At 47.1% G+C, this 69,041-nt stretch overlaps 4 protein-coding genes across 4 annotated transcripts; 3 read left to right on the forward strand and 1 right to left on the reverse strand.

Annotated features, from left to right (window-relative positions):
- The first annotated feature begins 3,440 nt into the window (after nt 1-3,440).
- LOC121459432 (separin-like) lies at nt 3,441-28,132 on the forward strand. Its single transcript, XM_041669191.1, has 31 exons — nt 3,441-3,538; nt 3,868-3,957; nt 4,654-5,709; nt 5,905-6,009; nt 6,189-6,300; nt 9,229-9,365; nt 10,400-10,593; nt 11,758-11,997; nt 12,153-12,297; nt 12,416-12,554; nt 12,730-12,869; nt 14,641-14,775; nt 16,385-16,504; nt 17,903-18,074; nt 18,762-18,890; nt 19,015-19,171; nt 19,498-19,607; nt 20,883-21,871; nt 22,204-22,576; nt 22,980-23,141; nt 24,486-24,699; nt 24,788-24,978; nt 25,491-25,618; nt 25,743-25,865; nt 26,173-26,328; nt 26,421-26,591; nt 26,714-26,818; nt 26,952-27,067; nt 27,214-27,297; nt 27,415-27,579; nt 27,780-28,132. Exons 2-31 carry the CDS (start codon nt 3,877-3,879, stop codon nt 27,985-27,987), a joined length of 6,357 nt encoding a protein of 2,118 aa, XP_041525125.1. The 5' UTR covers nt 3,441-3,538; nt 3,868-3,876; the 3' UTR covers nt 27,988-28,132.
- Nucleotides 28,133-38,403: 10,271 nt separating this feature from the next.
- Nucleotides 38,404-43,546, forward strand: LOC121459652 (prefoldin subunit 5). Its single transcript, XM_041669574.1, has 6 exons — nt 38,404-38,550; nt 38,746-38,848; nt 39,136-39,167; nt 40,701-40,775; nt 40,845-40,950; nt 43,344-43,546. The coding sequence occupies exons 1-6, from the start codon at nt 38,479-38,481 to the stop codon at nt 43,418-43,420; spliced, it is 465 nt and encodes a 154-aa protein (XP_041525508.1). The 5' UTR covers nt 38,404-38,478; the 3' UTR covers nt 43,421-43,546.
- A 220-nt stretch (nt 43,547-43,766) lies between these two features.
- LOC121459464 (MYG1 exonuclease) lies at nt 43,767-50,816 on the forward strand. The gene is made up of 7 exons (XM_041669257.1): nt 43,767-44,009; nt 44,152-44,264; nt 46,933-47,092; nt 49,831-49,983; nt 50,084-50,206; nt 50,312-50,493; nt 50,579-50,816. Exons 1-7 carry the CDS (start codon nt 43,791-43,793, stop codon nt 50,775-50,777), a joined length of 1,149 nt encoding a protein of 382 aa, XP_041525191.1. The 5' UTR covers nt 43,767-43,790; the 3' UTR covers nt 50,778-50,816.
- A 785-nt stretch (nt 50,817-51,601) lies between these two features.
- Nucleotides 51,602-63,617, reverse strand: LOC121459547 (aladin). Its single transcript, XM_041669431.1, has 16 exons — nt 63,424-63,617; nt 62,932-63,059; nt 60,505-60,560; nt 60,151-60,242; nt 59,987-60,033; nt 58,811-58,909; nt 57,445-57,588; nt 53,597-53,717; nt 53,253-53,377; nt 53,068-53,128; nt 52,843-52,933; nt 52,637-52,730; nt 52,495-52,562; nt 52,171-52,252; nt 51,978-52,062; nt 51,602-51,834 (listed from the first exon to the last, which is right to left on the reverse strand). Exons 1-16 carry the CDS (start codon nt 63,544-63,546, stop codon nt 51,610-51,612), a joined length of 1,641 nt encoding a protein of 546 aa, XP_041525365.1. The 5' UTR covers nt 63,547-63,617; the 3' UTR covers nt 51,602-51,609.
- Between the last annotated feature and the right edge of the window lie 5,424 nt (nt 63,618-69,041).

Raw genomic sequence — 69,041 nt, forward strand, 5'->3', positions numbered from 1 at the left:
CATGTGGACCTGACTGTCTTGGATCTTGCTTTGTAAACCATGCTGGCATTGAACTTTGCCTCTGCGTCCCAAGTGCTGGATCCAGTGATTTTTAAAAGAAAAACTGGGTTATACTGGGATGGATAGGCAGGGCTATGTAGAGAGACCCTGTCAAACAAACAAACAAATAAAAGATTCATTAAAAATATTGTTTTGAGGGGCTGGAGAGATGGCTCAGAGGTTAAGAGCACTGCCAGCTCTTCCAAAGTTCCTGAGTTCAATTCCCAGCAAACACATGGTGGCTCACAACCATCTGTAATGGGGTCTGGTGCCCTCTTCTGCCCTGCAGGCATACATGCAGACAGAATATTGTATACAAAATAAATAAATAATATTGTTTTGAGCTGGGTGTGGCGGCTCACACTTTTAATTCCAGCACTTGGGAGGCAGTGGTATGCAAATCTCTGAGAGTTCGAGACCAACCTGGTCTACAGAGTGAGTTCCAGGACAGTCAAGACTATTAACACAGAGAAACCCTGTCTTGAAAAACTAAACAAAACAAACCCATATTGTTTTGTTGGAAATGGATGTATAACTTAGTGGTACCTAGGTGTAACCGATTGCACTACAGATAATTAAATATATAAATTCTGTAATTAAACTAAGTGTGATGCTCCAGGCCTACAATCCGTACTTAGGGGTTGGATACAGAAGCAAGTTCTAGGATGGTCTAGTTATATGAGACCTTGTCTTAAAACGACAAAGAAATCTGTGTATTTAAATTGGGTCCTGTCTCCAATACATAATATATGTGTGAATGTATATAAATATGTATATGGATATGCTACACACACAGAAAATTTCTAAAATCTGAAATCCACTGAAATCCGAAGCACTTCCAGAGTGTTCACCGTTACAGGATGTAACCCTAAGTATTTCATTAAATACACTTGCCTGTATCCCTGGTCCCCTCCCCCTTTTATGTATGTGTGTTTCTGAATGTATACATGCATGCAACACGTGTTCAGGAGCCCAAGGAGGTCAGAAGAGACATCAGATTCCCTGGAACTAGAGTTACAAATGGTTTTGAGCTCCGTGTGGAATCAGCAGAGGAACCAGATCCTCTGTGAGAACAACGAAGTGCTCCTCTTAACCACTGAGCATCTCTCCAGCTCCATTATGTTCCCCCATCCTCCTTTTTTTTTTTTTTTTTGAGCTGGGACTAACTCAGTATATCTCTACGTAGCTCTGGCTAGCCTGGACTTGGCCGCAAACTCACAGAGACCCACCTACTTTCAGTGCTGGGATTGCAGGTACCCAGTTTGTACCCCTTTTTATAAAGACCAGACAAATGAAGTTGGGACTAGACTCTAGCTCCATTACCCAGTCTCAAGTTCAAAATTCTTTCCACTATCTTGCGCTGCCTCTTTTTTTGTTTGTTTGTTTTTCGAGACAGGGTTTCTCTGTGGTTTTGGAGCCTGTCCTGGAACTAGCTCTTGTAGACCAGGCTGGTCTTGAACTCACAAAGATCCTCCTGCCTCTGCCTCCCAAGTGCTGGGATTAAAGGCGTGCGCCACCACCGCCCGGCTTTGCGCTGCCTCTTTTTATACTTAGGATTCAGATGCAAAATTAAAGTCCATGATTAGGGCTGGTAAGATAGCTCAGAAGTTGAGGATTCCTGCTGCCAAGCCTGATGACCTGAGTTCCAGCCCCAGAACCCACATAGTTGAGAGAGAAAAAACAGACTTCTACAAGCTGGTATCTGTTCTCTGTCCTCCATGCACACCCATGGCTCCCTATGAATACATACACAATAAATAAATAAATTACCTGAGTCAATTTTTTTTCTTTGAGACAGGGTTTCCCTGTAGTTTTTGGTGCCTGTCCTGGAACTAGCTCTTGTACACCGGGCTGGCCTGGAACGCACAGAGACCCTCCGGGCTCTGCCTTCCAGTGTTGGGATTAAAGGTGTGCGCCACCACTCCCCACTTTTTCATGCGTTATTTGTCTGTATGTACATATGTGGACCAGATGTGTCTAGTGCCAGAAGGGGTCCAAAGACAATTCAGGGCCAGGTCGTTTGTGAGCCTTCATGTGGATGCTGGGAACGAGAAAAGCAAATGCTCTTAACTGTTGAGCCATCTCTCCGGTTTTCCTACTTTTTATTTTATTTTTTTTTATTTATTTATTATGTATACAATATTCTGTCTGTGTGTATGTCTGCAGGCCAGAAGAGGGCACCAGACCTCACTACAGATGGTTGTGAGCCACCATGTGGTTGCTGGGAATTGAACTCAGGACCTTTGGAAGAGCAGGCAATGCTCTTAACCACTGAGCCATCTCTCCAGCCCCCTCCTACTTTTTATTTTGAAAATAAAGTTGCTCATACTGATAACCTTGAACTCACTCCGTAGTTCAGGCAGGCTTTGAACTAGAGATCCTCCTGCCTCAGGCTCCCCAGTATCTGGGATTATTGGTGTGCCTTAACAGGCCCACCTTGTAATGAACTTGTAGAAAAAAAACACATATTATTTTTTTTAAAAATTAATTTTATTAGCCGGGCATTGGTGGATCTCTGTGAGTTTAAGGCCAGCCTGGTCTATAAGAGCTAGTTCCAGGACAGGACCCAAAGCTACAGCGAAACCCTGTCCCAAAAAACCAAAATAATAATAATTATTTTATTTTACTTTATTACGGGTGATGGCAGCATACACCTTTAATCCTGGCACTAAGGAGGCAGAGGCAGGCAAATATCTGTAAATTCAATGCCAGCCTGGTCTACAGAGATAGTTTTAGGGCAGTCAGGGCTACACAGAGAAACCCTGGACCAAAAAAAAAAAAAAAAAAATTAATATATATTAGTTTTTTTTTGTTTTTTTTGTTTAGAAAATTCTTACAGGAGAGTCTGAGACAAGAGTTCAGCCTGAGCTATATAAAAGTGGGCACATCTTTAATACCAGCACTTCCGAGGCAGAGAGGCCAGCCTGGTCTACAGGTCTACAGAGCCCGGTCCATGTTAGCCAGGACTCACGCAGTGAGACCCGGTTCAACATGGAAGGTTACTAAACCCTTTTCCTCCCTAGTAACAAGTCATGAGGATTTCCTAGTATTTTAATCCTCTTGAAGTTTAAAATCCTGCCTGAGCTCGGGAGATAAAGGCAAGAAGGAGGTAGCGGTTGGCCATTCCGAGAGCGAAGCGACTATAGCCGGCTGTAGTTAGAAAACTCATCCCAGACTTGGAGGGGCGGGAGGAAAGGAACTACCTGGGTGTTCCAGAGGCCTTCCGGTACAGAGCGGAACCCCGCCCCGCCAGGTTTCACGTGACAGCGCAGCTGGTAAACTACAACTCCCAGAGCGCCACGCGGCCGACCGGCCGGCGTTACGCCTTCTCGCTGATTGGCCACTAGGATATTTGAAAGGAGGAGCTGGCGCGGAAAAAGACTATCTTTCGGATGTTTGGTGGCGGCTCTGACTGGAGGTTAGTCACAGACCCGTAAAGGACGGCGACTTTGGGTGAAGTAAGGCTCGAAGGATCTCCTGAGAGCGTGTTCAAGCCGAGGTGAATGGTGTTCCCATTTCTGACCTCGAAGGAAATGGGGCGCTTCTGCGGAGGCTCGGGGGCCCCGCTTGGTCGGCGCCCAGTGACCCTGTGGAGACTTCAGGGGTGGCATGGTGGGGACAGGAGGACAAGGGGCGGCCTGGACGAAGAAAGGTTGGACACGTCAGTTTAGAACGGGATCCAGCGTCTAGGCATGGTCCCCCTGCTCCCCGCCCCATAGGATTTGTGATAGGATTCTTTTGATGCCTCAATCCCTTTTCTCCAGTTATTTCCATTACAAATTTCCGCAGAGTTTACAACAATTCTCCAATCCGTTTCCTCTTCTTTAGCCTTTTGCCATGAGGAACTTCAAAGGAGTCGACTTCGTGACTCTGCTTTGCAGCAAGGAGGAGGCCCAGGAGCTGCTGCCTGACTTGAAGGTGGGGTGCTTTCTGTCTCAAGACACAACTAGTTTTTTGAGACCATCTGTCTTTTCTCTTTTCTCCTTTTTTTTTTTTTTTTTTTTTTGGTTTTTCGATCGAGACAAGGTTTCTCTGTGGTTTTGAAGCCTGTCCTGGAACTAGCTCTTGTAGACCAGGCTGGTCTCGAACTCACAGAGATCCGCCTGCCTCTGCCTCCCGAGTGCTGGGATTAAAGGCGTGCGCCACCACCGCCTGGCTTTTTTTTTTTTTTTTTTTCATTTTCTATCCTGGGCATTGAACCCAGGAGCCCATGCAAGCAGGGAAGAACCTCACCATTGAGCTGTATCTGTTTTTACTTTGTTAAGTTTAGAGACAGGGTTTCTACATAACCCTGGCTGTCCTGGAACTCTGAGAGATCCTCCTGCTCTGCCTCCCAAGTGCTGGGATTAAAGGCGTGTGCCATTATGCCTGGCTTGTTTTCACCTTTTTATCTGAGGTAGCGTCTCACTAAATTGCCCCAGCTGGCCTTGAACCCACTCAAGTCCAGGAAGGTCTTGAACTTTCAGCCTCTTTACCTTAGTACAGGCCTGTACCACCAAGCCTGACTTGTGTTTTGCCTTAATTTGGAGAGAGAGAGAGAGAGATGCTTGTCTGTGCCACCCTACTTGTAGTTCCTTTTCTTTTTCTACCCTGCTTTTCTCTGCCTCCTCCTAGGAGTTCCTGTCCAGATCGCGAACTGATTTTCCCAGCAGCCGATATGACGCTGAGAGAAGGCAAGTCTGTGACACCATCCTGAGGGCTTGCAACCAGCAGTTGACTGCCAAGATCGTTTGCCCCGGGCACCTGCAGAGTCTGCTGAAGCTGGCAGAGCTGGCCTGTGATGGCTATTTGTCGTCCACTCCACAGCGCCCTCCTCTCTATCTGGAACGGATTCTTTTCATCTTACTTCGGAATGGTTTGGCTCAGGGCAGCCCAGACCCTGTGCTCTGCCTTGCCCAGCCTCTCCATGCCTGCTTGGTGCAGAGCTCTCGAGAGGCTGCGCCTCAGGACTATGAGGCTGTGGCCCGCGGCAGTTACTCTCTGCTTTGGAAGGGAGCAGAAGCACTGTCAGAGCGGCGAGCGGCCTTCTCAACCCGGCTGAAGGCCTTGAGTTTTTTAGTACTCTTGGAGGATGGCAGTGTCCCTTGTGAGGTCCCTCACTTTGCTTCTCCAACGGCCTGTCGCGTAGTAGCTGCCTACCAGCTGTTTGATGCTAGTGGATGTGGCCTAGATGAAGTGGAGGCTGACTTCCTGTATGACTCGCTCTCTAGGCAAGTGATCCGCGTCTTGGTAGGTGAGGGTGGTCGCTCTCCTCGTCCTCTTTCTCCCGCAAGGGCCCTCTGCCTCTTGGAAGTCACCTTGGAGCACTGTCGTCGCCTCTGCTGGAGCCACCAGCACCACAAGGCTACTAGCACAGTGGAGAAGGCTCGTGACCACCTAGAGAACAGCAGTGTGGCTCCCAGCCTCCAGTTATGCCAGCTGGGGGTTGAGCTGCTGGAAGCTGTGGAAAAAAGACCAGGGACAGTGGCCCAGCTTCTGATGAAGGCATCGGCTCTTCTGAACAACAGTCTGGAGGCACCATTGCCCCCGCTCCGGGCCTTGTATGACAGCTGCCAGTTCTTCCTCTCAAGCCTGGAGAGAGGCATCAAGGGGCGCTATGGGCTCGATGTCGTATTGAACCTCTTTGCTTTCCTTGGAGGGTACTGCTCCCTTGTCCGGCAGCTTCAAGATGTGAGTTAAGGACCTAGAGTTAGGGTGGGGATGCTCTGGGTCCTTGGCAAGCTGCCCTCTGAGTGTGCCTGGTAAGCATCCTGTTGTAAACTGAGAGGGTTGTGATTTCCCCAGTGTCTTTCCTCCTCTCTGGTCTGTGCCAGGAGTCAGGGACTCCAGGCAGCATTCAGCATGGAGCTCCCCTTCCCCCTTCAGGTCTGTGGAGTTTCCTCCAAGCAGCAGCACTCTTTGCTTCAGATGCACTTCCAGGGTCTTCATCTTTTCACCGGGATGGTTTACGACTTTGCCCAAGGCTGCCAGGTACCATCTGGGAATCAAGAAATATGTTTAGTCTTAGGGTCTGAGCTTTGGGGTATCTTGGTTTCATGTTTAGTCTTAGGATCTGAGCTTTGGGGTATCTTGGTTTCAGGCGTGGGGAAGGTGGACGTCCCCGTGGACCTTGCATGACTCTTGTCACTTTCTATCCTTCTTGTCCACAGGCAGCTGAGCTGGCCCAGCTATTGGACAGTTGCAGGTCTACTGTTACCTGGATGCTGGAGGCCTTAGCGGATCTGTCAGGCAGAGAGCTGACTGACTACCTGGGGACGACTGGTTAGTGCCTTGTGTCTCAGATGCACAGTTCTGGGGGAGGTCTGTCACCTGATAGGCTGGCAAGTACCTGCTGTGTGTTTCTGACCACCGAGTGCCCTAGGTTTAAGGAGAACTGTGTATAAGGATCTGTCTCTCCGGTTAGTGCCAGGAGAGACTTGATGGGGCTTATGACAGAGGGTTCTGATTTTATTCTTCTTATATTTTGTAGTTTGATTTGGTATTTGTTTTATAAAAATGTTTGTACCTGATATGCAACATTACAGCCTTTATATTTGTTAGTGTTTTAAGCCAGTCACATTATGGAATCCAAATTGGGCTAAAACAGCAGTACTCCTGCCTCAATTCCCCAAGTGCCGAGGTTACGAGTTATAGTTTCTTTTTTTGGGAAACATGTCTCTCCACATAGCTCTGGCTGTTCTAAAAGTTACTTTGTAGACCAGGCTGGTCTTGAACTCACAGAGATCTTGCCTGCCTCTGCCTCCTGGGTGCTGGGATTAAAGATGTACACCACTGGCTAACCTTTTCTTTTAAAAATTTATTTTACATGTGTGTGAGTACCTGTGTGTATTTATGTGCACCTGATGTGTGCCTGGTGCCCACAGAGGTCAGAAGAAGATTCAGATCCTGTGGAACAGAGTTACAGTCAGTTGGGAGCTTCCATGTGGATTCTGGAAATCAGACTTGGGCCCTCTGCAGGAATAGCAGGTGCTCTTAAAACACTGAGCCAATCTCTCAAGCCCCATAACTTAAAACGTTTAAGAACCAGATAATGCTGGTATAGCACATGTCTTTTTTTTTTTTAAATATTTATTTATTTATTATGTATACAATATTCTTTCTGCGTGTATACATGAAGGCCAGAAGAGGGCACCAGACCTCCTTACAGATGGTTGTGAGCCACCATGTGGTTGCTGGCAATTGAACTCAGGACCTTCCGAAGAGCAGGCAATGCTCTTAACCTCTGAGCCATCTCTCCAGCCCTAAAAGCCTGTTTTTTGTTATTGTTGTTGTCGTTCCCCCCTCCCCCCACCCCCGACAGAGTTTCTCTATGTTCTCTTGTAGACCAGGCTGGCCTCAAACGCACAGAGATCCATCTGCCTCCGCTTCCTGAATGCTAAGATTAAAGACAAACCACCAAACCTGGCTACAGCCGTCAGTTTTGAGAAACTGCGTTAGGTTGAGGATGTAGACCAGTGGTAGAGTATTTGCCTAGCATGTGCAGTGACCGAGTTTAGTCTTAGAACTGCCCCCTTCTCCTCCAATTACATAAAACTTACTGAGATTTATTTATTCAACAACTTGCCAAGCAATATTAGATATTTCCTTGTCCCCAGGAAAAGGTAACTGAATAAATGAATTAACATGTTAAAAAGTGAGGGGGGGCCGGCCGGTGGTGGCGCATGCCTTTAATCCCAGCACTCGGGAGGCAGAGGCAGGCGGATCTCTGTGAGTTCAAGAACAGCCTGGTCTACAGAGCTAGTTCCAGGACAGGAACCAAAACCACAGAGAAACCCTGTCTCGAAAAACCAAAAAAAAAAAAAAGTGAGGGGGGAATAAAGAGATGGCTCAGCGGTTAAGGATACTGACTGCTCTTCCAGAGGACATGGGTTCAAATCCCAGCACTGATATATAGCAGCTAACAAGCTAACAACCATCCAAGGGATCTGACACATTCTTCTGCTCTCCATGGGTACCTGGCATACACATAGTACCCATGCAGGCAGGCAAATCATTCACATATAATCAAATCAGAATCTAAAATCCTTTTTAAGCATTAAGAGTTGACTCACCTTTGATCCTAGCTTCTGGTGAGGCAAAGAGAGGAGGATTGCCATGAATTCAATGTCAGCCTGGGCTACAAAAATCAAAAATCAAGGCGGCTGGAGAGATGGCTCAGTGGTTAAGAGCATTGCCTGCTCTTCCAAAGGTCCTGAGTTCAATTCCCGGCAACCACATGGTGGCTCACAACCATCTGTAATGAGGTCTGGTGCCCTCTTCTGGCCTGCAGACATACACACAGACAGAATATTGTATACATAATAAATAAATATTTTAAAAAAAAAATCAAAAATCAAGTGGGGACAGGGGAGATAGCCAGTAAAGGCATTTGCTACCAAGACTGATAACCTGAGTTTGATCCCTGGAATCCACATGATAGAAAGTGAACCAGTTCCTTCAGGTTGCACTTCATACATGCACTGTGTCATACAAGCACATACATACAAAATAAATACAGGTTCAAAAGAAGTGGTGATAAATTTGAGACAAGGAGTAGAATAGGAGATTACAAAGGGAAGCCCATGGGGCTGGAGAGAGGCTCAGTGGTTAAGAGCACTGGCTGGAGCTGGGCGGTGGAGGTGCTTGCCTTTAATCCCAGAGGCAGAGGCAGGCGGATCTCTGTGAGTTTGAGGCCAGCCTGGTCTACAGAGCGAGTTCCAGGACAGGCTCCAAAAGCTACAGAGAAACCCTGTCCCGAAAAACAATCAATCTATCAATCAATCAATCAATAAATAAATAAAGTAAAAAAAAATTTAAAAATGAAAGAAAAATTCAGGAAGGGTAAGGAGTACAAGCACCATTTTGAGTTAGTTGTTTAGGGTCTGCCTCATGGGCATGCGACTTGGAAGATGTTAGCCTGGTGATGTCTAGGAACAAACATCTCTGAAACAGCAGACAACCAGTGCCAAATCTTGAAGGCTGGAGAGGGTCTAATATGTCCAGGGAATGCAAACGAAGGTGCTATGGCTTTAGTGTCCTGGGGAGTCAGTGAGGGGTCAGTGGCTTCTGTGGAGCCAAGGAAGAGCCTGTCCTCCCGTGTGCTCATCCAGAAGCTGATGGCTGACCCCAGGCTGACCCCAGGCTGAACGTCTCGTGCCGACAGGGAAACAGAAGCACTGTGATGCTCAGTTGTCTTTTCTTTCCCTGCAGCCTCTTACAGCAGCAACTTGGCCTACAGCTTCTTCAGTCACAAGCTCTATGATGAGACCTGTGCCATCTTGGAGCCAGTCTGTCAGCACTTGGGCTTGGCAAAGTTCGGTGCCCACCCTGAGGTGCCTCCTGAGAAGGTAGGAGGGAGTTATGTTGGTGGCCGTGAGTACAGTGGCGTGGGCACCAGTGCCTACGGGGTTTTTCCTAACACCCTTGCCCTGCTGCCACCTGCCTTCCAATCCTAGCTTCACATCAGAATCACCTGAGTGAACATCAGAGCCATTCTATTCTAACGCTTGCTTCCAGTTTCATCAGGTTCTTGCCCTAGAGCTCAGGCTCTATATATTTTAAGTTTTCCCCACCCCCAGGGTGGCCCTTTGCACAGCCAGAGTAAAAGACAATATCTTAAGCAAGAATGAGCTGAAAGCATGGGTTGGCTGGACTGGAAAGTGATATGGGTAGTACCGGGCCTTGAGTTATTATCTCTCAGGTGAGGGGTGAGTGACTGAAGGATGTAAGTGGAGCCATGACATCAAGTTGGCATTTGTTTTTTTTTTAATATTTATTTATTTATTATGTATACAATATTCCTTCTGTGTGTATGCCTGCACGCCTGAAGAGGGCACCAGACCCCATTATGGATGGTTGTGAGCCACCATGTGGTTGCTGGGAATTGAACTCAGGACCTTTGGAAGAACAGGCAATGCTCTTAACCTCTGAGCCATCTCTCCAGCCCCTCAAGTTGGCATTTGAATTGCTTTTCCATCACTGTGGAGAACAGTATGGGGCATAAGCCCAGGTAGTGGGGCTACTGTGGTAGCCTGGGCAGGAAGGGGGGCCTAAAATAAGTGGATAGTGCAAGAAATCAAGGCTTAACCTGAGTTTAACCAGTAGAGTAGGAAGAAGGAAGGTGTAAGAGTTCCAGCATTTCTGCCAGGACCAGACAGGGCCACAGGCTGAGGAAAGGGTCACAGGAGGGGGATCAGGTCCTTAATGCTGTTGGTGCTGACCATGAGGGGCCCCTGAAGCAGAGAGGATCAAGATGCTTATTTGTTAGGCCGTACAGAGAGCAGGACCCCTGCTGTCCCTCTTCCGTGTGGTGTGTGTTCTGCCATGCTGTATGTATACTCTGAGTGGCTCCATGCCCCAGCTCTAATCTATGTCTGCTCAGCTGCATAGGTGCTTCCGGCTGCATGTGGAGAGTTTGAAGAAGCTGGGTAAACAGGCCCAGGGCTGCGAGATGGTGACCTTATGGCTAGCAGCTCTGCAACCTTACAGTTTTGAACACATGGTCGAGCCAGTCACTTTCTGGGTTCGGGTCAAAATGGATGCAGCCAGGGCAGGAGACAAGGAGCTGCAGCTGAAGTGAGTTGCACAGGAGAACTGCGGTAGCTGTCCGTGGATTGGGCAGATCTCTTAGGCTTTTTGTTTTGTTTTTTTAGACAAGGTATCTCTGTATAGACCTGGAACTTGCTATGTAGGCCAGGCTAGCTTTGACCTCACAAAGATCTTTCTGCCTCTGCCTTCCTAATGCTGGGATTAAAGGCATGTGCCACCATGTCCAGTGTCCTCGATCCTTACTTTTGAGAAAGGCAATGACTCATCCATCCATCAGTTACACATTGAGTGCTTGATGCAATGCCAGCCACTAGGTATAGGGGCATAGTGGTAAGAAGCAATGTTCTTGTTTTGTTGGGTTTATGCTGTACTTGGAGAAATATAACCAAGTACATTGTACGTGTATTTCATGAAGACTAACCATGACCTGTTAAAAGAGGGATGACCTTTAGGTGGGTTATTTAGGGAAGTCTTTTTTGGAGAAGTATAAGATCTGAAGATGTAGAGGAATCCATCATTAAATGCCTTGGAATAGAGACTCACAGACTGGGAAGGCACTGGGGTGAAAACAAGCTTGGGAATGGGAAGAGCTTGAGAAAGCCAGCATGGAGGAAGGAGATAGGATGGGGCATGGCATGCTGAATGAGGCAGTCTAGGTGGGCAGGAGCCAGGCCACACTGGGTTTTACAAGTCCTGGGTATGGGTTTGGATGTGATCCCTCCTATGTTAGAGGAGCCACGTAACCTGATTAAAGTTTTGTTTTTTTTTTTTTTTTGAGACAGGGTTTCTCTGTTGGAACTAGCTCTTGTAGACCAGGCTGGTCTCGAACTCATAAAGATCCGCCTGCCTTGCCGGACAATGGTGGCGCACGCCTTTAATCCCAGCACTAGGGAGGCAGAGGCAGGTGGATCTCTGTGAGTTCGAGACCAGCCTGGTCTACAGAGCTAGTTCCAGGACAGGCTCCAAAGCCACAGAGAAACCCTGTCTCGAAAAAGCAAAAAAAAAAAAAGATCCACCTGCCTCTGCCTCCCGAGTGCTGGGATTAAAGGCGTGCGCCACCAGCACCTTGCCTGATTAAGAGTTTTAAAGGCACAACTGGAAGACAGTGAATACCAGCTTAAGGCTGAGGCTCCCTAGTGAGGGTTGGGAGACTTGTCAGGGTCTTTACCCAGGTGCTGATCTGCCCTTCAGGACTTTGCGAGACAGCTTAAATTGCTGGGACCCAGAGACACAGGTCTCGTTGCTGAGGGAGGAGCTGCGGGCCTACAAGGCAGTGCGTGTTGACACTGGGCAGGAACGCTTCAATGTCATCTGTGATCTGTTGGAGCTCAGCCCTGAAGAGACGGCATCTGGAGCCTGGGCACGAGCTACCCACCTGGTGGAACTGGCTCAAGTGCTATGCTACCACAACTTTGCCCAGCACACCGACTGGTGAGGAGGGATAACTAGGGAGGCCTCTTTTGCTGCTTGCCCTAATATTGCTGATACGGGGTCAGTCTCCTGCTCTGTTCCTGAAAGTGCCCTTCATTTTATGGACATTGGAGCTGTCTGTAGTGGACCCCAATCAAGTGTGTCTGTCTCTACAGCTCTGCCTTGGATGCTATCCAGGAAGCCCTGCAGCTTTTGGAGTCTGTGAGGCCTGAGGTGCAGGAACAGGATTGCCTTCTGGACGATAAAGCACAGGCCTTGTTATGGCTCTATATCTGTACCTTGGAGACCAAAATGCAGGAAGTAAGTAAAACTGAGCTCCTGCTACTGGGCATGGACCAATAGTTTTTGTCCTGGGCTGCTCCCTCTGAGCTGGTGCCAGTCCCTGTTTTTGCTTCTGTCTGTCTGCTTTCTCAACCAGGGTATCGAGCGGGATCGGAGGGCCCAGGTCCCTACTAACATGGAGGAGTTTGAAGTCAATGACCTGAACTATGAAGATAAACTCCAGGAAGATCGTTTCCTGTATAGTAACATCGCCTTCAACCTGGCTGCTGAAGCGGGTGAGGGCAGTAAACATAGTGTAGACAACAGACCACTACTGTGAAAGAGGCCGGGCTTGTGCCGGGGATGTGGGAGAGTGAGGAGGGGCTGGCACAAAGGTCAGAACATGTTATAGAGAAACCCAAGTTCTTTCCAGATGGCCAAGTGGAAAAAGTGGTCACTTCTGATTTACAGCTCAGTCCAAATGCCTAGACCAAGCCTTGACCCTGTGGAAGGAAGTGCTGACAAAGGAGCCAGCCCCAGCCGTGCGGTGTCTCCAGCAGACCTCAGCTTCCCTTCAAATCCTTGTGGCCCTCTATCAGTTGGTGGCAAAGGTAATGGGAAAACTGGTGGAGTCGGTTGTTGTAAAGAGGTTGGCGGGCTGTATTCCCTTCCGGATCCCGGCTAGCTTTACCCAAAATAATTACATGGAAACTGTATTCTTTTAAACACTGCCTGGCCTGTTATTTCTAGCCTCATATTGGCTAACTCTCACATCTTAATTAACCCATTTCTAATAATCTGTATGTCACCACGAGGTCATGGCTTACCGGGAAGATTCTAACCTACGTCCATCTCGGGCCGGAGCTTCATGGCATCTGCCTGACTCTGCTTTCTTCCTCCCAGAATTCTGTTCTGTCTATTCCACCCACCTGAGGGCTGGCCTATCAAAAGGCCAAGGCAGTTTCTTTATTAACCAATGAAAGTAACACATAGACAGATGACCCTCCTACACCATTTCTCCTTTTTCTGTTTAAACAAAAAAGAAAGGCTTTAACTTTAACATTGTAAAATTACATATAACAAAACAGTTATCAAGCAAGAATTACAATTACAACATTTAGATCATTTTATCTTAAATTGCATCTGTTTTGCCTGCATCTATGTATGTGTTCTTTGTGCATGCACAGTGCCTGCTGAGGTCGTAAAGTGTGTTTTATCCCCTAGAACTGGAATTACAGACGGCTGTGAGCAGCCATGTAGGTGCTACCAATCAAATCCCAGGCCTCTGGAAGAGCAGCCAGTGCTCTTACCACTGAACCATCTCTCCAGCCCCATTTTTCTTTTGTTTGAGACAAAATCTCATTGTGGAGATTAGAGAGATGGTTCAATTCTCAGTACCCACATGGTAGCTCATAACTGTCTGACTCCAGTTCCAGGGGATCTGGTATCCTTGAGCATGTAGGCATACATGTAGGCAAAACACCAATACATGTAAAATAAAAATAATTTTTTTTTAAGCTATCATTGTGGAGCTTAGGCCAGGGTTAAATTTGTAATCCCCCTGCTTCTGCCTCTGGGTTATAGGCCTGAGTACCCATGAGGGCCAATTTTACACACTTTGAACAATTGTTTATTGAATGTATGTGGATGTGAGTGTGGCAGTCAGGACAACTTGTGGGCTTTGGTTCTCTCCTTCCATGTGGGTCCTGACATCTAACTTAGGTGCTGAAGCTTGGTGGCAGGAGCCTTTATCTGCTGAGCTATTCGCCAGCCTGCCAACTTTGTTTTTATGTGCAACATGAAGGGATTTCCCAGACTGATGCTCTTCCTTGCATTCACCCCGTATTCAGAGCCATGAAAGGAAAGCCAGAGTGTGGTGGCACACACTTTCAGTCCCAGCTACCTGGACACTCAGGCAAGAATGAAGCTCTATTCTAGCCGTAAAATTGTAATGACTCTGCTTCCAAAACTGAGAGGAGGCTGGGCAGGAAGTGCTCAGTGGTAGAGCACTTGCTGAGTATGTTCAGGGTCTGGGTTAAACCCCCAGTTACCACCAAAAATAAAATATGGTTTTAAACATCACATCCTTTGTTATTGTGAACGCTTCAGCCATCTTTCCAGCACAAGGAGGTCAAAAAGTTAGCTTAGACCTAGGCTTGAGTCTTGTCTCTACCATGTGAACACTTACAGGAGCCTCGTCTTTCTGAATCTTTTTGAATAACATAGCCAAGTTTGAGGCCAGTCTGGATCACATGAGACCCTGTCCCAAAATGGGGTTGGGGGACAGGTGGTTTATGGCTCTCCTGAGCATTGGTAGATTCTGAGTATGTGTGAACACCCTGAGGGGTAGGAGCAGGTAACATGTTGCTCTGGGATGACCAGCCCCTACAGGCCCTGGAGACCCTCCTGCTTCTTCAGACTGTGTCTAAGAGACAACAGGACCACGCAAAAGCAGTCAGCGTTTCCTGTCAGCTCACTCAGCAACTCTTGAGCCTCAGCTGTCCCAGCTATGCCCAGGTGAGTGCTGGTTGTGGAGTATGAGGCTTAGTGGGGCAAGTGGCTCTAAGGGCTCGCCTTTCCCTGAGAAGATGGGGTAGTAAAGAGGCAGCTACCTCACATTTGGCCGTAATTAGAACGTGGGAATTGGAGGCTTCTTTTCTGCCTATTACAAGAACTGTCATTCATGGGTCTGCAGATCTGACCCATTTCTCTTTTGACTTAGTTGATGTAACTGTCATACTTCTGATTGTCTTTCAGTTTCTCCACCCACCATACCCACTGTGGTTGTCCCGTTCCCCACCACCACCACCACACAAGGTTTCCCTGTGTAGGTTTGGCTGTCCTAGAACTCTAAGAGACCAGACCTGCCTCTGCTGGGATCAAAGGCATGTGCTGCCGCCACCACCTGACTCCCTAAGCTCTTTTTTTTTTTCTTGGCAGTGCTGATGACTGAACCCAGGGCCTTAGGCACACTAGATAAGTGCTTTGCCACTACACTGAAACCCACTTTTTCCCTTTTTGATTTCATCTTCTGGTTGTTTTTGTTTGTTTTTCGAGACAGGGTTTCTCTGTGTAACAGCCCTAGCTGTCCTGGAACTAGCTCTTGTAGACCAGGCTGGACTCGAACTCACAGAGATTCGCCTGCCTCTGCCTCCCGAGTGCTGGGATTAAAGGTGTGCGCCACCACTGCCCAGCTTTTCATCTTCTGGTTTTTGCCAGTTGGCACAGGTCTGATAATTGCTTTCCCTTCTAAAAAGACTCCCATGGCTTCTCATAACCTGAAAGATAGTATCCCGACTTTATAACACAACTTTTTTCTAAAAATTATTTTTTTCATTTTGTTTATATAGTTTGTGTATGTTCTACATGTACACCTACAGGCTGCAAGAGGGCTCCAGATCTCATTACAGATGGTTGTGAGCCACCATGTGGGTGCTGGGAATTGAACTCAGAAGCTCTGAAAGAGCAGCCAGTGTTCTTATCTGCTGAGCCATCTCTCTAGCCCCCCCCCCCCTTTTTTTTCTTTTTTTCTTTTTGGTTTTTCGAGACAGGGTTTCTCTGTGGCTTTGGAGCCTGTCCTGGAACTAGCTCTTGTAGACCAGGCTGGTCTCGAACTCACAGAGATCCACCTGCTTCTGCCTCCCAAGTGCTGGGATTAAAGGCGTGCGCCACCACTGCCCGGCCCTTTTTTATTCTTGAAGGCCGAGATTTGAACTGCAGACCCTCAGGGACATCTCAAGTTTATGTGACACTTCTCTGGCTTTGTTTTCTCCAGGTGACTAAGGGTGATTTCTTCAGGCATCTGTATGTGGTTTACGTGGGGGGGCTAACTGACAGTGATCTAAGGATCAAATGAGTAGCTTTGTGTAAATTTTGTGTGTGTGTGTGTGTGTTTGTTTTTGTTTCTCTGTAGCTTTGTAGCCCGTCCTGGAACTAGCTTATAGACTAGGCTCTGCCTCCCAAGTACTGGGATTAAAGGCGTGCACCACTATAGCCCAGCTGCTTTATATAAATTGTAATATTTGAAATAATGCAATGTTCAATGCCTTGCTTGCAAATGCTTCATTCCATTTTAATCTGAAGAGTCTAACTACATTTTGCTGACATCACCTATCTGATCCTTTAGTTGTACCTGGAAGAAGCGGAGTCAGGCCTGAAGAGTCTGGACCAGACTACTGACACCTATCAGCTGCTGTCCCTCACCTGTGCTCTGCTGCGCACTCAGCTCTGCTGGGCTAACCAGAAGGTGACTTCTACTGCCCACATTATTTACAGACTAGAACTCAGTCGAACCCAGAGCTTGCCTGTAACTAGTATATTGAGCTGGCTTGCTCTAGGAATCACTGCCTTTGCCTTTCTTTCTTTCTTTCTTTCTTTCTCTTTCTTTCTTTCTTTCTTTCTTTCTTACAATTTTTATCCATTTTTTATTTGCATTGGTGTTTTGCCTACATGTATGTCTGTGTGAGGGCCTCAGATCTTGGACTTGCAGACAGCGGTGAGCTGCCATGTGGATGCTGGGAATTGAACGGGTCTTCTGGAAGAGCAGTCAGACTCTTAATTGCAGAGCCATCTCTCCAGCCCTGCTCTGCCTCTCAAGTGCAAGAGTTACTGATGGGCTGCTGTTCTGGCAATCTGGACTTTGGTCTTCAAGCTTGATGTTTACATGGCAGAGTCTTCGTCCATGAGCCAGCCCCCTTTGTTTGTTCTACTAATTTGTGGTGCTAGGGACTGTCAAGACCTCCTATGTGCTACCCGAGTGCTCTGCCACTAAGCTATATCCCAGTTCTTTTCCTACTTTCCTAATTCCCAAAGGCTCTAGACCTCAGGAAATAGTGGGGATTTTCATGTTATTTGTCTGGCCTCTGAGATTTTCCTGCAGCTAGGCAAAATGTTCAGGACCCTGAAAAGTGGTTGAAATTCCCTGACCTAATAGTAGAGATTAATTTCTTTCTTTGCCCGTTTCTGCAGTAGAAACATACATAAAGGGGTTCGGGAACTGGGGAAGATAGCCTGGTATGGTCATCATTCCTGCAGTCCCAACACTCAATGGCTGAGGCTGGAGAACTAGAATTTTAAGTCAGCTTGGCCTGCATAGCAAGCCTTTCCCAGAAAGAGAGCGGCAGCAGTGGCTCGTGTGTGAGGAAACATGGGCGCTCTGGTCTAGACAGTTGGGTTTCACAGCATCGCACTCTCGCTCCAGGTTAGCTCTATCTTGATGATCTCGTGTTCTCATCAAGCTGTAGTTTTCCTGGGGTTTTTTTCTTTCCTTTTTTTTGGGGGGGTGTTGTTTTTTTAGTTTTATTGTTGTTTTTAGAGACGGGTTTTCTCTATGTTGCCCTGTCTGCCCTCGAATTAGTGCTGTAGACCAGGCTGGTCTTGAACTCACAGATTTGCCTTCCTCTACCTCCCAAGTGCTGCGACTGAAGCTGTGCCACCACCACCTGGCTGTATGTAACTCTTTTTTTTTTTTTTTTTTTTTTGATTTTTTTCGAAACAGGGTTTCTCTGTAGTTTTTTGGAGCCTGTCCTGGAACTAGCTCTTGTAGACCAGGCTGGCCTCGAACTCACAGAGATCCGCCTGTCTCTGCCTCCCGAGTGCTGGGATTAAAGGCATGCGCCACCACCTAACTTTTTCTCTCTCCCAGGTGACTGAAGGTGTTTCTCTACTGCTGTCTGTCCTTGGGAATCCTGCCCTCCAGAAGTCATCCAAGGCTTGGTACTTTCTGCGTGTCCAGGCCCTGCAAATACTGGCTTCCTACCTTAGCCTCTCATCGAATGTTCTCTCAAGTGTTCTGCGTGAGCAGCTCTGGGATCAAGGTGAAAGGAGGCTTTCTTGGATGATGGTCGTGGTTTGTGTGCTGTCTGGTCTTTGCAGCCGTCTGCCCATACTTCCGAGCATGTGAAACAGCCTCTCTAGAACCTACCTATGCCTGTGGTAGCAAATGGGTTTCATGTCACCTACTACATTTAGTCACTTAACCAGTAGCTTCTTGGAGTATTAAGCTAAAAGGAATTCTAAGATCCGCACCACCACACACACAAGGGATCTTAGTGGGAAGGAGTTCTGTGATTGATTAACTCTGTCTGCCTAAGGTGAAGAAGGAAGAGTACCTTGTGTTTGTTAGCTTTTGTTTTTTCCTCCTCTGGCTGTCCTGAAACTAGATTTGTAGACCAGGCTGGCCTCCTGTCTGTGGCTCCCCAGTGCTGGGATTAAGGGTGCCCACCACCGCCCTCTTGTGTTTGCTGTCTTTTTTTTTTTTTTAAAGATTTATTTATTATGTATACAACTCTGCCTCCTTGTATGCCCACACGCCAGAGGGGGCGCCAGATCTCATTACAGATGGTTTGGAGCCACCATGTAGTTACTGGGAATTGAACTCAGGACCTCTGGAAGAGCAGACAGTGCTCTTAATCACTGAGCCATCTCTCCAGCCCCGTGTTTGCTGTCTTAGTTGAAGGTGTTAGGCTGCTGCTGCAGTCATCTTTCTCCCCTTGGCCCCCCAGGCTGGCAGACCCCTGAAACAGCACTCTTAGACGCCCACAAACTCCTCCGAAGCATCGTCATCCTGCTTATGGGTGGTGATGTGCTCTCACTTCAGAAAGCAGCTATGCAGTCACCCTTTCTGGACTACGGTGAGTAAAGAAGCGACCAGGACCCTCGGAGATTGGACATACTCAATATGGCAGGCTGGGTGCCTGTCTCCAGAGTATCTGACCGTGGCCTATATTGAAGTCTCGTCTCTCTCGTTCCCTACAGGAGAAAATCTAGTGCAAAAGTGGCAGGTTCTCACAGAGGTGCTGAGCTGCTCAGAGAAGCTTGTCGGCCGCCTGGGCCATCTGGGGAATGTAAATGAAGCCAAGGCCTTTTGCTTAGAGGCCCTGAAACTCACAACCAAGCTGCAGATACCTCACCAGTAAGTAAAGATTCTAGCTCCTGCCATGTGCTTTTGAATGTGGATTCCCCAAAGATTGCACAAGTGTTCTGTGTTCTATCTAGAGAGTGGTGGGAGAAGGCAGGCATTCCATGGCTGAACAGGAAATGCCTGAGGAGTCTGTCCAGGACAGCTCACATACTGCCTTTCCCTAAGCTCCTCTGCCTGTGGAGCTTGGTGTGGAAAGCAGTTTCCCAGAGAGGCTGTAAGTCAGCTTGAGGACTCAAAAATGACGAGGGCGGGGCCTGGGAAAGAGCGAGAAGAGTCTCTAGGAAACAGCCACCTGCTGACTGGTTCTCTTCTCACAGGTGTGCTCTGTTCCTTGTACTGAAAAGTGAGCTGGAGTTGGCCCGAGGCGACATTGACCTCTGTCAGTCAGACTTGCACCAGGTTCTATTCCTGCTGGAGTCCTCCACAGGTAAGTAAGCTGCCAGGTTCCTCCCGAGCTTTGGAGGGGCATCCATATTGCAGCTTGTCCTTCTGTGGAAAAGTCTGGGTCATTCTGAATCAGACAGGTGTTGTCAGGGTTTCTGTCCTGCCCGGTTCCCACAGTTGTTAAGTCCCAAAGAACTCACACAGAGGTCTACATTAGTTATAAACTGATTGGCCCATTAGCTCAGGCTTCTTATTAACTCTTTTTTTTTTAAAATATTTATTTATTTATTATGTATACAATATTCTGTGTGTATTCCTGAAGGCCAGAAGAGGGCGCCAGACCTCTTTACAGATGGTTGTGAGCCACCATGTGGTTGCTGGGAATCGAACTCAGGACCTCTGGTTGAGCAGGCAATGCTCTTAACCACTGAGCCATCTCTCCAGCCCTTCTTATTAACTCTTATAACTTAACATCCTATTATTCTTATCTGTGTTAGCCATGTGGCAGGGCAGTCACATCTTGCTTGCTTCTTCTGCGGTCGGGTCAGAACTGCTGAGAGAGCTTCCTCCTTTCCAGAATTCACCTGTTCTCATTGACTCTACTTCCTGTCTGGTTGTCCCACCTATACTTCCTGCCTGGCTACTGGCCAATCGGCATTTATTTAAAATATAATTGACAGAATACAGACCATGGTCCCACACCAGACAGGTGTCTGGTGCTAAATGACATGACTTAGGCAGAACATTAATGTCCCTCCTCCAGACAGACTCCACAGAGGCCCAACTTTTCCTGGCTGGTTTTCAGTGCTGCCGAATGCCTTTGGCTTATTTTATTTATTTGTTTGTTTATTTGAAGAGGGTCTTACTGTGTAGTCCTGACTGTCTTGAATTCACTTTGTACGTCAGGGAAATCAGCTGGCTTTAAACTCAAGGAGGTATAGGAGGAGGTATATCTGCCTCTGTCTTCCCAGTACTAAGACTAAAGGTGCATGCCAGTACACCCTGCTACAGTTTGGGGTCTGCAGATTAAAGGTGTGTGCCATGATGCCCAGCTTGTCAAATATTTTTACCTCTACTATCTCATGTGCACCTCCCCCAGTCCAGCTGAGAACAGAGCTTTGGGCTACAGGAATGGGGTGTAAAGTGACTACTGAGTCGGGTTTTTGTTTTTGTTTTTTCTGTAAAAGAATTTCCCCATTTTTGTGTGTGCTGCATAGACGTTCTGAGTAATTTGCACGTAGATGGGGAAGTGGGTTGAACCCTATGGTAGAGTTCTTGAAGTCACTCTAGTTTTGTGATTTTTGATCTCTATCCCCAGAGTTTGGTGGGGTGACCCAGCACCCAGATTCTATGAAAAAGGTCCATATGCAGAAAGGGAAGCAGCAGGCCCAAGTTTCCTGTTGCCCACAGCTCCCAGAGGAGGAACCCTTCCTAAGAGGCCCTGCCCTGGAGCTGGTGGCCACCGTGCTCAAGGAACCCGGCCCTACCCAACCTTCTGCAAACTCCTCTCCAGTCTTGAAAACCAAGCCCCCACCCAACCCTGGCTTTCTGTCCCACTCACCCACCTGTGACTGTTTGCTGTGCTCCAGCCCTGTCCTCTCGGCAGTCTGTCTGCGCTGGGTGTTGGTCACTGCAGGAGCAAAGCTGGCCATGGGTCATAAAGCCCCGGGCCTGGATCTGCTGCGAGCTGTGCTGAAAGGTTGCCCTGCAACCACCAAGCGCTTTACACAAAACCTTCAAGCTTCGCTGAAACACAGGACACCCCCCACTCCTGTCCCAAGCCTCTTCGATGAGCTCATGGCTCAAGTGTACACACGCTTGGCACTGGAATGCCTGAACCAGACACCTGAAAAGAGCTTGGGAAAGGTTCTGGCTATGGGGCTGAAGTTTGTGGCAACACGGATACAATACTTAGAGTTCTGGCGAGCCAACCTGCTCTTGATTCAGGCCCTTGCGAAGCTGGCCAGCTTCAGCTGCTGTACTTCCCAACTTTTTGCAAGCACCTGGGGCTGGCAGCCACCATTGGTACAAAGTCCCATAGTCTTAAAACCCTCTAAGATTCGGAGACAAAAGTGCTCTGGACGAGGGCGCCGGCAGGCAGCCTCTGCTCTCCCTCCCGTCTGTAATATTTCTCAGAAAGGTCTGGAAGAGGATGGGCTACCTTGTACACCTAAGCCCCCTGGCCGGGCTAGGCAGGCTGGCCCTCATGTCCCTTTTACCATATTTGAAGAAGTCTACACTACAAAGAGCAAGCCTGAGGTTCCCTTGGCCCCCAAGGTGCATAGGAGGGCCCAGACTCGCCTCAAGGTAAGCTGGGATTGTGGTTAGGGGCGTGGCATGAAGACGGGTGTCTGCAGAGGGTCCTTGTAGAGGGGCTCCCCATAGCCACGTCTGCAGTGCCATACACTTTCGTCAGCTCTGTAGTCCTTTGCCTTGTCACCCTTCGTCCCTATCCTCTGTTCCTTTCCCCTTCTTCCAAACTGAGTTGCCACAGGGTTTGAGAGTGGAGTGGCAAGTACAGTGTGGGAGGTCAGAGCTGAAGTCAGAGAGACCTGTCAATGCCTCCATAGTGCCCCCTGCTGTTGGAAAGTATTGTTGAGAGTGTTGGCCCTTAATTTCTTCCATTCCCTCTGTCAAAGGTGAACTTCAGTGATGATAGTGACCTGGAAGACCTTGTCTCAGGTGAAGCACAACTTGTAGAGGAACCTAAGAGAAGAGGGACTGCTGGCCGGGGTCGGGGCCGAACTAGGAAGGGCTCAAGCTTGAAGACAGATGCAGTAGTTGCTGCAGGTAGTGCCCCTGGACACATCAGTCTCAGTGGGAGGGGTCGTCGGGCCAAGAAGGTGGCTTCAAGACATTGTGAAGAAGAGAGTTCCAGTTCAGCACTCTGTGTCCGGGCTAGCCTGGGACCCGAGATCATGAGAACTATCCCTGAAGAGGAGCTGACAGACAGCTACCTGGAAGTGAGCTTTGAAATGCTCAGGGGTTCCGATGGGGAAGACTCAGCCTCAGGTAGGTCTGCAAGGAAGAGAAGCAGAGGCTTGTGTTCTGTGGTGTGTCCCTGGGACCAAAAACCAAAGAAATACTAGAAAAGCCCTTTACTAGCTCTGCGGAATGTATTATAGAAGAAGAAGAGACAGGCTAGGGGAGTAGGAGGGAGCATTATGAAAACTTGTATTCTCGGCCCAGAAGTAGTGGTGCACGCCTTTAATCCCAGCACTTGGGAGGCAGAGGCAGGCGGATCTCTGAGTTCGAGCCCAGCCTGGTGTACAGGCAGAGGCAAGTGGATCTCTGTGAGTTCAAGGCCAGCCTGGTGTAGAGAGAGAGTCCCAGGACAGGCAGCAAAGTTACAGAGAAACCTGTCTTGAAAAACCAAAAGCAAAACAAAAAACGAAAAGTCCTGTTGTCTCCCTAGGTGTGAAGACGGCAGCTGCAGGCCCTGGCCTGCCCATAGGAGAGTGTGAGGTGTTGAGACGGGAGTCCTGCAAGGCAGAGCTGCCTGCCCTATACCCTGACAAGGAGGCCGGGAGTGACCCTAGTCCTTGGCTCCCACCCCACTCAGTTCCTGTACCCATTGGTGAGTATATTGACCACTGCGGTAGGGTTACCTGGGGAGGGCTGAGCCCACAGGTCTCTTGGTAGGTCCTTTTTGGGTGACAAACTTTCTAAAAAAACTTTTCTTGAAGTTGTCTGTGTAGCCTAGCTTGGCTTCTAGGATTACAGGGAAGCACCATCATATTCAGCTTTGTGTGAATGAGAGAGTTTGTGTGCGTTCATACACATGGGTATACTGCATGTGTTCATGTATGTGTTGGTATACTGTGTCACTTGTGTGTTCACACCTGTGTGTATTTTTGTGTGGAGGGCAGAGGGCTGACATCTGGTGTCTTCCTTAGTCGCTTTTTCCATCTTAGTGGGGATTTTTTTGTTTTGTTTTAAGATTTTTTTTTTTTTTAGTTATATATACAGTGTTCTGCCTCCATGTATGCCTGCACACCAGAAGAGGGCACCAGATCTCCTTACAGATGGCTGTGAGCCACAATGTGGTTGCTGGGAATTGAACTTAGGACCTCTGGAAGAGCAGCCAGTGCCCTTAACCTCTGAGCCGTCTCTCCAGCCCTCCTTAGTTTTTGAATCTGGAGCTCACTGATTAGTTCAGCTGGCTGCGGATCCCAGGGGTCGTCCTCTTGCCTCTGCGTCCTCAGCACTGGGATTGCAGTGGTGCCGCTGTGGCTGGCTGGCCCTTTAGATGGCTGTTCTATGTAGGCAAGGATGACTCGTGCATGATCCCCGTGTCCCCACAAGTACAATCACACACCACCATACTATCATGCCAGGCTTTTTTTTCCTCCCGTTTTTTGTTTTTTGTTTTTGTTTTTGTTTTTTTTTTTGGTTTTTCGAGACAGGGTTTCTCTGTGGTTTTGGAGCCTGTCCTGGAACTAGCTCTGTAGACCAGGCTGGTCTCAAACTCACAGAGATTCGCCTGCCTCTGCCTCCCGAGTGCTGGGATTAAAGGCGTGCGCCACCACCGCCCGGCTTTTCCTCCCGTTTTTGAGACAAGATATCACTTTGGTTCCAGCTGGCCTATAACATGGGGATACTGAGCCTCAGTCTCTAAAGTTCTGGAATTACAGGCTAAGCAGTTCTACATCTTCCAGTCTATTGTTTTGGCTTCCTGGGTCCAGCAGTCTCTGAGCCTGGTTGAACTCTGCATTTTGTGCAAGGGACTTAATCACTCTGAGCTTCTGTTTCCTGCATTGTAAAATGGGACTTTAGGGAGGATAGAATGAAGCGACGCCCATTAGGATCGTATCGATCCTCTTGGCATGTCTCCTTCACAAGTAGCCGCTGCTCTTCTCTGTGGGGCTCCTTAATTAAGAAATGGGGTTTATATTCGGCCATGATCTTGACCTTTTTCTAGATCTTTCTACTCTGGATTCCATCACTGACTCACTGAGTATTGCTTTCCGTGGTGTCAGTCACTGCCCTCCAAGCAGCCTCTACTCCCACCTCTGCCGACTCCTGGCTTTGTGCCTGGGCCACCGGGATCCCTATGCCACTGCGTTTCTTGTTGCTGAATCTGTGTCTATCACCTGTCGCCACCAGCTGCTCACCCATCTGCACCGACAGCTCAGGTGAGTGCTGCCGGGCGTACGGGCAAACTGCCAGGTAAGGGTCCTACTTGTTTGGAGACGGACTCATGCCTGTTCGTGTTGCCTGCAGCAAGGCCCAGAAGCAGCAAGGATCACCTGAATTAGCAGAGCATCTACAAGAGCTGAACCTGAAAGAGAGATCTGGAGATGTCCCCCTGGCCCGCATCCAGCGCCTCTTTTCCTTCAGGACTTTGGGATCTGGCTACTTCCCCCAGGCAGAGAAGGACAGTTTCCAGGAACGCCTGGCTGAAATCCCCACTGGTATGGTGTCTGCTTCTGGCTGGGTCTCTTACACATCTAGTTGAACTGGGTAGATGAACTTTAGGAATTGGTTAGTTTACCTATATTTGTGCTACTTTTATCTTATTTTTTTATTCTTTCCCTTTGAGACAGAATCTGACTGTGTAACATAGGCCTCAGGCTCAACATCCTCCTTCCTCAGCCATCTGGGTGCTGAGATTTTTAGGCATGTGCCACCACACTGTTTTTTTCTCAAGCCAGACATACTCTGAAATTCACAGTTTTTCTTCAGGAGTGTGTTGAGATGTCTGGAGTCTTCTGTCATTCCTACCAGCTGATGACAGGAGCACTCGCCCCAGTGCAGCCTTTGTTAGCTGCCATGAGAAACAGAGAAGTACCAGCTGCCTGTTCCTAGGAGAACTCCACTGACCAGGGTAGACTTCATGGAGTTGTCTTGAGGGACTCTGTAGAAGGCAGGTCTGCAAATGCCTCCGGAAAGTGTACTGATGCTGTGTGTCTTCTATTTATGTTAGGGGTGACCGTCTGTGTGTTGGCTCTGGCCACCCTCCAGCCTGGAATCCTGAGCAACACTCTCCTACTGACGCGACTGGAAAAGGACAACCCCCCAGTTACTGTGAAGATTCCCACTGCCCAAAGCAAGGTAGGGAAGGTAGGGTTCCTGTAACAAGGACTAGAATCTGCCAGACATGGGCCTCAGTGCCTGAAGGATGAAAAGGTGATAGTCACTAGGTAAGTAAATCTTATAAATTCTTCATCTCCTGTAGTTACCACTAAGCTCCGTTCTGAAAGAGTTTGATGCCATCCAGAAGGACCAGAAAGAAAACAGCAGCTGTACAGAGAAGCGGGCATGGTGGACAGGGAGACTGGCACTAGATCAAAGAATGGAGGTGTGTGCTCCCGGGGGCGGGGAGGCTGAGGCCTGGCACAGAGGTAGGCTTTTTTCTCCCAGGCAGGGTTTTTCTGTGTAGCCTTGGTTTCCTGGAAATCACTCTCTAGACCAAACTGGCCTCAAACTCACAGAGATCCTCCGGCCTCTGCCTGGGATTAAAGGCGTGCGCCACCACCTAGCTGTGTCTTTCATTTTTTTGAGTGTCTCAGAAAATGAAAGACATTATAGACTTTCTAAGGCTGATAGAAATCCCTAATTTCCAAAATACGTTTTCTGTCTAACTGAAAGCTCTGCCACTGCCCTAGGAACTCATTACCTCCCTGGAGGAGCATGTCCTGGGCTGCTGGCGGGGGCTGCTGCTGCCATCCAGTGCAGACCCTAGCTCTGCACAGGAGGCCTCCCGCTTAAAGGAGCTGCTACAGGAATGTGGCTGGAGATACCCTGACCCCACTCTCCTAAAAGTGAGTTCAGGAACTAGAAGGGGAAGCTGAGACGGTGGTCTTTTCTACCAGAGTTGTAGCGCCCACACCCACTAACCCTTGTTCTCCTATAGGTCATTCTTAGTGGTGCCAGAATCCTCAACAGCCGGGATGTTCAGGCCTTGGCATATGGGCTGTGCCCAGCCCAGCCAGAGCGTGCCCGAGTGCTCCTGAGTGAGGCGATAGGACGGGTGCAGAGCCAGGTGACCCCTCCCAGTCAGCATCTGGTGTTGGTGCTAGACAAGGTAAAGAGCCGGGGCACTGAACGGTGTCAGAGGGTGCTGAGCACTGAGCTTGTCCCCAGACTCCTTCAGATACGTGCCTTTATGTGCCTGCGGATGGTAATCTTGGGCTGCTTTTTCCCTAGGACCTGCAAAAACTACCATGGGAAAGCATGCCCAGCCTCCGGGCACTGCCGGTTACCCGGATGCCCTCCTTCCACTTCCTACTCAGCTACTCTATCACTAAAGAGGTGGGAAACCAAGATTGGAAATTGGGTAAAGCCTAAAGAAAGAAGGCTGGAGCCCTGGGGAGCTAGGAATTGGGCTTTGAGTAGGCTGGGGCTGGACAGGCCAAGACCCTAATTGACAGTGCTTGCCCTCCAGGCTGGGGCGTCATCAGTGCTGAGCCAAGGTGTGGACCCACGGAATACCTTCTATGTCCTAAACCCTCACAGTAACCTGACAAGCACAGAGGAGCGATTTCGAGCCCGTTTCAGCAGGTCTGGGGACACTGGCATACAGTAGGGTGGGAAAGGCTAGAGATTGCTCCACGATTAGCTGTTTCGTCTCATTCTGTCTGCTATTCCCTTGCCCCTTGTTGCTACTTGGTGTCTGCTGTATGCTGACCTCCAGCTTTTCCTTGCAGTGAAACTGGCTGGAAAGGAGTGATTGGTGGAGTCCCGAGCCTCGAGCAGCTCCAGGCTGCCCTGACACAGCGTGACCTATACATGTGAGTGTCTGGCTCCGGGTAGCAGGGAGACAGGCATTCTGGAGGGGGGATCACTGCGGTTCATTTTAGGGCCAGGGAATGTTGACTCAAATGCTTATTTCGCTTCCTCTGCCTTAGCTATGCAGGGCACGGAGCTGGGGCCCGTTTCCTTGATGGGCAGGCTATCCTGCGGCTGAGCTGCCGGGCAGTGGCCCTGCTGTTTGGCTGTAGCAGTGCAGCCCTCGCTGTGCACGGCAGTCTGGAGGGAGCTGGAATCGTGCTCAAGTACATTATGGCTGGCTGGTGAGGCCTGCCTTTGGGCTTACAGCTCATGCCCCCATCCCCATCCCCATGTCCCGCCTATCTTGGGCCCCCCTAGAACTATAAGCCCAGGGAGTCCCTCAGTGCTTCAAGCCTCCTTACACATCTACCAATAATGTTTTATTTTCCAATATTTCTGCTACAGAGCCCTTACTTTGTATTTCTTCATCCTTTCTTCCCAGCCCTTTGTTTCTAGGTAACCTCTGGGATGTGACTGACCGTGACATTGACCGTTATACGGAGGCTTTGCTGCAGGGCTGGCTAGGAGCAGGCCCAGGGGCCCCCCTTCTCTACTATGTCAGCCAGGCCCGCCAGGCTCCTCGACTCAAGTACCTTATTGGTGCTGCACCTGTAGCCTATGGCCTACCTGTCTCTCTACAAACACCCTGAGCTGTCTTAGCTATGGTGGAGGCTATGTGACTGTCTGCCTTCAAACTTAGTTTTAATTAACTATTTAGAATTTTTAAAGTGGTTTTTCCCTGGTGTTTTGTATGAAATGTTTCCTTTTAATGTGACCTTAATAAAGATATGCCAAGCCTCATTTGGTGTGAGTTCTAGAGCATCTAAAATTCCGTGACAGCTCTCTCCTTCAGTCTTCCTGCATGAATATAAGCAGGTGGGAGGAGCTTGCAGGAGGCTTTGAAACGAAAGGCAAAACCAGAGGACAAAGTTGGGTGATAAAAGTTTTCTTTGTGGTTTATTAAAATGCAAAGTTCTGTGCACAAATATTAAAAAGCAAAAAGGAGGGCTGGAGAGATGGCTCAGTGGTTAAGAGCATTGCCTGCTCTTCCAAAGGTTCTGAGTTCAACTCCCAGCAACCACATGGTGGCTCACAACCATCTGTAATGAGGTCTGGTGCCCTCTTCTGGTCTGCAGACATACACACAGACAGAATAATGTATACATAATAAATAAATTTAAAAAAAAAAAAAGCAAAAAGGAAGCTGAGCCGAATCACAAGCTGCTAAACACCCCGCCCCCTGCCTTAGAGCACTTCCTTGCTCAAAAATGCCTCCTCTTTCTCAGTCACATCACATGTGTCCCCAATAAAAACCCCGCCTCCTGTACCAAGATGCTCCTCTCAATTGGCTAGCAGACCGGTGACAGAATTACTGTAACTTTTGTTTAACTTAAAAGGAAAAGGAAAACTCTACCATAGTAAAACAGTAATAATTATCAAGTATTGTCCAAATAGAGAGGAAATAACCTTAACAAGAGTGAAAAACTACATACAACAAGAATAATTGTCAAGTAAAAAATACATTCTTAATGTTCAGTCCATAAGTAATTGGCAAATTTATAAAAATAAGTCCCATTAACTGTCCTGAAAAGTTCAAAGTTTCATACCTAATATTTCTTATGCTGAGATTTGGGAGAACTGTAACTGTCTAATCTTCAGCCCCATCACAGACCTGAGAAGGAATAATATTACCTGAGTAAGCAGAAAGTGCAAACAAGCAACTTCAAAAAACGTGAGAGCCGGGCCGTGGTGGCGCACGCCTTTAATCCCAGCACTCGGGAGGCAGAGGCAGGCGGATCTCTGTGAGTTCGAGACCAGCCTGGTCTACAAGAGCTAGTTCCAGGACAGGCTCCAAAGCCACAGAGAAACCCTGTCTCCAAAAACAAAAAAAAAAACAAAAAAACAAAACAAAAAAAAAAAACGTGAGAAATAACTGGTGCCTGCACAGTCACCAGAGTTCCTCTGCCATGTTGGGGCATCCATCTTTGGTCTACCGGCCTTGAGTATCTGACAGACTTTGTAAGAACCTGGAACTTCTATCTTGGCAAAGTTGGCAGTTGCCTTTCTTTGTGTCCTGCTTGTCCTGGTTGGACAGCAGTTGAGGCAAGGGCAGCTCCTTTCCCTAATGCCTAGCTTATGCCTCAAAGCAAACTCCATGGGGAGTTTCTTTGATGCCCATTATCCTCTTTCAAAGTAGATTGGTCAATGCTGCCAGGAGCAGATGCATCTAATGTTGAGAAAAATCTAAATTATTAAAACATTTTAAATGCTATATTCTGTAGGTCTTTGAAGTGTTTGAAGATTACTCATCTAAAATATACCTCTGTATTACCTTGAAAACGTAAGGATATGTTTGATAAGGTATGTTTGATAGTTATGGGTGACTATTAACCTGTATTTTTTTTTTTTTCCGAGACAGGGTTTCTCCTAGCTTTTGGTTCCTGTCCTGGAACTACCTCTTGTAGACCAGGCTGGCCTTGAACTCACGGAGATCCGCCTGTCTCTGCCTCCCGAGTGCTGAGATTAAAGGCGTGCGCCACCACCGCCCGGCCCTGTATTTTTTTTTTAAGATTTATTTATTGTATATACTGTATTCTGCCTGCAAGCATGCCTGCAGGCCAGAAGAGGGCGCCAGATCTCATTACAGATGGTTGTGAGCCACCATGTGGTTGCTGGGAATTGAACTCAGGACCTTTGGAAGAGCAGGTTAACCACTCTTAACCACTGAGCTCTTAACCACTGAGCCATCTCTCCAGCCTTAACCTGTGTTTCTTTATTATCCTGAATAGTGTTTAAAGATTAAAACTTTATATTGTATAATTAAACAATCTGTATAGGTATGAACTATATAGGTAATACCTTAAGCAAAAATAGAAACATGTAATATGAAGGCAATAAGTTTGTACCAATGTATATTATTTACGGCTAGTAGTTGCTTCAGTTTGAAAGTAGACTCAATAATCTACCTTTAACCCTATCATATCTGAAATTACCTGGCGCGAGTGAGAAGGAAACACAGAACATGCAACAAACCCGCTTAGGAGTTTATTAGAGGGGGTGTGCAGAGAGAGAGATGGCACTTCCAGCTTTTAAAAGCTGCCTAGCACGTGCACACGGGGTTGGTGTGACTACGTCATGCAGATGATGCCACACGGGGCCCTTTAACATTCAGGCACCCCTGCCCGAGGGCCCCTCTTCACCTGCATGGCTCCAGAACCCGGAAGTAGCAGCCTTGTGTGGCTGAAATCATTATAATATCTATCTCCCCTTTTTCTCTTCAGAATGAAATCCCTGAATCTACTCTCTTGTCCTGAGGACCTTAAAAGGCCATGTGTGACCCACGTGCGGCATGGTTGCGTCACCTCCGTATGACACAGCTGTGTAAGCACTTGCACCGCATGCCTGAGCAACATCATCCCTCCGTGCACATGCGCTAGGCAGCCTTTAAAAGGTGGACATGCCATCTTCACTCCTCTTTGCACACCGACTTCACCAGGACTGTACCTGTCTCCTCTAATAAACTCCTAAGCCGGTTTGTTGCGTGTTTCCTGCTTACTCGTGCCAGGTAATTCCAATGACAAATATCCATTGAAAGACTCCCCATACTTGAAAGACCCCTGTACCCACGTACTATGTTAAATTCTGCTGAAAATTTAGCTGGGCCCCCAGGCTCAGCCGATGCTAAAACTGGATATCTATGGGTTGCAGACTCACTGACTAGGTTAAGGAGAGAGAATACACCACCCTCCAAGGCAGTCTATCTAAATTGTCAACTTGCTGTAGAGTGCTCTATCTAGCTTTGTGGTTTTTCGGGACTAAGGAGAAGGAATACTCCATCCCCCAAGATATCCTATCTAAACTGTAAACTCGCTGCAGGGTGTTTTATCCGTCTTTATGGTTTTTCGGGGAAATTCGAGAATAGATATGGGGCCATTCCCAGGATGACTAAGCCCACCAATTTGAGAGCCAATGAAATGCTTGTGCTATACTACCCTCTTATGTAATCATTTTTCCCTATAAATATGGCTGTTTGAATTTGCCTGGGGTATGCAGTTGGGGAAAGCTGCCGTTGCACCCACAGGCACCTGTATAATCAATAAAGACACCTCTTGCTGATTGCATCTGTTGGCCTGAATTATTGAGTCTGGGGGATTTCTCCCACCGCCCTTGAAAACGAGGGTCTTTCACCATAACCCTGAAAAAGATCAAGAACCACCCACCCCACCACTTGGGAGAGTGGGTGTCCTGTTCTTAGTTACTTCCTGCTCTCTGGGGGTGGGTGAGTGAGGGCATCATTAGGGAAACCCTGAAAAACAACAAAAAAAAAAAAAAAAAAAAAGGGTAAAGTCTCAGGAGATCCAGCTGTATCACTATGGCCAGTCTCCAGTGTGAGCTTATCCAGTCCTGACTGGAGTGGTACATGAGGGTGGACCATCTCAGCTAGCCACCTTGGAATTGTCTTGAGCAGTTTGTAGCCCAAAGCCTATCTTTGGGTGATGTTTTTTTGGCTTTGTGGCATTATTACTATCCAGGTAGAACCGTCGTTGTGGGGTTCCATTATCCTTTGGAGACTTCAGAGATTGTTGTTAGGAATGTTTATTGTTCACTGTAGAAAACTTTAACATATTAAATGTCATATGCTGTAGATCTTAGGGAGGTTAAAGGACCATGATCTATTAATGTCACGAATATTTAGGCACAGGTGTGTGGATTCGCGCAGGTCCGAGAAATGAAAACTCAGAGACACACTGAGTCTTAGCCTCTGCGGCTGCAGGGTGCTCAGTCTCTGAACTGAAGCACCTGGCCTTCGCCTCCCAGCATCTTTATTTTTTCCTGTGTTTACACTTTAGGTCGATTTTCATATCTCAGAACAAACTGATTGAAGCTTCTGACAATACAGTGCCAAGTGCAAATACCTCATTCATGAGGTACCACCGGTTTTCCAGGTTTCCCCTGAAAGAAGTTTTGCATAGGCTTTGTGTCCATGGGAAACTCAGTCAAGATTCACAGAGGACAACAAAAGGTATTTTGCAACACAAAGGAAGGCCTGTGTGAAAACTCCAGAGCCAGGCCAGGTATAACCCAGCCAGGTTTCACGACTAGTGGAGGTTGTTGCTCTCTCTCTGACGCCAGGCTATCCGGACATTATGGGATATTCAGGCTTAATTTCTAAACGTCTGTTTAAACTCAAGCCTGAAATCACACACAGAAAGCTACACAAAACCTAAGTATAGAATTAGTACTTTATAATAACATTAATATCAAAACAGAAAGTTTAAATTTTGAGATAGTACTTATACCTTAAGAAAAGTTCTAAAGAGTCAAAATAAATTTGAGGGGTATGATATTTGAGACAATAATAGTCCCTGAATTTGGGTTTTCTTCTGTCCCATACCAGGTATCTTGTATCATTTGATAGGATATGAGACAGAGACTTTGAATTTTCTTTTAACAACATGCTTGGGTTTAAAGAAGGAGAGAGCCACACTCCAAATCCAAAGTCAGCTTTAGTTTTTAATTGCTTTGAAACTATATAAAGACAAAGTGTTTACCATTCTGTAGGGACCAACAAAAAACAGACATTTCTAAAGGTTTGTGGAATTCACCCTGTAGGAAGAATTTTATACCATTAGGCCAGATGAATTCTTTTCTTGGAAATTCCAGATGGTTTTCCCTTCCTTTTCCAATGTTTTGTTTCTCCAAAGGTCTTACTATCCCTCAGTTGGATGTTTTTATTTTCCTTAAAAGACAAAAGCAAAACTCTGCCCAGACCTAATTTGGTGAGTCTTCCATCTTCCCTTCTATCAGGTTGAATGGCCACATCTGTTGGTAAACTCTCCTAATCAAGAGGTCTCTCCTGTTTGAATAGAATCTTTATCGGTTTTGATGGTATCTATGGTTTTTCTTCTGTGGAAACAAAAGCAAATCTTCTTTCCCAGTGTAACACTTACCCTGGTTTCCATTCTGAGGTTAACACATCTTTAAACTATACTGGCTGATTTAGTTCAGTGAAGAGCATGCCCAAGTAAGCTGCTCTCTCTCTCTCTCCCCCTCTCTTGTTTTTTTTTTTTTTTTTTTTTTTTTTTTTTGGTTTTTCGAGACAGGGTTTCTCTGTGGTTTTGGAGCCTGTCCTGGAACTAGCTCTTGTAGACCAGGCTGGTCTCGAACTCACAGAGCTCCGCCTGCCTCTGCCTCCCGAGTGCTGGGATTAAAGGCGTGCGCCACCACCGTCCGGCTCTCTTGTTTTTTCGAGACAAGATTTCTCTGTAGCTTTGGAGCTTATCCTGGAACTAGCTCTTGTAGACCAGGCTGGCTCAAACTCACAGAAATCTGCCTTCCTCTGCCTCCCCAGTGCTGGGATTAAAGGCGTGCACCACCATTGCCATGCGTGAGCTGGTATCTTAAAGGCTATTGGCTGAAGGAGTTCCCATAGCACCTCCCCCTTTTGTCTAAATAGAGAGTTCTAGGCCTAATATAAAACTATATACAATAAAAACAAATATCAAGTATAAAAATTAGAATTACAGAGAGTCATGAGAAGCCATGAGGCCCCACCAGAGACAGACTCCGAACAGAACCTTGCTGTCTCATTCTGAGATTTCTGGAGGTAGGATCACCATTTTGGACTGAGGTAGAGACAGAGAGCAGAAGCCAGGAGCAAATCCAGTCCCAGAAGCCAACCCGGGATACTTACTGGTGGATCTTGGAGAGAGCAGGGATACAAGGAACATACCTAAACACAATAAAGGCAATATACAACAAGCCAACAGCCAACATCAAACTAAATGGAGAGAAACTCCCAAATATTCCACGGAAATAAGGAACAAGACAAGGTTGTCCACTCTCTCCATATCTATTCAGTATAATTCTTGAGGTCCTAGCTAGAGCAATAAGATACCAAAAGGAGGTCAAGGAGATACAAATTGGAAAAGAAGAAGTCAGATTCTCACTGTTTGCTGATGATATGATAGTTTACATAAGTAATCCCAGTAATCCCAAGGAACTTCTACAACTCATAAACATTTTCAGCAGTGTAGCAGGATACAAGATTAACAAAAAAAAAAAAAAAAAAAAAAACAGTAGCCTTCCTGTACACAGATGAAAAAGGGGTTAGGAAAGAAATCAGAGAGGCGGCTGGAGAGATGGCTCACAGGTAAAGAACACTGGCTACTCTTCCAGAAGTCCTGAGTTCAATTCCCAGCAACCACATTGGTGGCTCACAACTGTCTGTAATAAGATCTGGTGCCCTCTTCTGTACTGTAGGTAGGATACATGCAGGAAGAACCCTGTATACATAAAAATAAAAATCTTAAAAAAAAAAAAAGAAATCAGAGAATCAACACCTTTCACAATAGCCACAGATAGCAATAAAATATCTCGGAGTAACTCTAACCAAACAAGTGGAAGACTTGTATGACAAGAACTTTAAATCTTTGAAGAAAGAAATTGAAGAAGACACCAGAAAGTGGAAAGATCTCCCATGCTCTTGGGTAGGCATAATTAACATAGTAAAAATGGCAATCTTACCAAAAGCAATCTACAGAGTCAACGCAATGCCCATCAAAATCCCAGCAAAATTCTTCAAAGACTTCGAGAGAACAGTACTCAACTCCATATGGAAAAGCAAAAAACCAGGATAGCCAAAACAATCCTGTACAATAAAAGAACTTCTGGAGGCTTCACAATCCCTGACTTCAAACTCTACTACAGAGCTACAGTAATGAAAACAGACTGGTATTGGCATAAGAACAGACAGGAGGACCAATGGAACCGAATATCAATCTACACATCTTCAAACACCTGATCTTTGATAAAGAAGCGAAAAAAATATCAAACGGAAAAAAGAAACCATATTTAACAAGTGGTGCTGGCATAACTGGATATCAACATGTAGAAGAATGAAAACAGATCCATATATATCACCATGCACAAAACTCAAGTCCAAATGGATCAAAGACCTCAACATAAAGCCAGCCACACTGAACCTCATAGAAGAGAAAGTAGAAAGTACACTTGAACGCACTGGCACAGGGAACCACTTCCTAAATAGAACGCCAGCAGCACAGACACTGAGAAAAACAATTAATAAATGGGACCTCCTGAAACTGAAAAGCTTCTGTAAAGCAAAGGACACGGTCAACAAGACAAAACGACAGCCTACAGAATGGGAAAAGATCTTCACTAACATCAGACAGAGGTTTGGTCTCCAAAATTTACAAAGAACTCAAGAAATTGGACACCAAAAGAACACATAATCCAATAAAAAAAATGGAGTACAGACCTAAACAGAGAACTCTCAACAGAGGAATCTAAAATGGCTGAAAGATACTTAAGGAAATGCTCAACATCCTTAGTCATCAGAGAAATGCAAATCAAAACAACTCTGAGATTCCATCTTACACCTGTAAGAATGGCCAAGATCAAAAACACTGATGACAACTTATGCTGGAGAGGTTGTGGGGAAAAGGGAACACTCCTGCATTGCTGGTGGGAATGCAAGCTGGTTCTACCCCTTTGGATGTCAGTGTGGCGATTTCTCAGAAAAGTAGGCAACAACCTTCCTCAAGACCCAGTAATACCACTTTTGGGTGTATATCCAAAGGATGCTCAATTGTGCCTCAAGGACATGTGCTCAACTATGTTAATAGCATTAAAAAATGCATAAAAAAGAATTAAAAAAAAAAAGAGTGAACAAGAAGCCTGAGCTAATGGGGGCAGTCAGTTTATAACTAATGTAAAAAGAAGAAGAAGAATGAGTCAGAAACCTATGCTGAGGTAGCCCAGTCAATCCTTATTTTCTAAATTACAACAATCATAAGGACTTTGAGCCACTCTGCTTAAATTTCCAGATTTCTTTGCAGCGGTATAGATTGTAGAGGCTCCAGATACTGCTGTTCCCTGTACAATGTGAGGAAGGACCCAATTTGTTCATTTTATAAACTGAAGTCTCTTACTTTTGGGATATTTGTTGTTAATCTCTCCCCCAAAATTACTGCAATATCTTTGCCAATGTTCATTTTGCTGATAGAGGAAAATTCAGCATTAGTAAAAGATACTACAATTTCTGTTGTGTTCATTCCTGTTCATTGACAAAAATCTCAATTTTCCTATTGGAATCAATTCAGAAATCTTATTTACATAGGTCTTTAAATTTTTTTCTAGCTATTCCTATTTACAAGCCATTCTTTAATATTCAGTTGTAATGGACTTTTTTCTTTTTTTTATATTTATTTATTATGTATAATTTATTTATTTATTATGTATACAATATTCTGTCTGTATGCCTGAAGGCCAGAAGAGGGCGCCAGACCTCTTTACAGATGGTTGTGAGCCACCATGTGGTTGCTGGGAATTGAACTCAGGACCTTTGGAAGAGCAGGCAATGCTCTTAACTACTGAGCCATCTCTCCAGCCCCCGTAATGGACTTTTTTCATGTCAGTTTTGGTTTAAGATTTATTTATTTATTTATTATGTATACAACATTCTGCCTCCATGTATGCCTGCAGGCCAGAGGAGGGTGCCAGATCTCATTACAGATGATTGTGAGCCACCATGTGGTTGCTGGGAATTGAACTCAGTACCTCTGGAAGAGCAGCCAGTACTACTAACCACTGAGTCATCTCTCCAACCCCCTTTAATTTTTTTTTTTTTGCTCTGTTTGTGTGACTAAAATATACATTCCAGAATACTATCTTCTCTCTGCATATGAATTCCAGTAGGTAGCCGGGCAGTGGTAGTGCAGGCCTTTAATCCCAGCACTCGGGAGGCAGAGGCAGGCTGATCTCTGTGCGTTCGAGGCCAGCCTGGTCTACAAGAGCTAGTTCGAGGACAGGCTCCAAAGCCACAGGGAAACCACGTCTCGAAAAACAAAACAAACAAACAAAAAACTAAACAACAACAACAAAAAAGAATTCCAGTAGGGAGCTGGGCAGTGGTGGCGCATGCCTTTAGTCTCAGCATTTGGGAGGCCGACACAGGTCAGTCTCTGAATCTGAGGTCAGCCTGGTCTACAGAGTGAGTTCCGGGACAGCTAGGGCTACATAGAGAAACTCTGTGTCAGAAGAAAAAAAAGAAAGAAAGAAAGGAAGGAAGGAAGGAAGGAAGAAACTCATCCTCAGTCACACACATCTCCAGTGAGAACCTTGCCTCTGGGACCAAAAGTCTCCTCTGAATTGCCTAGCAGATTGGGGACAGAATCCTGCCCCTACTCCAAACAGTTGGGTGTGGCTGGGCCTTGGGTGATAGAACTGACAGCAGGCCTTGAAAATCCTCAAAGTGAAAGGCAAGCCGATGGAGAGAGAGGAAAGGCAGCGAGAGAGTGCGGAGGGTGTTCTAATGCCTCCAATGCCCTTGCCTCTTTCCTGAGAGATTTTAGAAACCACTATTCTTCCTTCCCACTAAGGCTGCTACACTTAGCCCAGATTCTATGGGTTTTGACTACTCACATATGGCTTGTCGTCTCCCCAGCTAAGTTGTTTTGGGAAAGCATGTATCACATTTATATACCATTCATATCCAACAGACAATAACAAATTATGATGACGCTAGACAGATGCTCAGCAGTTAAGAGCACTGGGCTGTTCTTCCAGAGGACCTAGGTTCGGTTCCCAGCATTCGGGTGGAGGCTACCGACCAGGGTAAAACCCAGCTCCGAGCAATCCAGAGTCCCTGACACCGCACTTATATATATGCAGACAAAACATTCACACACAGAAACACACACACACACTTCGGCTACACTCGTTGGGTGGCAGTGGCGGCTCTTTGGTGTCCTTTAAAGCCCAGTTTTCACATCACATTAGTGGTTCTCTCCTGCTCGGCCGCCAGGGGTGTCCCATCAACACGCAGTAGAGTATACGGTTTTACAGTCCTGTGATTGCGTCCTGCGGACTTTCAATAGTTTCCAGTTCCTTGAAGCCTGAAGTCCTGTTTGCAACTTAATCGTGCTACTCTAGTATACTCTGCGGAAAAGCGCTGTGATCTTCTCCAAACCTAGCTTGAGATCCTTATCTCCCATCAGAGGCGCGGGTCATAGAGACGACGGGCGCAGAGCGTCTCCCCTGGCGGCACCACAGAGCCAACGCCGCGGCTGGCTAGAGCGCCGCTCGCCTAGCCGGCTTCCTCTCCGGTAGTTCCCAACATGGCGCAGTCGATTAACATCACGGAGCTGAATCTGCCACAACTGGAAATGCTCAAGAACCAGCTGGACCAGGTGAGGACCGGAGCCAGCACCTTCCTCGGGCTTCACGTCCTCCGGCCGCGTGAAGTCCCTCGTCCCCGCGCCTTCCCGCTGGGGGAGGCTTCCTTTCCCAGGGAAACCCCTATCCGGTCCCAGGTCCCGCCCCCTCTGGCCGTCCCCACATCTCTCTCGGGTTACCAAGCTGACCGTTTTTCCTGGCTTCTATAGGAAGTGGAGTTTTTGTCCACGTCCATTGCTCAGCTCAAGGTGGTACAGACCAAGTATGTGGAAGCCAAGGACTGTCTGAACGTGCTGAACAAGAACAACGAGGGTATGGGTTAGGCGGGTGAGGGCGCCTGGGGAACCGTCTTCTCTGTCGCCTCTTCCTAATCCAGTTTTCCTTAGAGAAAACTATCGGTTACGTACTGTGTGTAGCCACACGAGCCCCTGCATGTTGCCTACGGAAAGCTCAAATGCTCAAGACATTCCGCAGCTTCCGTCATCTCTGTTGCTGTTCTTTTCACTGTCTGGATACTGAGTCCTGTTGGAGCTCCCCTTAAAGTCTTCACGTGGGAGTGGCCAGCCTTCCCCAGCTGTTTGTCTTCATTACTTTCACAGGAAAAGAATTACTGGTCCCACTGACGAGTTCTGTATCCTTTCCACAGGAAATGCTACCTTGCCTTCTCCTTCAGTTCCCACAAACGGGGAGAATTTTGATAAGTAACACAATGATTTTAAGAACAGTTATAGCCAGGCAATGGTGGCGCACACCTTTAATCCCAGCAATTGAGAGGCAGAAGCAAGCGGATCTCTGAGCTGGAAGCCAGCCTGGTCTACAGAGTGAGTTCTAGACAGCTAGGGCTGTTACACAGAGAAACCCTGGCTTGTAAAACAAAAAGAGTCATACACACTTCATAGTTCTCTTGTCTAACTAGGACCAGTGTCTCTCTCATATTTTATCAGAATTCAGTGGAGAATTGAAGTGTAGCCGGGCGGTGGTGGCGCACGCCTTTAATCCCAGCACTCGGGAGGCAGAGGCAGGCAGATCTCTGAGTTCGAGACCAGCCTGGTCTACAAGAGCTAGTTCCAGGACAGGCTCCAGAGCTACAGAGAAACCCTGTCTTGAAAAACAAAAGAAAAACAAAGAATTGAAGTGTAACGATTGTCTCTGCTGTGTGGGGATGTTAATCTAACATGGAGATAAAGCTGGCAGTTGGCTGAAGCAATAGGAAAACATTAGGACATTGAAATTGAGAACTCGGCTCTGTTAGTTTCAGCTTAGTTGTGCCTCATTCCAAAACTACATTCAATAAGAAACCTAGATTATTTCCATCTGTTGAAAGTGCTCATCCATGAAGTGACAGACTAAAAGAAAAACCTGAAAATAGCAATGTGTGAAGAATGTCTAAGTTAAAATAATATCAGTATGGGGCTGGAGAGATGGCTCAGCAGTTAAGAGCACTGACTGTTCTTCCAGAGGACCTCGGTTCAGTTCCCAGCATCCACACGGCAGCTCACAACTGTCTGTAACTCCAGTTCCAGGGGATCTGATGCCTTCACACCAATGCACTAAAACAAATTTAAGCAAAGTATCTAGTGGGTAAAAATGTGCAGAAACATCCAATACTCACATGGTGGAAGGAGAAAACCACTCCCACCCTCTACACATGTTCCCTGGCAGACACATGTGAAAACATATACACAAAACTAGCAAGTGTAACATGAAAGTAATAACCCAAGGCTGGAGAGACGGCCTAGTGGTTGAGAACCGGGTTTGGTTCCTGCAGCTGCATGAGGCAGGAACCTGTTCTGACTTGTGCAGTGCCAGCCATGCCCTTGATGCACTGCATGCAATCTAAAAACAAAGCTTAAGAATTTGTAATGATCCATCAGGATTTATGGTTGGCGTTCCACTTGGACGGTTCTAGAACCTTTGGAAAGCATGGTTGCATTTGCTCTGGTCTTTCTGGAAAGACTACTGGGGAAACCCAGGAACTCCTCCAAGGGTGAGGCGTGGGATCAGGACAAGAAAGTTTCTAGCTTCTATTGTCCTCACAAGGAGCATTCTGCTCCTTGGTCTAAAAAGTTGCAGCTGTGTTAGAAAAGGAGACTTTGGGCTAATGGCTCTGGTTGACAAACCTTTCTCATGCTGGGCTAGTTTTCTCTTAACCCCTGTGTCTGAGATGTATGTCCCTGGGAAGCTCCATGACGTGGAACACGTGCTCATCGATGTGGGAACTGGCTACTACGTGGAGAAGGTGAGGCGGTGAGAAGGGCGTGGAGGGCAGGGTCTCCTTGTGTTCTTGCCTTTACCTCTGATCTTGCAGACAGCTGACGATGCCAAGGACTTCTTCAAAAGGAAGATAGACTTTCTCACCAAGCAGATGGAGAAAATCCAGCCAGCTCTGCAGGAGAAGCACGCTATGAAGCAAGGTGAGTTCTGCCCAGAGCGCCTCTTCTGTAAAATTATATCTATTGTCTGTCTTTCGGTCTCTGGGAGGTGGGGGTGGGGCACATGAGCGCCGTGGTGCATGTGTGGAGGTCAGAGGAAATTTTTCAGGATCAGTTTTCTCCTTTCACCCTGGGTTCTAGAGAGTAAACTCTCGTCACCAGGCGGCTGGCAAATGCTCTTAGCTGTGAAGCTGTCTCCCAGACTCCCAGGGAACTTCCTACCCGTTCTGCCGTGATAAAGAATATTCATTGCATAGGACGTGACAGCACACATCTGTAACCCCAAAACTGGGGAGATTAAATCAAGAGTTCATATCAAGACCCTGTCTCAAAAGAAAAACAGCAGCCAGGTTTTGTGGTATACACTTTAATCCTTACACTTAGGAGAAGAGGCAGGGGGATCATCTTTACTACATAGTCAGTTCAAGGCCACTGTGGACTTCATGAAACTCTTGTCCCTCCCCTCCAAAAAGACATAATTGGTGTAGGCTTGGGGATATATAGCTCAGTAGTAAGAGTGCCTAGCATGCTGGGCAGTGGTGGCGCACGCCTTTAATCTCAGCACTTGGGAGGTAGAGGCAGAGGGAACTCAGTGAGTTTGAAGCCAGTCTGGTCTACAAATCAAGTCCAGAACAGCCGGGACTGTTACAAAGGGAAACCCTCTCTCTAAAAAAAAAAAAGTTCCTACCATGTAAATGTCATGGATTAAATCCTGGGCACCACAAAAACACAAGAAAACCGCTGGGCGGTGGTGGCGCACGCCTTTAATCCCAGCACTCGTGAGGCAGAGGCAGGTAGATCTCTGTGAGTTCGAGGCCAGCCTGGTCTACAAGAGCTAGTTCCAGAACAAGAACCAAAAGCTACAGAGAAACCCTGTCTCGAAAAATCCAAAAAAAAAAAAAAAAACACACACACACACACACACAAGAAAACCTAAAATATTTACTTATATGTATGCATATATATGTATGTATAAATAAAATTTAAATGTATGCACATACACTGACATAATTCATGTATAATACTATCCATTTAAATGAGTAATCCAGCAGTATGTGGTGGATTTCCTGTAATTTCAGCATTCAGAAGGCTAAGGCAAGAGGATTCCAGGGTAGAGGCCAGACTAGAGTACATTGCCAAGATCCTGTCTCAGGAAACACAACAGCCTGGAGAAATGGCTCAGTGGTTTAAGAGCATTTAATCTGCTTCCCAAAGGCACAGGTTCAGATCTGTGGCAGCTCACAGCCACCTGAAACTCCAGTACCAGGAGATGTGACGTCTGTACTCCTGCATGAAAATGGTGCACATGCATATGCTCAAGTGCACATGAACACACACACACGAATAGGAACATTTAAAAATTTAATACTTAAACTATGGGGACATGGCTCAGTGGTCTTGAGTTCAAATCTCCAGCTAGGCATGACCCAAATGCTTGTAACCTCTGTGCTAATAGGACAGAGACAAATAGATCATGGGAGTTCACTGGCTGGGTGAGTTTCACCTTCAGTGAGAGACCCTATCTCAGGAATAGACAGAGAATGAGAAAGTAAGATAAGATTCCATGTTTTCCTTTGGTCTTCACACATATGTCTAGTGGTGGACATAGATAAACACACACTCGAGTTCAAAGAAAGAACATGGGTTGGGCTGGAGAGATGGCTCAGCGGTTAAGAAGACTGACTGTTCTTCCAGAGGTCCTGAGTTCAATTCCCAGCAACCACATGGTGGCTCACAAACCATCTACAATGAGATCTGGTGCCCTCTTCTGGGGTGCTGGTATGCACACAGGCAGAACACTGTATACATAATTAATAAATAAATCTTTAAAAAAAAAGAACATGGGTTGTAACGTAAAACTTGGAGGTATCTTCTCCAGGTTAAAAGCATGTCTCTGTGGATGGAGTGGGAGGCAGAGGCAGGTGGAGCTCTGAGTTAAATGCCAGCGAGTGCTGTCTTAACAACAATGATGTTTCTTTTTCTCTTGTGTCCTGATGGGTGATTTGGGGTTTGAGTGATTGAGAAGAAATCTGTTCATGGTTGGGATAAAGTGCTTATAAACGCAGCAGAATTCTAAGGAAACCCTAGCACAACCACAGTGGCTGCACACAGGAATCCTCCAGGAAGTTTAAAAAGAGCATAGATCCAATCACACCAACTAAGTCAAACTGGAAAGGGTATGGGAAGCTGATCTTGATTTATAAAGTCAGGGGAGTTGGTGGCTTTTTGTTTTTGTTTTGAGACAGGGTCTCATTCTGTACCACATTGCAGCGGTTAGCATACTGACTGACCCGGTGCAGGGAGTGTGTGTGTTCCCCGTCTTGGGTTCTCCCGCATAGTCCCCCTGGGTTGTAACTCTGCTCCTCCTTTCTTAGCCGTCATGGAAATGATGAGCCAGAAGATCCAGCAGCTCACAGCCCTGGGAGCGACGCAGGCTACGGCCAAGGCGTGAGGACGTGCTGCGGAGATGAAGCAGTGAAGGGCCCTGTTTCAAGGGGCCTGAGACTTTGTGGACAGTGGCCTACTGGTGTCTGGGAAGAGTTGTGTTTAATGTTAATAAATGTGCCAGCTGGGCAAATGGTGGTCTCTTATATTAAAAAAGGGTCGGGTGATGAACGAGGAGTGTCCAGAGCGAGTGCTCTTGCCTAAAACCCGAAAATGGGCCAATTACCCTGCCTTTAGAGGTTCCACCTTGGGCTCTCAGAAACGGGAAGAAAGTGCACGCATTTTTTCTGGGTTGCCGTGGGGACGGCTTGCGGGCGGAAGTGGAGCTGCACTAGACACTTCCTCTTCCGGGTCGACCTTCCAGTGGAGGGAACTCTATGGGTTTTCGTTTCCTGCATGGTATTCTATCACTGGTGCTGCCTCTGCGGTCAGTTCTCCAAACCCAGCGTCGTATGCTCGGTTCAGAGTCCGTTTCGCCCCCTAAAAGGCCTCGCTGCAGCCCCATGGCACCACCCCGAATCGGGACGCACAACGGCACCTTCCATTGCGACGAGGCTTTGGCTTGCGCCTTACTCCGCCTCCTGCCCGAGTACAGGGTACGGACTGCCTGCGAACCTAACTGGCTGGGTACCCTCTAGTGTTTGCTTCCCCTGAGCACGACCCTCCCCAAGACACATCCCCTTAGAGACCCAGCCTCAATCCTCTGACTGCTGCCTGACAGCCCCTCTATGTCTGCAGGATGCAGAAATTGTGCGGACTCGGGACCCTGAAAAACTGGCTTCGTGTGACATCGTGGTGGATGTGGGTGGCGAGTACAACCCTCTGAGACACCGTTATGATCATCACCAGAGGTGAGTTCACATACACCTGCTCTCTGGCTTTCCTAACTTTCGTTTGTGCTGCAGTCCCTCCTTCAAATGCACAAGTTCATCGCTGCCTCATCGTTGAATCGCCCTTAATCGCCCTGGGACTGAAACCCCCACAGGCCTCCCCTGCTTTAACCCTTGGCCTTGCAGCAGGCAGTTCAGTCCTTCTAATTCAAGGACCTTTTGCTTTTTTATTTTTATTTTTTTTTGTTTGTTTTTCAAGACAGGGTTTCTCTGTGGTTTTGGAGCCTGTCCTGGAACTAGCTCTTGTAAACCAGGCTGTTCTCGAACTCACAGAGATCCGCCCGCCTCTGCCTCCGGAGTGCTGGGATTAAAGGCGTGCGCCACCACAGACCGGCTGCTTTTTTATTTTATGTGTATGGATGTTTGGCCTGCATTTATGTCTGCACCAAGTGGACTGACGCCCACAGAGGTCAGGAGGTGTCAGGATGCCCGGGAGTTGGGGTTAAGGAGGGTTGTGAGCTGTCTCTTGGATGTAGGGTACTGAGCTTGCCTCTAACAAGAGCAGCCAGCTCTTTACCATTGCCAGCCCCGTGATGGCTAGTTTTAATTTTCAGTTGACATTCACCTAGAATTGGTTCAGTGAGGGATTATCTAGATCAGGCTGGCCTGTGGGCATTGAGTGGGAGGCACTAAATCCTGGCCTGCATGAGTCAGAAGGAAGCCAAGCACTAGAAACATGCATGTGCCTGTTTTTTCTCTGCTTTTGCCTGTGGGTGAGATGTGACTTGCTGTGTAAGCTTCTGCCTCATCTCTGCTGTGGTGGACCATAAGCTATGTTGATCCTGTGTTGACCTCTGTTTGGCATTGTATCACAAAAATGAAGTGAGCCCCTTCTTAACCACAGCATGATTGTCACCCTTCTCCCACCCCTCAAACCCTTGCTCACACTTCGGTCAGCATCCCCACTTTTCCTAAAAGAGAATAAACTTTTCCTGTTTCCTCATGTTCCCACCTTCAAAATTTCTCAACTCTCCCTTCCAATTTAAGAAAATGTACTCCCTGAAGATGGATGCCCCAATGTTACAGAAAGGATAGAAAAAAAAAAGAAAGAAAGAAAATGTACTCCCTTCTGTTGTGTTTGCAGTATTGAGGCTTCTCTGTAGCTCTGGCTGCCCTGGAACTCTCAGAGATCCACCCCCTCTTCCTCCCGAGTGCTGGGATTAAAGCTGTGTGCCACCTGGCTGCTGCTGCTGCTTCTTCTTCTTTTTTTTTTTTTTAAGGAAATATGTAAGTAAAGAGCATCTGCACGGAATGTAGACTTTCCTTGTCTCTAAAGTATAACACCCACCTACCTAACATCTGTATCCTATTAGGCATCGCAGGTAATCTAGAGATGATCGAAAGGATACAGGAGGAGGCTAGGCAGTGGTGGTGCACACCTTTACCCAGAACTTGGGAGGCCGATCTCTGAGTTCCAGGCTAGCCTGGTCTACAAGAGCTAGTTCCAGGACAGGCACCAAAGCTAGAGAAATCCTGTCTTGAAAAAAAGAAAAAGAAAAGATACAGGTGGAAGAATAGGGCCCCAACACTTAGGAAGTAAAGACAGGAAGATCATGATAAAGGTCATCATTTGTGAGCAAGTTTGACCTGGTCTACAAAGCCAGGACAGCCAGGACTGTACTGTTACACAGAGAAACCCTGTCTTGAAAAACCAAAAAAAAAAAAAAAAAAAAAAAAATTACCATCAAGAGAAAAATTTTTTAATTTATTTACTTATTATCTACACAGTGTCTGTCTGCATGTATGCCTGCTAGGCCAGAAGAAGGCACCAGATCTCATTATAGATGGTTGTGAGCCATATGTGGTTGCTGGGAATTGAACTCAGGACCTCCGAAAGAATAGTCAGTGGTCTTATCTACTGAGCCATCTCTCCAGTCCCAAGAGAAAAATTTTATAGCCGGTTGTGGTATCAAATGCCTTTAATCCTAGCACTTGGGAGCAAAGGCATACAAATCTCCTGAGTTGAGGCCAGTCTAGTCTACAGAGTGAGTTCCAGAACAGCCAGAGCTACCCAGAGAAACCCTGACTCCAAAAACCAAAACAAAACAAAAAATATACAGGAGGGCTGGAGAGATGGCTCAGAGGTTAAGAGCACTTGCTCTTCCAGAGGTCCTGAGTTCAATTCCCAGCAACTACATGGTGGCTCACAACCAACTGTAATGAGACATGGTGCCCTCTTCTGGCCAGCAAGCATAGAGACAGACAGAACACTGTATACATAATAAATAAGAAAATGTTTTAAAAAATATATATACAGGAGGATATGTGTGTCTTCTAGGCAAACACTGTCCCGTTTTACCTAAAGGATTTGAGCACCTGGAGGTCGGGTCCTCGAGGTCCTGTGAACCACAGCTGCTGCTGTTTGCCGTCCCTACGCGAACTGTAAAGGACAGGAGCTTAGGTTGCAAAACACAGCCTGGCATACAGTAAGCAATGAGTTCCAGCCGTTGTTGAGTGAATGCAGGAATAGGAACTTTCAACCAAGGCCTATGTTGGCACTGGAGGAAAAGCCAACATCATTCGAGTGGGTTTCCTTTTCCCATCCTGCTGATACCCAGGATATAAACTTGCGCACACACTAGACTTTTGGACCAGCTCCTCCACTGCAGCCCCTCCCTGTGCTCCTCAGGACTTTTACAGAAACCATGAGTTCCCTGTGCCCTGGGAAGCCATGGCAGACGAAGTTGAGCAGTGCGGGACTTGTCTATCTGCACTTCGGGCATAAGCTACTGGCCCAGTTGCTGGGCACTAGTGAAGAGGACAGCGTGGTGGACACCCTCTATGACAAGGTAGGGACTGTTTACACCCCACCCAGCTGGCCAGGAACGGCACGGGTGATGCAGCACTGGACTAGGCCTGCCAGTTACTGATTGTGGGGACTGTCTTAGTCACGGTTCTGTTGTTGTGAAGAGACACTATGACCACAGCAACTCTATAAAAGAAAGCATTTAGCCGGGCGGTGGTGGCGCACGCCTTTAATCCCAGCACTCGGGAGGCAGAGGCAGGCGGATCTCTGTGAGTTCGAGACCAGCCTGGTCTACAAGAGCTAGTTCCAGGACAGGCTCCAAAGCCACAGAGAAACCCTGTCTCGAAAAACCACACACACAAAAAAAAAAAAACAAAAAAAAAAAAAACAAGAAAAGAAAAGAAAGCATTTAACTGGGGCTTGTGTATGGTTTCAGAGGTTTAGTCCATAGCCTCATGGTGGAGAGCATATTGGCATGCAGGCAGATAATGCTGAAGAAGTAACTGCGAATTCTACATCCAGGTGGGCAGGCAAGGCTTGTCTTTTGACTTCCTCCAACAAGGCCACACCTCCTAACCTTTCTCAAGTAGCCTCACTCCTAATGCCTGAGCATTCAAATATATAAGCTTATAGGGGCCATTCTTACTCAGCCCACCAAAGGGACCCAACAGTCAGTCTCCCCATCAGGTATGTCCTGGAGTGGAGAGGACTGGACATTAGTGTTTAGGAAAGGGGTCTTACTACTTTATTATTTTGAGATAGGTTCTGCCTATATTGCTCAGGCTGGTCTTGAACTTGTGACTTAAGCAGTATGCTTCCTTCTCTTAAGTCGGGACTTATAAGTGTACATTCCCACACTAGTCTGGGGAAGGACTTTGAAAGCAGCATTTTCTAGTCTTTTTTGTGCCATATATTTAAAAAGAAAAAAAAAGAAACCCAATTATTCCAGGCGTGGTGGTATACACACTTCACCCAACACTTGAGAGGCTTAGACAGGAGGATCTTGAGTTCCAGGCCAGTCTGGATCCTGACTCAAAAACCTGACCAAACTAAACAGATAAGGCTGCTTATACTCAAAGGCATTGGGCTCAGAGATGTATCGTACATCTCTCAGTATCTCCATAATTCACTGGTGCTCAGTAGTTGGCAGGCTCAGGAGGAAAGGGACAGATTGCAGAAGCATCTCCAAGTTCAGGCCAAACACTACCAAGGACAACACTTAACCCTATTCCTGTGAAATTCACTGGTCAACCCTCAGATCCATCCAGTCTCCGTCACCCCGAGGTTCACTTTGCAGGTAGGCTGCTGAGTTCAGGCCTCAAGCTTAGTTCTCCAGCATCTGCTCCCGTTTGTAGTGACTAGGGTAACAGTTTTGGGAATGGCAAGGCTTTAAACAACTGGGGTCATTTGTTTCCTCTGCTGATGGGTTTTCTAAGTAGCTGATTTAGCCAGTTTTTTTTTGTTGTTTTTTTTGTTTGTTTGTTTGTTTTTTGAGACAGGGTTTTTCTGTGGCTTTGGAGCCTGTCCTGGAACTAGCTCTGTAGACCAGGCTGGTCTCGAACTCACAGAGATCCGCCTGCCTCTGCCTCCCGAGTGCTGGGATTAAAGGCGTGCGCCACCATCGCCCGGCTAGCCAGTTTTAAGTGACTATCAAGGCTTGGTACAGACAAGGGGTGCTGTGCAGAGAGAAGTTAACTTTTTCGATTCTCTCTGAGACTAGTGCTCTTTCTACACATCCCGCATGGGACTAGTATGGAAGTGCATTTTGTAGGGGAGTTTGTCAAGAATAGCTTATGCTGGTTCTGCCCTAGGATTTGAGGTGTATTCTACTATTCCTTCAAACTCAAATGCTGCAGCTCCTAACATAATGGTATATGCTGATAACACATGGTACGTATTGTATAAGCTGAAACACATGGCCTCATCTCAAAGCCCCACGTCTCAGCTCTTTCCCACTGTATTTGCCAGACCTTCTGTCTCATTCATTTGCTCTGCAGCTTACTTAGCCCACATACTCTTCCCTTCCTTGGCCCAGGAATCCATTTCCACAATCGTACATAGGAACTGAAATCCCTGTTCAAAATCATAGCCAGGCTGGAAAAGAGCACAGGATCTACTTCCAGAGGACAGGATCAGTTTCCAACATCCATATGATGGTTCACAAACATCTGTGAGTTTCAGGGGATCTGATGCCCTCTTCAGGCCTCCACTGGCACTAGGCATACACACTGTGCACAGGCATACATACAAGCAAAGCAATTTTTTTTTTTTTTTGAGATAGGATCTTATTATGTAGGCCTGGATGTCCAGGAACTCATAATGTAGACCAGGTTGGCTTGTAGACCAAGCAGGCCAGAGATCTGCCTGCTTCTGCCTCCTTAGTGCTAGGATTAAATGTGTGCCACAGTGCCCAGCTAATTTTGTTATGAGGACTGGAAGGTTGGCCCAGCTGCTCTTTCAGAGGTTCAGTTCCCACACGGTGGCTCACTACCTGTAATGAAGTCTGGCGCCCTCTTCTGGCTGCAGGTGTACATGCAGAGCACCCATACACAAAATATATAAAAAACTTCAATGAAATAAAGTCAGCAAGCCCCCTGGGCATATATCTTCGAGTGACCTGAATCTCAGTCCTAACTAACACCAAGCTGCTGTCTTCCCTCCTCCCATCTGGTCAATGGTGAGACACTCGGGGCTATTGTGAGAAAGTGTTTGCACTCTGAAACCGATACCAACTTTACCATGATGGGTATGCTCAAGCCTACCTCCCCGCTGCTGCTTTAGATGTATGAGAACTTCGTGGAAGAGGTAGACGCAGTGGACAATGGGATCTCGCAGTGGGAAGAAGGGGAGCCGCGGTATGCGCTGACCACTACACTGAGTGCTCGGGTGGCTCGGCTCAATCCCACCTGGAACCAGCCCAACCAAGACACTGAGGTGAGCTGGCCTGCGTCACAGTAGAACTCGAGGACAAAGGAAGGACAGATGCCTTCCATCCAAGGCCTGGGATCATGTTCTGTGATTTCACCATTCCCAGGCAGGGTTCAGGCGTGCAATGGACCTGGTACAAGAAGAGTTTCTGCAGAGACTGAATTTCTACCAGCATAGCTGGCTGCCAGCCCGGGCATTGGTAGAAGAGGCCCTGGCCCAGCGATTCAAGGTAAACTGGGCAGGTGGCCTGAGGGCCAGGGATGCTTCTGGGCCATCTGGTCAACTGGGCCTTCTGCTCCTACATAGACCTAGCCACATACTGTTTCCCTTTCAGGTGGACCCAAGTGGGAAGATAGTGGAACTTGCACGAGGCGGATGCCCTTGGAAAGAGCATCTTTACCACCTAGAATCTGAGCTGTCCCCACCAGTAGCCATCACCTTTGTTATCTACACTGATCAGGCTGGACAGTGGCGAGTCCAATGTGTACCCAAGGAGCCTCACTCATTTCAAAGCCGGTGAGTCCCCCAAAACTACCCTGCCTACCTTCAGGTGTTTGAGCACTGTTGGAGTCTCCTCATGCCTCCCTTTGTTCTTACATAGGCTGCCCCTGCCAGAGCCATGGCGAGGACTTCGGGATGAGGCCCTGGACCAAGTCAGTGGGATCCCTGGCTGCATCTTCGTCCATGCCAGTGGCTTCATTGGTGGGCACCACACTCGAGAAGGTGCCCTAAACATGGCCCGTGCCACTCTTGCCCAGCACCCAGCAACTACACCCCTTGCAAATTCTGTAGTCCAATAAAATTTCATCTCTCACCGACCCAGGCCCTTATCTACCAGCCCGGTCATTTTCTCAGACTTAGTAAGTACAGCATCCTATGGACAGCCCTAGCGTTCTCAGCTTTGCAAACACCGACAGCCGTCAGTGGGCTGGGCAGATGCTCAGCAGTTAAGAGTATTATTGCCCTAGGAGAGGAGCCAGATTCGATTCCCAGCACCTACACAGCGGCTCACATAACTGTCTATAACTCCAGGTCCAGAAGATCCAACCCCCCTACTGACTCTGTGGGCACTGGACACATGTGATACACACACATAAGTATTAAATCTTTAAAAAATAAGGGGCAGGGCTGGAGAGATGGCTCAGAGGTTAAGAGCACTGACTGCTCTTCCAGAGGTCCTGAGTTCAATTCCCAGCAACCACATGATGGCTCACAGACATCTATGAGATCTGGTGCCCTCTTCTGGCTTGCAGGCATACATGGAAAGAATGTTGTACACATAATAAATAAATAAACCTTTTAAAAAAAAAAATAAGGGGCAGAAGAGATTCACAGGTTAAGAACACTGGCTACTCTTTCAGAGGTCTTAAGTTCAATTCCCAGCAACCACATACTGGCTCACAGCCATCTAGAATAAGATATGGTGCCCTCTTCTGGCCTGCAGGCAGAACACCATATACATAATAAATCTTTAAAAAACAAGAAAAAGGAAGCCATCTGAGGACTAAATAACTTGATCAAATTTGCAGGTAGCTAGGAAGAGACAGTACAGTCTTGGCCCGTGGCCCCACTCCTTTTTTTCTACTATACCCAGCAACACACTAGAAAATGAATAGAACCCAGAGACTTTATTTACATGTGGGAGTGAGGGGAGTGGGGCTGAGGAGGTAGTGGTCCTGGAAGAGGGTCCCAAGGGGCAGAGGTTGGTGGTGTCTCAGTAAATAGTGGCACTTCATGAATAGAGCCTCCACCTCCAGCTTGGGGCTCCTGGGCCCGGCCAAGGACTGGGCTAAAGCGTGGAAACTGGGCATTGACAAAGTACAAAGGGATGTGGGCGATTCGGCCTGTGGACCAGCACTGCAGAAAACGGGTAGGAAAAGGAGTCAAGAGCATGGACCTAGAAGTGGCCTGTGACAGGCTCAAACCACTGGGTCTCTAGCCATCCAGGAGACCCTACAGAGCATGTTCATGCGCACACGGCCAAGCCCTTGTCTACTCACCACACTGAGCAAGGCCCCTTTGTTGAAGGAAGGATGGAAAGTGATGAGCTGAGCCTGGGCCCCTGGCTCCCCCTGGATAATGCCACTGTGGCAAGAAGGGGAAGAGGTGAGGCCAAGGGCAGCAGGAAGTTTCTGTAGCTGTATGTGGGGACGGGCTGCGGAGGCCAGACCTACACGTCTGCTCAGCACTTACCACGGAAGAAGCTCAAACACAGGGCTGTTCCGAGTTCGAAAAAGGAGGATGATGGGAGTCCCATCCTGTACCCGTGGGTTTCCTGTAAGAAACGGTTCCGCTAATACAGGAAACTCTAGAAGCCAGGTCCCAGAAGGCAAGGGCAGAGAACAACAGCGCTGGTGCTGTCAAGTCTGTCAGGCTGTGGCTTAAGAAAGGCACCTTTTCTCTAGTGGGTGTAATGGCACATGCCTTTAATCCAGTGAGTAAGTTCTGTAAGTTCTGGGACAGCCAGGGCTAATCAGAGACCCTGTCTCAACAAAGCCCCATTCTCTTTACCCTTACCTTTCATGAGCACAGCCAGGCGTTCACCACTAGGGTCCCAAACCATGGAGTGGGCCTCTCCCCCGAGCCTGTGCCAGGACAGGTGCAGTCAGTGTGGCTCTCCCGACTTCTCACCCCTCCTCCCACGGGCACTGAAACCCACCTCTCCTCTCCATCTGGTGTCTGTATTGTTGTCTCAGAAAGATCTGCCACAATTGTTGCTGACTTCGCACCTCCAACGTGTCCCTTCTCTGTCCCTGCAAGGGCAGAGGTTTCTAATGTGCAGTGATGGTTCCTAGGTTTCCGTGCGTCCTTCACCCCCGGTGCACTCTACAGGCTGCTGTCTCCCTCTGCAGTGCTGTAACTCACCACACGGGTCCGGGAATGACAAGGAGTAAATCAGCGCCTCCCCCAGCACAGTGAAGAGCAGTCGGTTTCCATCTGGGCTCCAGCAGCCGGTCTGGGGACAGGAAGGAAAAGCCAGGAGAAAAGAGGTCTGGAAGAGGACTACAGCAGGAGAGAAACAGAGATGGGGAGCCAAGCCTACTAACATCCCCTTCCTCCCAACGTCTGTGGGCCATAGGCCCCTCTTACCTGACAGCGCCCCGACAGAGTTGGCCACCTCTCACAAGTCCACATCTGGGTCTCCCAGACTCTGTGCCAGAGAAAGACAAAGATTACAGCCTGGGGCCTTCATGCTTCAAACCTGGACTGTCTCATCTTGCAGTCCCCAGAGTCAGGTGCCCTTTCTCTGGAATCTTGGCTTTTCACCCACTCACCGAAAGACAGCTGAAGGAGTAGTAGCCAGGACTTTGCTGCCATCTGGGGACCACAGCAAGTTGGTAACCCCTCCTCCTCGGAACCAAGGAAGGGGGACACAGATTTCTGTTGAGACATCCCATACCTAAGATCAAAGGAGGTGATGTAGAAACTCAGTGTTATCAATCAGCTCACTCAGGCCACCCTCTTCGATGCACAAAGGCCTAGGGAAGACCTCGGTTTATGATTACAATGTTGGCTACCTCAGTGTGAGATCTGAGGATAGCTCCTTCACTAGATAAAGTGAAGAGAGACAATCTCACTCCCCCAAGTTTTCCACCACAGAGGGGTGGGAACCACTCACCAGAACAGCAGCACTGACAGGTGAGGCTGAGAGCAGCCGCCCCCCACTAGGGGCCCAAGCCAAGCTGGTGACCGGTGTATGCCCAGGGTGAGATAATACCTGAGCACAGCCAGAGGAGGGTCTGCAGGATAAACAAAAGGGACAGGGTAAAAAGATGATAACAGGTTGGGGGAGATGGAAATGCTCTTGATCCCAGCATTTGCAAGGCAGAGGCAGGTGGATCTCTTGAGTTTGAGGCCAGCCTGGTCTGCAGAACAAGTTCCAGGACAGCGAGGGCTACAAAAAGAAAATCCATCTTGAAAAAACAAGAACACAGATGGTAAACAAATACACCAAGGCAGCCAGAGGGTAAATGGCTAAGAACACTTGCTCCTTTCGAGGGCAGGAGTCTGCACTCAATGTGTTTGTGTGTGTGTATGTGTGCACACACACACTCAAAACCACCTACAGCTACAGCGGATCAATGCCCTCTTCTGGCCTCTGCCAGCACCCAAACAATACAAAGTGAAAACCAGAATCCCTAATTCATAGCCTCTAACCTCAATTCAGGCTGGGAAAATGATAATGCTGGAGTTTAAATCTGAAGGTCTACAGAGAACCTGTGGTTTTCAGGGCAGGAGCCAGGATTAAAAGTCAGAAGCTGGCTGGGTGGTGGTGGCACATGACTTTAGTCCTAACACTTGGCAGGCAAAGGCAGCTGAATCCCTGAGTTCGAGTCCAGCCTACTCTACAGAGCAAGTTTAGGACAGCCAGAGATACATACAGAAAAGGCAGAAGCTGCAGTCCCATTTCCAGAAGACTGCCCAGACAGTGAGTCTAAGAGACTTATGCTGGAGTCACTGTGCTGGGTTACCAAGGACATTACCTCAAGGGTCCCACCTCCACTGGTCTTATGTTCTCAATCCCAGCACCAATCACCTTTCCTTATCAGAACATCTCCCACCTTTATGTGCCCACAACTTCCTGTCTACCAAAAAGAGCTGTGTGTAAACTGACATCTACCCCTGGGACCTGGCTCTTCCATTCCCACTGGGCCACTGACATGATTCATCTTTACAGTGAAGGGCACCTATCTTCTCAAACCAGCTCAGCTTGAGAGCTCCCTGTAACATGTGACATACACACGTGATCAAAAATCTTTTATTATTTTATGTGTTTGACTGTTTTGCATGCATGTATAACAGCGACCATGTGTATGGAGTGCCCAAGATGGCCAGAAAAGCCCCTGAAACTATTCCCTCCTGAGCCACCTCCCCATCCCTAAAATAAAAACATTTCAAAGAGCAGCCCAAGCCGGGCGATGGTGGCGCACGCCTTTAATCCCAGCACTCGGGAGGCAGAGGCAGGTGGATCTCTGTGAGTTCGAGACCAGCCTGGTCTACAGAGCTAGTTCCAGAACAGGCTCCAAAGCCACAGAGAAACCCTGTCTCGAAAAACCAAAACCAAAACAAAACAAAAAAAAAGAGCAGCCCATTTCTTTAGAACCTCCCTTCTACAAGAACAGTTACTCTACTTCTCAATAAAACTTTGCTGGCTTCTTTTTAGGAAAAAAAAATTTAATTTGCTAGGAAGGGGTATGGAGAGATGGTTCAGTGGTTAGGAGCACTGGCGGCTCTTCCAGAGGATCCAGTTCAGTTCCCAGCACCCACATGGAGGTTCATAATCACCTGTAACTGCAGTCCAGGGTGCATCACTCTCTCCTGGCCTCCTCAGGTGCTGCGTGCACATGTCACACAGATATACACATAGACAAAACACCCATAAGATTAAAAACAAAACTCGGCAGCAGTGGTGCTGCACCTCCTTAGTCCCAGCACTCGGGAGGCGGAGGCAGGCGGTCTCTGAGTTCAAGCACAGCCTGGTCTACAGAGTGAGTTCCAGGACAGCCAGGGCTACAGAGAGAAAACCTGTTTGGAAAATCCAAAAAAATAAATAAATAAAAGTAAAATAAACCTTTAAGGGCTGGAGAGATGGCTCAGAGGTTAAGAGCACTGACTGCTCTACCGGAGGTCCTGAGTTCAATTCCCAGCAACCACATGGTGGCTCATAACCATCTGTAATGAGATCTGGTGCCCTCTTCTGGCCTGCAGGCATGGAGGCTGAACACTGTGTACATAATAAATAAATATTAAAAAAAAAAAAAAAAACCTTTAAAAATATTTCCTAGGAAACAGTGTGGTGGGATGCTCCTGTTGTCCTTTCACTGGGGGGGGGGGGGGGAAGAGTTCAAGGCCAGCCTCACCTAGACTGAAGTTTGAGCTCAGTGTTGCTCTTAGACCCTATCTCAATGGACAACCAAAGACACGTGACTCAGTATTACCATACTGCCGATGTTTTGTACAATTAAAAAGACTTTAAAATTACTACAACAGGGGGCTGGAGAGATGGCTCAGAGGTTAAGAGCATTGCCTGCTCTTCCAAAGGTCCTGAGTTCAATTCCCGGCAACCACATGGTGGTTCACAACCATCTGGAATGAGGTCTGGTGCCTTCTTCTGGCCTGCAGACATACGTACAGACAGAATATTGTATACATAATAAATAAATAAATATAGGGCTGGAGAGATGGCTCAGTGGTTAAGAGCATTGCCTGCTCTTCCAAAGGTCCTGAGTTCAATTCCCAGCAACCACATGGTGGCTCACAACCATCTGTAATGAGGTCTGGTGCCCTCTTCTGGCCTGCAGACATACACGCAGACAGAATATGTATACATAATAAATAAATTAAAAAAATAAATAAATAATAAATAAATAAATAAATAAATAAATAAATATAGAAAAAAAAAGAAATTACTTGGATTGCACCAGCATTTATGTTTTGTTTTGTTTTGTTTTTGTTCCATGCCTGCAGCCCAAGTTACATCAGGACCCTTCAGCTCAGAAAGGGTGAGCAGGAGTGGCGGGTGGCAGAGGAAAGCGAGGTGTGAAAGAGAATAAGAGAATTCTGTTTTATTTTTCAAGATAATGGGCTGGAGAGATGGCTCAGTGGTTAAGAGCATTGCCTGCTCTTCCAAAGGTCATGAGTTCAATTCCCAGCAACCACATGGTGGCTCATAACAATCTGTAATGAGGTTTGGTGCCCTCTTCTGGCCTGCAGACATACACACAGACAAAATATTGTATACATAATAAGTAAATAAATATTTTAAAAAAATTTTTTTCAAGATAAGCAGTCCCCTATGTTGCCCAGGCTGGTCTTGAGTTCACAGAGGCTGCTGGGATAAAGATGTGTATCACCATCTTTATCTGCCTCAGTCTGCCCTCAGCTCCTCAGCATCTTGTGTCACCACGCCAGACTTCTGTCCATTCTGTCTGTCTGTCTGTCTATCCTCGCTTTCCCACAGCTGGAGCTGGACACAAGGTTTTTTATTTATTCACAATTTTAGAATTCTGCTGGTTTTATTTTTAGTTCTCAGGGAGATTATCCCCCACTCCTCCTGAGACAGGGTTTCTCTGTGCAGTCCTGGCTGTCCTAGAACCTGCTCTGTAGACCAGGCTGGGCTTGAGCTCAGAGATCCACCCTCTGCCTCCCAGTGCTGGGATTACAAGCATGTGCCACCATCGACTGGCAGTTGTTACAGTTTTTATGGTTTCTACTCAGGTCTCTATTTGTCCCTACTCTACTTTATAACTCTGACAGTGTATGATCCACAGACATGTCCTCCCATGATCCCAGAAACCTCTAAGTTCTGTCCCTTTGTCTAGACAAAGCGTCTTAGCACCCACCTGCCCTTACATCTGCTTCTCCACAACCCTAGAAGTGCTGTGAAGAGGGTAACTTGTAGACCCCCAAAGGCTCCTGGAATGACCCTCAGGACAGGACAGGTCAAGACAGGCTGCCAGAACTCACCTTGTGGATAAGGAGGTGGGGTCCAGGGTCCAGATGAGAATACAGCTCTGGCAGGCCACAGCCAAGACAGAGGCACTGAGGGGCTTCCAGGCCAGTGCTGCCACGTTTCTCTGTAGGCGATGCTTCAGGGAGGGAACTATAGTGCTAGAGTAAAGAGAGGGAAACTGAGTCAAAGCAGGGACACTAAGCTCAGGGAACCTGAGTCCAGTTGAAAAGATAAAACAGGGTGTTGGAGAAATGGCTCAGAGGCCAGGGCAGCTCACAACTCTGTATCCCCGCTTCCAGGGGATATGCTGCCCTCTTCTGACCTCCACAGACACTGCATGCACACAGCACACAGGCATACAGGCAGCCAAAACACTCAAACACATACAAAATAAAATTTAGGGGCTGGAGAGAATGTTTAGAAGTTAAACATTGGCTGCTCTTCTGAAGGACCAGGGTTCAATTCCCAGCACTCACGTGGTAGCTTACAACTGTCTGTAACTCCAATTCCAGGAGATCCTCACACAGACGTACATGCAGACAAACCATCAACCAATGCTCATAAAGTAAAAATAAAGTATAAAAAATAAGTAATTTTTAAAAAATTTTTAAAAGAAGGTCAAAACAGGCTTGGTGTGGTGGGGCACGCCTTTAATCCCAGGGTAGGAGGCAGGCTAAGACAGGTTGCTGAAAGTTTGAGGGCATCCGGGTCTACAGAGTAAGTTCAAGGACAACCAGAAACCCTATCTCAAAAAAAAAAAGCAGAACTAAAAGGTAAAACCCCACAGAAGAAAGCTGACCCACGGGCCTAAGGACGAGGCTCAGCAGTAACTCTGGTATTCTGCCGATACAAAGTCCTGGTCTGATCCTCAGCACAGGATCTGATCAAAAAGAAATAATAAGCCGGGCGGTGGTGGCGCACGCCTTTAATCCCAGCACTTGGGAGGCAGAGGCAGACGGATCCCTGTGAGTTCGAGACCAGCCTGGTCTACAAGAGCTAGTTCCAGGACAGGCTCCAAAACCACAGAGAAACCCTGTCTCGAAAAACCAAAAAAAAAAAAAAAAAAGAAATAATAATAATAAAAATTAAAAAATGGTTCAAGCGCATGGGGAAAAAGGGGTTCAAGCACATGGGGTATTATGGGACAGAAGCAGAAGATTAAAGATATATACTGGGCATCATAGCGCACGCCTTTAATCCCAGCACTAAGGAAGCAGAGGCAGGTGGATCTCTGAGTTCAAGATTAGCAGAGACCCCATCTTAGAAAAAAGAAGTTAGATATAGAAAGGACACAATCAATTACGGAGTGTCCCCAACCAGTTCTAGTTCTACAGACCAGCCCACCAAGGGCAGAGGATGGGAACAGTCACAGCCACGCACCTGTTGGCATTATACACACGGATGGAGTCGTCCAGCAGGGCCACCGCAAACTTGTTGGTGTGAGGGTGCCATGCAAAGACCCGTAAGCAGCAGTTTGACCTGTGGGGGAATGACCATGAAGACAGTAGCTGCACCTCCTCCTCCTCCAACAGCCTAGCTACTCAGACTCCCTTCTTCCTTCCCACACAGGAAAGGGACGCTCAGTTTTCTTTTTGTTCCTTTCTGAGGAGCATCTTAGTTAGGGTTTCTACTATTGTGATAAACACCACAGCCAAAAGCAACTTGGGGAGAAAAGTGTTTACTTCATCTTATAGCTTATAACCCAGCATCCAAGAGCAGTGAGGGTAGGAAACCAAGGCTCTTAGGGACTGCAGCAGGAACTGGAGGAGAGGCTGTGCTGTGGCAACATTAGCTGGCTTGCTCAGTCTGCTTTTTTCTGGGGAGTAGGGTGGGGGGGTGGGGTAGGTGGCTAGGTAGGTTGTTTTGTTTTGTTTGGCTTTTTCGAGACAGGGTTTCTCTGTGGCTTTGGAGCCTGTCCTGGAACTCGCTCTGTAGACCAGGCTGGCCTCAAACTCACAGAGATCCACCTGCCTCTGCCTCCCAAGTGCTGGGATTAATGGTGTGCGCCACTACCGCCTTTTTTGTTTTTGAGACAGTGTCTCACTATGTAACTCACGATACAGACCAGGCTGGCCTCTAACTCAGAGACCCATCTGCTTCTGAGTGCTGGGATGGGCTACTGTGTCAGACTGCAGTCTGCTGTCTTACATCACAGGACCACCATAGTGAGCTGGGCCTTCCCATGTCAATCATCAATGAAGAAAACACCCCCACTGCCAGGAGGCAGTGGCACACACCTTTAAATCCCATCACTCGGGAGGCAGAGGTGATCTCTGAGTTTGAGGCCAGCCTGATCTAGAGAGCAAGTTCTATCCAGGATAGCTAGTTGTCTAGAAAAATAAGACAAAACAAAAATGAAAAACCACCTCTACAGACTGGCCCACAGGCCAATTTGGTTCTCTCTTTCCAAACGACTCTAGCTTGAAGGGAGTTGAGCTAAAACTAGCAGAACAAGGTAACAATATGAAGGAGTCTCTGCCTTGACCTCTCTCCCCCCAAAGGAATTTCCAAACTTCAGAACTTCTGTCCCACAGGTGCCAGAGTGTGCACACTCACCAATTAGTTACCTGGGCGAATTCAGCAATCAGATCTTCGCTCCTGAGCTGTAAGAATACAACAGAAAGAGACTGCATACACAGGAGCTCACCTCCACCTTCACTTCCCACACCCCACCCAGCCCTGCCTACAAAGGAAGGAGGTGGGGAGGAAGCCAAACTTACAGACATGTGTGGGAACAGGGAGCCATGGAGGGAGGAGGCCCAGCGACAGAGAGCTAGGGCCCAGCTGGATGCTGTCTTCACCCATTCAAACACTGCGGGGTTAGAGAGACAGCTCTGATTGCATCTTACTAGCCATGTTCTTAGATGAGGACAGAGTCAAAACTCTAATCCTTGTGCCCAGCACTGGATAGGCCTAGGCACCTTCCCTCCCAGTACCTACTCTGGGGCCCCCACCAGGGTACACAGAAGAGAAAGAAAACAGCAGGCTACGGGAGATGGGCTAACAGGGTGAGTTTGGGGAAAGTATGAAGAGGAGACAAGCTTACAAGTACAGGGGACTGGAGGGGTACTGACCTTCTTCCTCCGAATTTGCAATTTCATTCAGGACTCCAAAGAGGCCCACATCACGCCTCATAAGTAGAAAAAAACAACAGTTACTCTCCTCCTGTCACAAGTCCCCTAACAGGTCTCACTCAGCAAACACACACAGAGGGTGGGTGTGGCACTGGTGCACACCTGCCGAGCATCAGCAAAGCCCTGGTGCAGCCCCTGCCAGCACGAGTCAGGCGTGGTAGCACAGGCCTGTAATTCAGTACCGGGCAGGTAAAAATTGGAGGATTAGAATTTCAAGATTCTTAGCAGCACAGTGAGTACGAGGCCTCCTTTTGTTTTTTACAGGAGGTACTGTATGTTTAATGAGTGCAACTAAGCAGCAAGCACTTCACATACTGCTTTTTTCCCCAAGACAGGGTTTCTCAGTGGAAAGTCCTGGCTGCCCTAGAACTTACTTTGTAGAGCAAGTTGGCCTTGATCCACCTGCCTCTGCCTCCCAAATGCTGGGATTAAAGGGGTGTGTTACCATGCCTGGCCTACCCTCTGCCTCCCAATCTGGCTGGCCCTTTCATTTCTCAGAATAACCTAAATGACAGGTTGCCCACTTACACACTTACAGGTGAGGCAACTAAATCTCATGGATTGGGGGTGGTGGGGATTGGGGGCTTGGCCAGGTGTAGTAGCTCACAACTTTAATTCCAGCATGCAGGAAGAACCCTGAGAGTCCTCAGCCAACCTGGTCTAAATAGTGAGTTCTGTCCAGCCAGGGCTATATACTGATTAAGATGAGATCCTGTCTCAAAAAGACAAGAGGGAGGGAGGGAGGGAGGGGGAAGGGAGAGAAAGAGAGCATCAACCTTACTTTCAGTGAATGACAAATCATCATTTGTCTTTTTTTATGATTTATTTATCTTCATTTTATGTGCATTGGTGTGAAGGTGTCATATCACCTGGAACTGGTTTTTCAGACAGTTGTGAGCTGCCATGTGGTTGCTGGGAATTGAACCTGGGTCCTCTGGAAGAGCAGTCAGTGCTCTTAACCGCTGAGCCATTTCTCCAGCCCCCATCAAAGTGTCTTAAGCAAGTGTCTTAAGCATTTCAGAAAGGTCAATTTGAAATTAGAATAGTCCATAATGGAGAAAGGAATTAGTTAAGAAGCTACTTAAGGACTCCAGGGCAAAAAAAAATGGTGGAGTAGCCTGAACCTCCAGAATAGAGAAGAGACCCGGGGAGCAGAGTAAGACTTGAGGAGCAAGTAGGACAGCAAAAGGGGAAGAGCAAACCTGAGAAAGCTGGCTGTAACTGATCAGTAAATATGCCTGTAATGTGCCAGAGTCCAATTTAACGATCACCACAATCCTACTGCTTCTGTTTTGTTTACTTTTTGATTTGGTTGGCTGTTTTGAGAGGCTCATGGAGTCCGGGCTGGCCTCAATCTTACATTACAGCTAAGAAGGACATGTTGGTCCCCTGCCCAGTGTCTGACTTCAGGCATGCACTACCACACCGGGTTTATGTGTCTGACTACAGGCGTGCACTACCACACCCGATTTATGTGGTAACTCCTTACAGGTAACGGAAATGACAACAGTGACAGCAAACATTTCAAGGGATTAGTATGTGCCAGGACAGGCCTCTAAGTGTTTTGCATCTATTTTTTATAGTGCTTTGTAACCCAATCTGGTAATGTCAACTAACTTGGGGGGCTCTGTTTTAATTTACACGCATTTGTGTTTGGCCATGGGTGTCGGGTCCCCTGGAGCTGGAGTTACAGACAGCAAAGAGCAGCCATGTGGGAGCTGGGAATTGAACCAGGGTCCTCGGGAAGAACAGTCAGTGCTCTTAACTCCTGAGCCATCTCTGCAGCCCATCTTGGCATCTATTTAATACTACACAGGTTTCACTTAAGGACAGAGTAGTTAAGTAAATTTTCCAAGGCTACACAGCTAAAAATGGTGGCCAGGAAACACAGCTTCAGCTCTTACATGTGACCTATGTATGCAAGAACCAATACAGCCTTTACCTAACTTTTCTGAGCTTCGGATAAAAGCTCAAAACAAATAATGAACGGCATGAGGTGGGTGCTGAGAGCACCACCAGAAATCAAGGCAAGCCATTCGGAATAGATGAAGCTTCTGATAAAGCCTTGGGTTTTAGATGGGCTAACTGATATGATTTCTGCTGTTATTGATAGGAAGATAGAGATTGAATAAAGCAGCCTTTTCAAGAGCAGCCCAAAGCAGAGGTGTGGTGACATCATTCCTCCAGCTCTGGAGACCAAGCCTATGCACCCCTTATGCCTCCCACTCCTCCAGGCTCTGGAGACCAAGCCTATGCACCCCTTATGCCTCCCACTCCTCCAGGCTCTGGAGACCAAGCCTATGCACCCCTTATGCCTCCCACTCCTCCAGGCTCTGGAGACCAAGCCTACGCACCCCTTCGCCTCACCAAACACTGATGCACCTCTTCCACACTTGTTCCCGGTGATGGATGAAGGCAGTTCTTGTACCATGCTCCAGCCTCCCAGGGGTTTTTAGGGGATCCTTGGTCAGGTGTAGGACAGGAAGATTGATCCACTATACCTCAGAAATGGGAGAAGAGTCAGTCTCTTCCCCAGATCTTACCGGTAACCCCTGCCACCTCCAATCCATAGCTGGCCTTGGCTAAGAGATTTCACGGCCCCTTTCCCATATTCCCAAATGAAACACTTGTGAAACAGAAAAACAAACTTTAGCCCTTATCTGCAACCCCAACCGTTTTTCACAGGACTGATATGAGAAGAGACCTGGCTCAGCGCATCCTTCCTTCTCTCTACCACTTCTAGGACCTCCTCACATGCCTTGGCATCCCCTACAGGCCTAAAGTACATTTCGTTCTCTTTATTCTCCCGTGGGAGCCCCACTTTCCTCAGACGCAGCCCTGCATCCCCACTCGGACCACCTGGCCCCGGAAGTCGGGAGGCGGGCTCTCATAGCTGTTGCCGGTCACCAGCTCGTTATTGTGCTCATACAAGGTGACTTGACCCCTAGGCGGCGGCGGGGGAAACAGCCCCAGGGAACACATCTTGCCAGTCCGGAGGGCGTGTGGAACCGAAAGCTCCCGGCTGGCGACTGCTTTCCCTGGATTCTTAGTTCCCGGGCTAGATTCGTTTGCGGACGGGTAGTCGTACAGGACAAACAACAGCGCGAAGCTCAACGGAAGTGCAATGAAGAAAGTTCCGTGTGAGATTTCAGGACGGACATCCGGAACTTCCTGGCGCGACTCCTAGCGGAAGTAGCGGCCCGGAGGGGACACGTCGCAGGGCCGGCTTGTAGTAAAGAGGGCTGCGGTTTGGTTTTGGTTTAGTTCCTGTCAGACTACTGTTTTTTTCCAACTCCAAAGCCCCAACAGCATCTCCCACTCAATAAGGAAAATGTCCAAAATAAGCCAGGTTTAGGAAAGTACTTAACTAAACCCTCCAACGCCGTGGATAGTCCGAGGAAAATATGAACTGTCACCCGTCACTGCACTCAGGAAAAACCTCCCAGGACAGTCAGAACGGGCTTTAGGAAACAGTGCTGGTCCTGCAGAACCAAGTGTCCACAAGCAAAGGAGTCCGAAAAGAAAAAGACAGACATTGGAGAAGCAGTAAACTTTCCTGCGTATAGTACTGTAAACGCTTTTCTAATCCTTACAATAACCCCCAAATGCACTGTTGAACTACCAGTACTAAATGACACACGATCTGGATATACCCAAGCCAGACACTGGTAAGGTATATTGACTCAACGGCCTGTAGAATGTGGAGATGGGAAAAAGGAAATACAAGGTCGGCATGGGCTACATGACAAGATCCTGCCTGGCAATGCCAATGAGGCAGAAGTATCCAAAATAGGCATTGTCTCATATACATACACATCTGATGCCAGACAGGACTGCCAGATCCTCTAGCATAAGGGAATGCAGAAATTGATCAATTATGTATTGGAAATATGCTAAAGGCCTCAGAATTTCATTTTAAACATTATGTCAATAGCAAAGGCTTGAAAAAAGACTCATTTGCTGGGCAGTGGTGGCACACAACGCCTTTAATCCCAGCACTCGGGAGACAGAGGCAGGCAGATCTCTGTGAGTTCGGGGCCAACCTGGTCTACAAAAGCTAGTTCCACCAAAAGCAATCTACAGATTCAACGCAATGCCCAGAAAAATTCTTCAAAGACCTCAAAAGAACGGTACTCAACTAAATTTGAAAAGCAAAAAACCCAGGATAGTCAAAACAATCCTGGGCAATAAAAGAACTTCTGGAGGCATCACAATCCCTGACTTCAAACTCTACTACAGAGCAGCAGTACTGAAAACAGCCTGGTATTGGCATAAAAACAGACAGGAGGACCAATGGAACCGAATAGAAGACCCAGATATCAATCCACACATCTTCAAACACCTGAGTGTAGCACAAAGACTCCCTTTTTCTAAAAACAACAGATCCAGGCCCCTCCTGTTATGGAGCACCACCTCTGAAAGATTTGCTCAGACAATAGCCACATGAAAACTAGTACAACTGATGGGACAAAATAACTCATACTTTGCAGAGCAGTATTGGGAGATGATAGTAGAACATCTCTAGGGTGTGCAGAATAGCTCTTAGCAAAATTATCTGAATGAGGCTTGAAAGTAACTACATGGTAGACATTGTGAACCACTGTAGACCTGAGAATAGCACCCAACATTGTGGCAATAATAGTCTATTGACTACAAAGAGCTTAACTCAGTCCTAAGAAACACATGGATGCCTTCTCATAAGAGGCAAGTTCAGTATTATGAAGACAAATCTCTTTTGCTGTAGACACCGGGAGTGTTGTCCTCAACTCCAGAGAATGTGCCGGAGAGGTCAGTTTCGGTCCAGCTGGCACCACATGGCATTTATGGGTTTCCATTGCATCCCGTAGCATCAGCTTTATCCAAATGTACAGGGTTGTGTCCATTGTGAGAACTTTAACAAACAATGAGAGAAAATGCAATATAGGATGACAAATGTTTTAAACAAAACAAAAAGCCCTAAAGCCAGAGGACAGCCAATGAGGACATAAATATCTTTTTTTTGAGACTGACCTTACCCAGGCTTTACATTTGTAGGTACAGCATTAAAAAAAGTTTTAACATCCCATTGACATCTATTTTATCATATACTAAACCACATCTATTTATCTTTTGAAAGCCATATCATTTCATAACCCCACAGATTAAAGAAAGATTTTCCTGTAGAAAAACAAAACCTGTCAAGAGGTAAGGAAGCTTTAGGTGTGTTTGCTTTTCTCTGCAGTTATCTGCACAAAATGGTCTGATCCGGAAAAATCTCAAACTGTACAAAATAATTTCTGTCAATAGGTCCCAGACACACAGTGGAGGAACAGAACAGAATTGCCTTTTGCTTCTGCTGTCTGATATTGTGCTTCAAAAGACACTAAAAAATTATCAGAGCCCTGTGGGTTTCTGACTCTAGGAAAGAAGAGCCTTAAAGGTGATGTAAGCACACCTTATAGCAGATGTGCCTGCCCTGTGTAAGCCTTGAGCTCAGGATTTCATCACCAGGGTCAGCCACTGTCAGCGGATACATGAGCAGCAGCTAACTAGCCAGGCAACAGAACTAGTGGCAGCGATTGCCGGGGTGTTTTGAACCCAGAACAGGACAGGAGGGAGGGAGGTCTGTCCAGTCATTTTTGCTGGTCTCCAGGGCCAATTATGTCAATTTGTTCTTTTAGAATTTTATATATCCTATCTATCTGACCTAAGCTTTGGGGTTGGTAAGCACAATTTTCAATTGATCCCCAATGTCTTGGCCACACCCTAATTTACCTGGGCAACAAAGGCAAGTCTATTATGGGACATGATTATCTTGGGCATCCCAAACCTTAGGATGATTTTTTTTTTTATGATCTTCTTAGCCATTACATTGGGTGTCTCAGTCTTGGTCAATGTATGATGGCTATCTTCTTTGGCAAATGTGTGGCCTCCTGGAGGCTCAAAATTTCTGCAGATGTCAACAGTCCTTTTTGTCTGTATAGTGCTTTGCGTATATAGGTGAGGGCAAAAAGCATACCTGCTGTTAGTATAGACGTTCCCTCTGCCATCTGTAGAGCTTGTATCAAAGCTACAAGTTCAGCGTTCTGGTCGGGCCGCCATCCCTGAAGGGAGGCTACTGGCCCAGATCATTTGCTTCCTGTCCACCAATGTTGCCCCCGCCTTCCGCTTACCTTCAGTCTTGTGTACCTGCTTAGCTCGGACCGCCAGCCTTGTGCCCCTGGCAAGCTTCGCCCTCATTTTCGGCTCTGCCTGGCACAGCTTAGCCTGCCATTTTGCCATTCGCCTGTCCTTTATGCAGATGCTGGTAGGATCCACAGTCCATCGACGTCAGCCCAGCACAGGAGCAGTAGTCTGGCACAGGAGGGCACCTGTGGTAGCATTGTGATTGCTGTATCGCAGTCTGACATGGGTGAGGGGAGCAAGACTGTAGAGTGAGCAGTCAGGGCTCATGTAGGCTTTAGAGCAAGCACAGCACCAAGGCTGTTGCTAGGAGGTGAGGATTTCTTCAGCGGTGAAGGCAGGGAGAGGTGGTCATCCTGGTGAGGAGGGCGTGGTAGAGGCAGAGGCAGACAAGCAGCCTGTGTCTCCTGAAGAACTGAAAACAGCAGCGAAAGCAAAAGTCCCTCTTTTGGTCAACAAAAGGCTTTGGTCATACATTTAGAAGTGACCAGGGAGGAACGAGTCATTTATTCGTCTTTTTCCCAAATTTCTAGTTCATAAGGTGTCCAGTTTGTATTCTTTACTCAGTTCCAGTGTTCCTCTTCATTTGTCTTTGATCTTCTGTTGCCCAGGCTCCTTATCTGTCTGAGTCCTGTCTTTCTTTTGCTTCCCGCCTCTCTCTCTTTCGCTTTTCTTTCTCTGTCCCTTGTTTAACACTTTTTTTTTGTCTCTCCAAATTTTACTAGGTATAATCTTGTAACCCATCTACTTGCTGTAACTTTTTTCTTTTTTCTTTTTTTTTCTTTTTTTTTTTTGGTTTTTTCGAGACAAGGTTTCTCTGTGGTTTTGGACCCTGTCCTGGAACTAGCTCTGTAGACCAGGCTGGTCTCGAACTCACAGAGCTCCGCCTGCCTCTGCCTCCCGAGTGCTGGGATTACAGGCGTGCGCCACCACCGCCCGGCCTGTAACTTTTTTCTTATATCTGATGTTGCCTGTCCTATGTAGGCCATGGCTACTGCTGTCTGCTGACCTTCAGAGGTTGGGTAAAATGCCTGTAAACTTTTATTAATCATTTAAGGAACACAGATTTTAACTGGCCCCTGGAGAACCTCTCTTACCTTGGCCGAATTAGTGGGGTGCCTTGCAGCCCCCCCTGAGATTTGCCATGAGCCCAGCATTTTTTTTTTTTACAATGACTTGTTTTTTTTTTTAAGATTTATTATGTATGTATCCCTGCATGACAGAAGAGGGCACCAGACCTCATTACAGATGGTTGTTAGCCACCATGTGGTTGCTGGGAATTGAACTCAGGACCTTTGGAAGAGCAGGCAGTGCTCTTATCCACTGAGCCATCTCTCCAGCCCTGAGCCCAGCATTTTGACTGTCAGTTTCTCCCTTTAAGAATTAGACATTAGGGGCTGGAGAGATGGCTCACTGGTTAAGAGCATTGCCTGCTCTTCCAAAGGTCATGAGTTCAATTCCCAGCAACCACATGGTGGCTCACAACCATCTGTAATGAGATTTAGTGCCCTCTTCTGGCCTGCGGACACACACACACAGAATATTGTATACATAATAAATAAATAAATATTAAAAAAAAAAGAATTAGACATTATCATGTAGAAGAATGAAGATAGATCCATATTTATCTCTATGCACAAAACTGAAATCCAAACAAATTAAAGACCTTAACATAAAACCAACAATATTGAACTTTTTATAGAAGGAAAAAAAGTTTAAAATTCATTTTCAAACACAGCCTCAGTGGCATAGACATTGAGAGAAACAATCAATAAATAAGATTTTTAGAACTGAGACGCTTTTTGTATAGCAAAGGATATAATCAACGGAACATAATATCAACCTGTAGAATGGGGAGGTATCATGAAACATATAAGGAACTTAGGAACTTAATCCTCATAAAAACAAATATTTCAGTACAATTACGTCACAGACCAAAACTGTAAATTCTCAACAAATGAACTTGAAATGACTGAAAGATATTTAAATTTTGCTTAAATATAACATCCTTAATCATTGGGGAAATGCAAATTAAACAATTCTGAGATTTTATCTTATTCCTGTAAAACTGACCAAGATTAAAAATATCATTTGACAATTTATGCTTACAGCTACTTTGAACATTAGCATGGTGGATTTTCAGAATTAGATAACATATTACCTTAAAAACTTAGCGACATCCTTCATATTATCATAGACAGAATCTGAAAACAACCCAAAATGCACCTTTTTTATATTAATAATAAATGAGAATCTTCGCCATGTTTTTTTAAAATAGCCATAAACATTATAAAGAGTCAAAAGGGCCATTTTAA

Source organism: Microtus oregoni, unplaced genomic scaffold, assembly GCF_018167655.1.
Source record: "Microtus oregoni isolate MIOR12 unplaced genomic scaffold, Mior012 000019F_ref0000042, whole genome shotgun sequence".
NCBI classification, from domain to species: Eukaryota; Metazoa; Chordata; class Mammalia; order Rodentia; family Cricetidae; genus Microtus; species Microtus oregoni.

Excerpts from the sequence above, each read along its gene's own strand:
- LOC121459432 (XM_041669191.1), top strand. The coding sequence starts at position 3,877 with ATGAGGAACTTCAAAGGAGTCGACTTCGTGACTCTGCTTTGCAGCAAG. Across the intron at positions 6,301-9,228 it reads TGACTACCTGGGGACGACTG|CCTCTTACAGCAGCAACTTG; the intron begins GTTAGTGCCTTG and ends CTTTCCCTGCAG. Across the intron at positions 14,776-16,384 it reads GCTGTCCCAGCTATGCCCAG|TTGTACCTGGAAGAAGCGGA; the intron begins GTGAGTGCTGGT and ends CTGATCCTTTAG.
- LOC121459652 (XM_041669574.1), top strand. The coding sequence starts at position 38,479 with ATGGCGCAGTCGATTAACATCACGGAGCTGAATCTGCCACAACTGGAA. Across the intron at positions 40,776-40,844 it reads CTGGCTACTACGTGGAGAAG|ACAGCTGACGATGCCAAGGA; the intron begins GTGAGGCGGTGA and ends CTGATCTTGCAG. Across the intron at positions 40,951-43,343 it reads GAAGCACGCTATGAAGCAAG|CCGTCATGGAAATGATGAGC; the intron begins GTGAGTTCTGCC and ends CTCCTTTCTTAG.
- LOC121459464 (XM_041669257.1), top strand. The coding sequence starts at position 43,791 with ATGGGTTTTCGTTTCCTGCATGGTATTCTATCACTGGTGCTGCCTCTG. Across the intron at positions 44,265-46,932 it reads CGTTATGATCATCACCAGAG|GACTTTTACAGAAACCATGA; the intron begins GTGAGTTCACAT and ends TGTGCTCCTCAG. Across the intron at positions 50,494-50,578 it reads CCTCACTCATTTCAAAGCCG|GCTGCCCCTGCCAGAGCCAT; the intron begins GTGAGTCCCCCA and ends GTTCTTACATAG.
- LOC121459547 (XM_041669431.1), bottom strand. The coding sequence starts at position 63,546 with ATGTGTTCCCTGGGGCTGTTTCCCCCGCCGCCGCCTAGGGGTCAAGTC. Across the intron at positions 63,060-63,423 it reads CTCCCGACTTCCGGGGCCAG|TGGATCAATCTTCCTGTCCT; the intron begins GTGGTCCGAGTG and ends TCTGAGGTATAG. Across the intron at positions 60,243-60,504 it reads TGCAAATTCGGAGGAAGAAG|TGTTTGAATGGGTGAAGACA; the intron begins GTCAGTACCCCT and ends CTAACCCCGCAG.